General features: G+C 36.1%; 2 protein-coding genes across 2 annotated transcripts in view; both read right to left on the reverse strand.

Moving 5' to 3' along the window:
* LOC6644099 (protein Wnt-6) overlaps nt 1-5,249 on the reverse strand; it is an 18,865-nt gene extending 13,616 nt beyond the window's left edge. Inside the window, exon 1 of the mRNA XM_002066876.4 lies at nt 4,029-5,249. Within this exon, the coding sequence (XP_002066912.3) occupies nt 4,029-4,090 (62 nt within the window). The 5' untranslated portion in view covers nt 4,091-5,249. The remainder of the gene's footprint in view (nt 1-4,028) is intronic.
* Nucleotides 5,250-30,455: 25,206 nt separating this feature from the next.
* LOC6644100 (protein wingless) lies at nt 30,456-38,729 on the reverse strand. The gene is made up of 5 exons (XM_002066877.4): nt 38,597-38,729; nt 36,122-36,384; nt 32,643-32,944; nt 31,289-31,746; nt 30,456-31,177 (listed from the first exon to the last, which is right to left on the reverse strand). The coding sequence occupies exons 1-5, from the start codon at nt 38,698-38,700 to the stop codon at nt 30,871-30,873; spliced, it is 1,434 nt and encodes a 477-aa protein (XP_002066913.1). The 5' UTR covers nt 38,701-38,729; the 3' UTR covers nt 30,456-30,870.
* Nucleotides 38,730-72,089: the final 33,360 nt, after the last annotated feature.

Here is a 72,089-nt window from a genome sequence, read left to right on the forward strand (position 1 = left end):
TCCCCATTTACATAGAAGTTAGTTAAAATAACGAGTCATTTTGCAATTATTATTCAAATCTTTGTTAGCTTTAATATAAGTGACAGACATTTTCATTTAATATTTACAAAGTATATTATGTTTTTAAACGGAGAAAAGTGTGCTTTCTTATTTAACACATTTGAAAGAGGTCGCCTATATAAATTAGTGTTGTAAAATTCAAAAAAATTATGGAACTCTAGATAGATCTCTCTTTGAATATCTTATAGCTATAGTTTTGTTAGCTTTTGGTAAAGGTTTTAAAATGAGTACGTTGTTTGACGAGGTAATATTTCCTTTATTGAAGTCAAAATTGATCAAAATTAGATCAGCTGTTTCCAGATAAGTCTACAAATATCTATAAATCTGAACTCTAGATGGGTATTTAAGGATGCCTTTAAAATTTCAACTAAATATATTCATGAATCTGATTTGTGGTTGGATATTTAGATATGTCCTTACAATTTTGGCTATAAATTTTAAATATATATTTTAAAACATACCTTCAAAATCACTAAGTTTGTCACATATTTGTTATTTTTCAGAAGCCAAATATAAAAAATATATATCCCTAATAATTCTTGAAGTAATAATTGATATTATTTTTCAAATAGTTCTTCAGAGTACCATTATTTATTCTTATATTTTCTGCTATTGAAAATTTGTCTGAATATGATCCAAATGTTATAGTATTATATGATACGTATAACAGCTAAACTTATCAATTTTTTTTCAATTCAATTTATTGCACCTGTTTGCTATGCTTCTAATATATAATTATATAATTACTTCAGAGTTCAGGGCAAATCAATATATTTGATTTGTATTGCTTTTTTTTGTTGGATACTTATAAAGACAAAATCAAGTTTTTGTTTTTGACTTATTATCCAATTAAGATGTTATTTAAATAGTCTATAATTTATTTATGCCAATCAGTGATCAGTTAAATGATTTAAGTCTTGGCCTAAATGTAAGAATTTAGTATCCTTAACAAAGCAATTTCTAACCAATTTAAATTAGGTTGTCCCATGATCAAAATAGTTTTAACACCTTTTTGTTCTAGATTAAATGCTTTTAGATAAAACCTTATCGATCTGTCAGAGGGTATGTCTCTCATCGAGATACGCATTTGCTGTCATCACTAATCTGTGTGTCTGCCCTTGAGACTCTTGGGGCAGATGAAGCGTGAAAATGGCACAAAATGTTGCAAAGTCGCATCAATTTTTGTTTTTTGTGTGTGTGTGTGTGTTTTTTTTTTGACATCATCAAAAGCAATTTGAACTTGAGCTTTTAAATGATTTAATTAATTTATTGTGAAAAGTTTCAATTGAATTTAGATGCACTTCCTACGCAGTCCCCTCCATGCTGCTGCTGCCCCTTTTCCACATGTTGCAGGTGGCCTCTTTCTTGCTGTGGCTGCTGCTGCCTCGCCCAGTTGCACACAACTCAAATTAAATTAATGAAAAGCAAAAGCCAAAAAGGAAAATTACCGTCATGCAGTCTACGCCACGCGACGCCCACAATCACACCCACCCCCAGCCCTTGCCCCCTCCCCACCCACACTCCACACTGACCATCCCCCCATCTTAAATTTGACAAATGTTTTGAAAAATTTTCATTTTCTTTGCCGTTGACAGCGATCATTTTTTTTTTTTTTGGTTTTGTTTTGTGTTGTTTTTTCTTGTACCTTCATTGATGCCACTTTGCTGGCAAATAATTTGGCAAACTGCATAACTTATGTATGGCCAATGCAGCCCTCCTGACCCCTTCACAGCCCCCGTCCGTTAGCTCGTCCTCCTCTCACCCGCCCCTATGATTTCTATTTGATGTTTGTCCTCCTCGGTTGTGTTGCTGTTTATTTATTTTTATTCGTCGCTTTTGCCTGTAATTTCGCGCATAAATTCAAAGTGTCATCCTGCATCTTCTTCAGTTTTTGCAGTTTTCAGTTTTCAGCTTGCAGTTTTCAGTCTTCGCTTTTTATTTATTTTGGCTACCGTTTTGGCCATTTATTTTTGGGGTCGGCCAGCAGCAGCAGCATCAGCAATAGCGACAAATGTTCCACCCAAAAAAACAAAAAAAAAAAACAAAAAGCGTTTGTGCCATGTAATTAAATCTAAATTAAACGTCACATTTTGAAGGTCTCTCCTCTATGTCGTTCGCCGCTCGATTGGCTCTGTTTGATTTGCATTTAGAAATTTTTCGCAACCGATTTTTGACTCATCTCTAGTCTTGTATAATGTACATATGTATGTACATACATCTTTCTTCTTTTTTTCTCTATTTTTCTTTTTTTGGTGTGTATATTTTTTTGTAAAAAGAAAAAACCGGAAACCGTTTCGCCAATCTCTCGTAAATTGATGCGATTTGACATAAACACAGATGACGATGCCAACCAATTCTACCTGGTCTGCCATATTCTTGGCATTCGAAATTGAAATGTCTGATGTAAAATCTAGTAAAGTCTTCTATGGACAAATTTTTCAAGGTTAATTTTCTAATTTTTTTCTTTAAATGGCATCTTGAAGATTGGTACGAAACGATTTGATTAACTCAACAAATTAAATTGAATTGGAATTGAAAATTTCTAGAATAGGGTACAAAATTTAAAGGGTATGTAATTTATTTTGTTGGCAAACCCATCAAATGAAGATAACTAAAGATATTTGTTGTTATGAGCTTCTTTTTTGAACGATATAAGAGTCCTCAAAATAAACTGCTTTGCCTTACACTCATTGACAGTCAGTTAGAGCCACTTTACTCACAATTTAAAATCCTTTTATTGACCAGAACTGAGACAGTTTTGTTATTATTTTCATTTTCTGGTCCAAAAGCCCTTAAAATATGAATGCAATTTTTCGACCTCTCAAAACTTTATACTTATATACTCCAAGATCCAGAGGTACGGGCTGAAAACTCATGGCCATATACTGACTTGACACCAGCTAGCATATTCTTGACCTGCCTTTAAAACCAGAGATGGACTACTGATTCGTCCCCGAAGACCCAAGATCTCAACCTACATGCCATGTAGAATATTAGCCCATTATCCATAGATAGATTGCAAATAACAAATATCTATGGATATAAAGAGCTCGAATACTGTTTAAACATTTATTTTCCACAACGATTTGTGTCCCAAACGAAGAACTTTTCTTAACAAAATGAATGCAGTAGAATCCGGTTACAACGACGCTCAAGGGACCGACGACTAACTAGAGACCATTTTTATATAAATTTGTATTGGGACCAACCAATCACTTATCGAACTTTAGTCGCTATAACCGGACGGACGTTATAAACGGAGTCACTATATATATGAGTTGGACTCTACTGTATATGGATTCTTCACTTTTCTCCCATGTGAATTCTTTTAATATTTGATCAATTAATAAATAAATTTGGCTAATTTCTTCTTAATAGTAATTGTAATTATAATATAATAGTCTATTTAAATGGATCCATAGTTGACAATCAGGTAGTAAGATATATCTTTTTGGCTAGATCAATCTGTTAATATCTTTTTTATCATGACTATATATACCACTTAATTAGGTAGTTAGATATATCATTAGCTAGATCGATCTGTTAATATCGTCTTATCATGACTATATATACCACTAGATAGGAAGATATTTAGATAGATAATATATAAACGGAGCAAATAACTATATCCATTATGTAAAATAGTCAGATATAGCTCAATTTTCCCTTGCTTAATCAGTTTTAAATGTTTTCAATTCATTTTTTCCATCATGACTATTATTTAGTAGAAAATAAAGTACTTCATATGGCAATCTCAGTAACTACTTATCTAAAAAAAAAATTTGCTTATTTTCAATCAAAAATGTCAAATTAATAGTTTTTAGTAAATTTTTTATATAAGTTTATTAAGAATCACAAATTCTAGACTTTTAGAGCTCTGCTTTGATCAGACATAGATAGATTGTTTGATTCTTAACGATCAGCTGTCGTTTGTTGTTGTTTTTGTTGTGGTTATTGTTCTCACTCACCAGCCGAATCCAGTCATTGGCATTGCAAATATTAAAATTGCAATTACCATGAATAACCGCATATCGCTCCAAGCCGCGCCAAATGCAGCGGCAATATACAAATTTTTGTGACCCGGCACAAGTTTGATTTCTTTCACTTTGGAATTGTTAAGTGGTTGGTTGTTTGGTTGTTAACCCGTTGGGGGACAAGGGAGCAACAGTGAAGGGGAGAGAGAGAGAGAGGTGAGATCGGAGATGCAAATTAATCAAGCGTGATGAGTTGGTTGGTGTTTTTTTTTTTTTGTTTTGTTTTGTTTTGTTGTCCCTGATTTATTTTGAGTTGCGTTTTTGTTTAGCTGGGAAAGTTAATACAGTTAAATGGTCGCAACTGAATGACTTGGTACTGAATGACGAGGTCAAATGTTGACAATGTGAACCACATTGCGATCACTTTTGCACATACGCACACGGAGAAAGCTGACGACGTACTGAGCCCAAAGTGTAGTGTCCCAGAAGGAGCCAACCAGTCAGTCCAAAAGGAGTCACTCACACACACACACACACACGGAGGGACTTAAAACTACTAAAAGGAAAAAAAAATACACAAGAGGGAACCCGAAAAAGTTGAACAGCGAATCAAAAAGGCCCGCAAGAAAAAGACGAAGCGTAAAAAATGAAATTAAACGCGCGCCTTTAATCAAAAACAACAACAACAACAACAAAAGCACCGGGAAGAAGAAGAACTTGCTGCTCCCAGTCGTTCAAAGTTGCGTTAAAGTTGTGTCTTCTTTTTTTTTTATTTTGTTTTGGATTTTATGCACTTTGCTTGATTTTTGTAGCCCTTTTTTTGTTCATTTTTTGCATCTTGTGTTAATTTAAAGGCCCCAACATCCTTCTGAGGATGGTGGTAAAAGTATCGCGGTAATGTTTTTCCCAGGTTTTTCAATTTTTTGTTTTGTGGATTTTGGAGATCTTGTGGGAACACACACTCACAAACACACACACACTAAAAACACACACAATTTTTTGTTTGTTGTTGCTGTTGCTGTTGGTGTACAGAAGCAACAACAGGCACACTCTTGACTCGACTTGACCGTTGCCCGCAACAGTTTGCAATGCTCTGATCGATCGTTCGTACGGGGGAATACGTTGATTTTTTTCGTTTCCTCCCAAAAGTCGCGAAAATAAAATTCGTTTGTATCTACGAGTTAGTTCTACGTTCTCGTGCTCCGCACTCTGATCAGCGTCTGTGTTGAGTTTTGCGTCCGTTGCCGGACCCGGCTGAAAGATCGCTCACTCTATGTATGAATGGACGTCGTCGTCGTCGTCGTTGGCGTCGTTTTAGTTGCTGTAGTCTCTTGTGCTGCTGCTGCCTCTGCCGCTCTGTTTAGAAGCGTGAAAATTTATTTCACTCATGCGCGCGCTGCTTCGTCGTCGTCGTCGTCGTCGCTGTCGTCGACGCGTCGTTGACTGCGCTGCTCGTTCTTTTTTTTTCTGTTTGTGTTTTTGTTGATTTTTGAGATATTTTCTAATGTATCTGGTTAGATATGTGTTTCAATGTGCATGGCTATAGCAAAACAGTGGCAGCCAAATGTAAGTGCACACTACATTTTTTAAGGGGAAAGATAGTTGATTTAGGTGTGACTAAGGTGAATAATTTTGTCAGTCACTGTTAACTCCCCCTCACACACACACAGGCTTATGTTTGTTACTATGTTGTACCCTTACCAACTGACATCACTCTCCTCTTGATTTCCGTTTCAATGGCAGCCGCTCTCCTGTATAAGGCCGTCTTCATCCTCCCCACTTCGCCCTTTGCCATACTTATTATTAACCACCCGCGCTCCCTTTTGCTTGCCGCAAATTGTTTACACGCGACAAACTTGTCATCTTTTTTTTTTTTTATTTTGTATTTTTGTTTCTTCTTTTTTAATGTGATAAAACGCCTCAAAAAGCAGAATACAAAAAAATAAAGGTTAGCGACTTGACTTTCTGCTCTTAATGTTGGGCTAGGCCGCAGGTAACAAGAAATAACCACGCATAACCATTTATATACATATATCGTTTGTATCGTATATATATATGTAGATATATCTGATTATGACAAAGTCGCATGCCCATAAAAAACTGTGCCACTTGGTACTTGGACTGGCTGTGTCTGAACGACTCACATCTCGGACTCTGTCATCGTCTGTCGTGTCTTTGCCTCAGTTCCATCAACATCTCCAGACACGTACGCGTGTATCTGGTATCTGTACACCTAATCATTTTCAAATACCATAAAACAGAATCGCTGAGACTTGGCTCTTCTCGCATCATCGTCAACCATCCAGTAACCAGTAGCTATATCAAAAGTTTAGTCAGTCAACAGTTAGCGGAAAAAAATCTCGTGCTCATTGTTTTGCGTGCTGACCTAATCCCTTAGATAAATTATAAACAAAACAAAAACAAAAAAACACAAAAATTTAGTGCACTAAAATAAGCATTAAATCAAATAAGAACTTTTATTTTTGAAAAGATAATCAAACACTTGCTCCCAAAACTATGCAATAGAAAAAAACTATAGGATTAGGATTTTGAATTTATTTTAAGTTCTATTTTTTAAGTTGAATAATAATTCCTTTTTTTGATTTCCTAATCCTTTAATCATATATAAGAATTGTTTTTGACTTTTATTATAAAAATAAAAAAAAGCAGTTACATTTTACATTCATTATAAAAATCAGAGAGAATAATAACTCTTGTTGAAAGAAAAGAAATTAAAAAACCAGAGTCCAAGAAAACTAAATTTCGAGTTTTATGAAAGCTTTGTTAAATATATCAGACTATGTTTGACTCAAAAGTATGCAATAGAAGGTTACAAGTAATACAAAATTGCCATAGGCCTATTGAAATTAGAGGGCTGCATGAATGATAGCAAAATCAGAATCGAATGAATCCCTTTGAATTGAATTCAAATAAATGTTAGTACTTTTTAAATCTAAAAAAAAATACGTAACTCTATTTAATGAAAGTCAGTGAATTGAGTGTTAAAGCATTGAATCATTTGAATTATTCGAACTATCATATTTTGATTGGGACGTTTTAAAGCAACATCAACTAATAAGTTTATCAAAAATGCATAGAATTATAATGGTGCATAGAAGGCTATTTGAAATGTATTTTAAACTTGTTTTAAAATGTTTTATAAATACAAAAAATTACAATTAACCCAAAAGTATGCAAAAAAAAAATATAATTACAATATTTCATGACATTCCCATTATTTGCGATAAAATAACAATTTAGGATAAGTAATGCAAGTGTCGCCAAAAAGTTTTCCAAAAAATATAACGAGAACTATCGATATTGGTTGAGGAAAAAAAGGAATTCGTGGTTTAAAGTCGGGCATGCACGGATCCAGGGCTGGAATCCGTAGGTCTAAATACAGTATATCGTAACATTTTTTACCTTTACCAAATGGTGAGTCCTCAAAATCGTCGTGCGTTTTCCGATAAAGCTTCATACTGACAACATATATGAATGAGCCAAAGTTCTTGATTTTTCGAATATATTTTCTTGATTCGTCCATGATGTTGCTGTTGGTGATGTGGTTCTAATATTTCTGATCAAGCCCAAAAAACAAAAACAAATTGGATCAGCGATTTGCAGGAAATGTCTAAATATTTACATAAATCTTTAAGCAAAAGTGTTTTGCCTGTTTCCTGACAATTTCCACCTTTTCTAAGTGTCAACCAAATTGGGTCAGTTTTCGAAATTTTGTCACACTGTATAATCAATATCTGTTAATATCTGTATCAGAAATAAAAACATGCAATTATAGCACATCCTATATTGGATTATATATATATATAAACTTTTGCCTCTAAGACTCTTTAAATAATAATGAACGACAGTTCCAAGAAAGTGAGAGTTCTGAATTATATGGACTAATCACTCTCATAGAGATAGATGGAGGAATCAACGCTTCTTGTTTGTTTATACATTTCAAATTAGTTTCTGAGGGCTACCAGAACGAGAAAAGAGAACGATCTCGGTTGTAGCTTCTGGTTGAGTGGTGAGTGGCGTTTTAAAGTTCACAACTTGTCAAAATGTTTGCTCAGAAGTCGTCTCTCATGCAACTGACTGACTGACTTATCTCATTCGTGGTCGTTTTTTTTTTGGGTCTATGTTAACATACTGACGTGGATTTTGCTCTTTTTTTCCCCCGTTTTGTGGGGTTTGACGGCGAGGCTGATTCAACAAATAAACAAAAGCGTTTAAAAAGCGAAAACTTTCCCAGTCCCAGAAAATGAAGGTGGATGAGGAGGCAAAAATATGTCTATTAAAATGAAAATAGACACTGACGAAGAAGCAGCAGCCAGCAACGTTACCAATACCACACAAATATCGTATCGTATATATAGTATATAGCAAGCAATTTCTGTTCATGATTAATGACTGACACAAAACTCAAACCGAACTGAACTCAAATCAACTCAACTTTTGCTCTTGCTCTTGCAAAATCCTCTAAACAATCGTCATGTATTGCACTTGGCTTCAATCAAATTCAAAATCAACTGTCAAACTCACTTTTAACTCACAGAGTAGATGAAGGAGGGGAACGGGAGTGGGCCCGGGGGTGGGGAATTTGTTCGCACTATCCATTGATCATAAAATTTTTATAGACCTACGCAGCAGCGGCAGCAGCAATTCATTTAAGTATCCAACCATTCCTCGTAATTCTTCATAAACCTAAAGTCAGCTAAAATAAGATCAACATAGATGTGAGCAAAATCGGAATTCGACCCAAAGAGAGAGATATATCGTGGCATATGTTAGAGGGCGCTATCCAATTCACTCGATTCGGGGAAGCAAAAAAGAGCGAAAAAAAACTAAATAATGAAAGATCAATAAACAAAAAAAGTCATGTTATGAGCTATTAACGTAATTGGAAATTGGCATTGCAAGAAATTGAGTGGCGAACAGTTTTATGCCCTACATTTTCTAGGGTACTTCACTACTTGTAAATTCCTATTCAGCCATAATTTTTGTTTACTACTTGTACTTGTACATTTATTATTGTTTTATGTGAACAGGCACCCTGTATATTGTTTAATTACTGTACAAGTGTTATTCGCCTGGCTGCCCACAATTAAATGCACAGAATTTTGCGGGCATCTGTCCAAAAACAAAAACACGCAATTTAGGTGCACAAAAATGCCTTCTTAATTTAATTGTTTGAATATATTTGCACGGGACTGCAACACTTTGTTGGAATATTCTGGTTCTGAAAGCATTTTCTTAATCAAAAATTTAAAAGATTTATAAATTAATCTAACTTGCTTTGGATAGGTTCAAACCAAATGGTTGCATATGTAATAGAGTAATGAATACATTCAAAAGCTCATTGAGTAATTTGGACTTTAAGAAGTCTGATAACTCACATCACTCGTTTCAACGAGTTTATAGAACAAAGTATTTGATATTGGAAAAACGATTGAAATTACGTCTTAAAATTGGTGAGTTTTGAGCCATTGGCTTATTACAGCTCAAAAAACATAGTTCTTTCGAAAATTGAGTAGTGCTTTTGCATTTACTGAGCTACATATATTCATTTTATATGATGTATATTATATTATTATTTTGTTCTTATTATAAAATTATATTATTTACATCGAAACAAAAAAGTAATAATAATTGTTTCTTGTTTGTTTTTTTGTTTTGACATAGACTTTTAGAAAAGAATGTATCTCCTTTTTCTTATTTTTACAAATGACCTAAAGTGAAACTCCTGAACCAGAAAAGATATTTTCAAATACGATTTTGAGTTCAACTTGGTTTGGAATAGAGTCTATTCTAGTCGTTTTCTTTTGACTAACAAATAGCCCGACGTAGGTGGAGTTTCCCTCTGATGAAGCAATACTAAAAAGGTAGTTCCGTCGGATAATGGAAACGATTGTGGATAACGAATAATTTTTATATATATATATCTTACAGCATTTTTTGTATACTTATTCATGCAATCTTTCGATTACTTCCTGTCATTTGATGCTGGTTTTTACTTAAAAATCGTTGATAGTGTTGAAGTTAAATATTTGAAAATGTCGTAACTAAAGATACAGATACAGCGCGATTCATAATGTCTAACTAGTAGTTTACCACTTGGAGAAATTATTAGTAAATAATTTAAGATGATCTGTTTTCTCCAAGTGGTAAACTACTAGTTAGACATAATGAATCGCGCTGTATCTGTATCTTTAGTTACGACATTTTCAAATATTTAACTTCAACACTATCAACCATTTTTAACATCATTCTGTATCCTTTTGGCTGCGACATTTTAGGTTCGTTAAAGCTTCACATTAGTTTTAAGTGTGTCAGAACACCCTATATCGGAATTTAAGCTGCAATAGCCTCATCTTTTCCACTAAAAACACAATTACTTCTTAAAAATGCACCCTGTATCAGCTGTTTGGTTGTAATGAACTCAACTTTAACATTTTTTTACATTTGGCAAATAAAACATTATTGGGATTTTAGCAGCGATGTCATTATCTTCTTAAGTTTAACACCATTTAGGCATTCATAGGCACCCTGTGTCTCTGTTTTAGTTGCAACATATTAATTTCCTTTGGTTTTAATTGTGGCGAAACACCCTGCTACCGAAGTTTAGGCGTAACTTATTAATTTTGGTGATATATTTCAACACCATTTACTCATGAATAAGCACCCTGTTTTTCCTTTTAGTTTTTTTAAACTGCAACCTTTCCTAATTATGTCAAACACGCTTTATCCGGATTTTAACCACGATATCCTTATTTCTTTAACTGCAACACCATAAAAAGCACTCTGTATTTGCTTTTTGGCTGCGACATTTTTGGTTTCCCTTAAATTCAACGCCCAATGACAGGTAAATTTTTATTAATTTTTATACTCATCGTCGCTGTGGTGGGTGCAAAAAAGTAATTTGTTTTAATTTGTTTAATCGCTTAATCCGCAACGGTCAGCGGCACAGAGTGTTGCCTTCTGCGTTGCCTTATGGCTTGTCTTTTGAGAGTGTTGAGGAAACCTGTTCTGGAAATCAAAAAAAAAGAGCAAAATCTCCTTGTGATCTCTTTTTGTGGATCTCTGGTGGTCCTGCCGCCTTTTGTTTTTGATTGCTTCACTAAAAGTTAAGGTTAAGACTAAGACCAATTTATGACGAGTTTCGATATTTTATTTTGTTTCTGTTATTTCGCAAACACCGTGTGGGTTAATTAAACTTTGGCACATTTCATCAGAAAGAGAAAGAGAGAGAGCATCGCATTAAAATTTATGGTTCAATCCCGTAAAAATCATGTATAAATTTTTGAAGTTCACTTGAAGAAGACCAACAACAGCAGCAGCTGACAAAATGAGCATAAATCTCTTTTACTATGCCGCCTCTGACTGACCATTTCAACACTTCTTCATACATGTATATGTATGTATATACAGGGTGTAGCACTCGCCCTCTCACCCTCACCCTTACCCTTACTCACTTTCTGTCTAGTAAATCAAGTGAATCGCTCGTAAAAAAACCGCACACAGTCTCTTTTTCCTTTTGTCTTATACTTGGACTACCAACAACAATGGGTGGTAAAAATGGGTGAATAAATAAAAATAATAAAAGCACAAAACAAAAAAAAAAAAAAAATAAACCACAAACATATATTTTTAGAAAAATTTCATTTCCTGTACTCTCACAGGGCACTTTCTACTATGTTAATTACAATGACTGCGACTGAGACCGAGGCTGAGGCTGAGGTGTCTGCCTCTATGCCACACTCGGCAACTAAAAATCCAATTAAATTAATAAAATTTTATGATCGCCGGCGCACACAATTAAAACAATTGAATTATGAAGAGAGAACACAATTGCGTAAGAACACAACAACAACAGCAACAACAGCAACAACAACAACAACGACAAAACAAAAATTAAAATTTTTCTCTGCGCTACTTTGTTGTTTCGATTTTATGCGTTTTTAATTACAGCCCAAAAAACCAAAAAGGCAAAAAACCAAAAAAAAAAAAAAGAATAAAAAACAATGCCTCACACCGCAACAGACACCTTGAGTGAGTGACTGTGGAAGAGAGAAATTGAGTGAAGAGTAAGGGGGTTAAAGAGTCTTGAAGCAAAAGTCTTGTATGCCAAAGTTTAGTTTCAAATTGTTTTGAGAGTTTTTCACGTTCTGAGTAAAAAATAATGGCTTCAAGAATGTATTGAACAAATTCTTGCATATTTTCAGGGGCTCATCATCAAAATGTACATTTACATTTGTAACTACAGAAATGAGAGCATATCTTAACCTCTTTCGTCTTGGATCCTATAAGGTCGCTGCGTATCCTTTATAAAGGATATAAATCTGGTCAAAAAAACTAACAAGGCAGCGGCTCTTATTTGTAATATTCTTCGTCCTCTCCTAGGAACTGATTTTAGATTTTAAACTAGTTTCTCTTTACTTGCTTATTGAGAATAATTTTAAAGAAATTTATATTTTTAAATATCTTCATAAAACGAATATCAAAAACTTGACCCACTACTTCGCCGCAATCAAAAATCATTTCAACCATAATAAAACAATAGCCAAAAACTTCAATAAATCTGGATAAATGGAATTGTTTTAAAAGAGGAACCAAAATTTAAATGCCCTTACCATTTTTTTTTGCTATTATTGCCCTATCTTGAGGCGGTAAGCTAAAGAATATTTCCTTTTTCACAAATATCTGCCAGAGAACAAAGAAATGTGAAAATATAATCGCTTTGAATACAATTAAAAGACTGATCTAAATATCTATTTTCAACCGATCGTTGGTAAGATAGTTACATATATGCTATGCACATATGTATGAATGGTGATCCGATCATGATGAAATTATGTTATTATTATTCTTGAAATATAAAAGAGTATCTTAAAATAAACCTACATTTTCGACATATCATTCTTTTGTTAGCCGAAGGTTATATTGATTCGAAAGACAGACAGACTTAAGAACATGGCTTTGTAAAGACACTCGTGATCGAAATAAATGTTCACTTTTGGCAAGAGTATTTGGAGTCTAATTGTAGTCAAAAATAAAATATTTTCAACTGATCGTTGCTCATTCAGTTAAATATTGTTTAATCCAATTTTTATAAAATTTGGTTCTGAAATTTCACAGTTTTTTAATAGGCAAAGGCCTAAAGAAAAGAAACAATATCATTCTATCCTAGGAATCTATATACACTATATAATATTCAGTGAGAATGACAGACTAGTAACAAAAATCAATTTTTCACTTTTTGCAAGAGAATTTTCCATTTATTTGCCTATTAGGTAATGCTCCGGAATTGCTTTTTTGAGTTTTCCACTAAATGCAGGATACAAAATTTAATGAAATAACACTCAATTTTTTACTTTCTAGAATTATTCTACGAAATAATTCGAAATCGATGGACTCTATTGAACTCCATTCATTTTCTTTAGATTCACCACCATTTCTATTAGGGTGTGTCTATCATTCACAGGTGTGCGAGTGTTTTTTTGTTGTTTTGGTGTGTGGATGCAGCTCTCTGTTTATGTTTTGTCAGCTCATAATTTCTTTCATTTCGGTTGAGTTTCAGTTATTCAGCTTTTCCTGGCGCTCACAAATTATGAATCGAGCAACAAATGTGCAATTATAATTATTGTTAACGATTTGTTTATTTCGGGCATTTTAAGTTTGTTTCTTCGTGTATTGCCAATGTCGAAATTTATTTTAATATTTATGCACTGAAGTTCATTAAAATGCAAATTTATGAGCGTTGATCGAGGCTGCTTGGTTAACCAAGAACTATATGAAAAATTTATAGCAAAACTTTGGCCAGGGTTCTTTTTTTTTGTGGCTAATTGTTAATAAGAAAACCGAGAAACGTTTATATTGCGTATACGCCATGTATGTACATGTACACACATTAGGTTTATGGCGGCCGTGTGCGCGTGTCTGTTTTCCACATATTGCGCATACGCCCCATGTGATTTGGCAAGAGAAATATGGAAGCCGCTCGTCTTACCACGTGAATAAAATTGGCTGGCCATCATCAAGTGACACTAATTGAGAACTCGATTTAATTATAATAGTGTTAAGTGGGTTTATTTGCACAACTTATTCAAAAATTCCAAGAATTATAGTTCAGAATTCAATGGAAATTTCACATAATCATAAATTGTTGACCAACTTTTGCTGTAGTAGTTCACTTTTTGGTATTTATTACTTAAGTATTTAGCAAAGAATTTTATTGAGAAGATTGTCTCAAGTCATTGAGAAACTATAAAAATTGTCAAATTACCGGATTTTAACAAGCAGATGCAGAATGTTTAGTCAAAAGAGGTTTTAAATTACCTTGACAAGTTATTAAAATGTCAACTAAATAATATCGAAATGATATTTGAATAGCTATAAGAAAGATATAACTTTTAGCAGTCGACAAGAAAATAAAATAATAACTCTGCTTTTGTGAATCTGTGTGGCTATTATTTCAATCCAAAACATGACTGAAATATAGAAATAACTTGATTTTGTTTTTGAGTTGAGTATATCTTATTTCAGTGCCTAGACATTTTTGTTTTTGTTTCGTAAACTTCATTATAATTACTCAACCATTTTTGACCTGATTAAGCAGACGAGTGGTTAAAAACCAACTACAGGCTGTTTGCGGCAGTTCAGGCTGATGTTGCCCCTGCAACTTGTTGCTGCCGCTGTTGTTGTTGTTGTTGTTGTTGTTGGCCTGTCAACAATGCAGGGCATGTGCTGCATGCATTTAACTTTAACATGACAAACCGCAAACTCATAATACACAACGCAGCAGCAACAGGTTTTATTTTTTAGCCTTTTTTTTCATAGCGTCTGTAGTTGTAGTTGTCGTTTTTGCTGCTGCCCACAAAAAGCCACCGCAAGAGGAGCCGCAGCCGCTGCCAACCCACAGTCATTGCTAAGACAGTTCAAGTACCCAACTTGCTGAACAGAGGTTGGCGACTTGAGCTGAGGGGTAAGAGAAACTGTCCCAACTGTCCAACTGGGCGATTCATAATATCATATTTCACTTCCTTCAGGATATCATAAAACTTTGCTTCGCTTGTTGTCAACATTTATTGAAAAGTCGTGCCGATTTTATAGCCATTCCAACAAAAAGACAACAACAAATTCCATACACCATTCAACGATGAGGACATTTTAAATACCCAGCACTTTTCACTTGCCTTCTAATACGGTCTTGCCAGTGCTATAAATTGTAGAAAGACATTTAGACACCTTTCTTAACAGCTAATTGTAGAAATAAATAGAATAGAAAGGTCTACAGAGATCTATAGAGATCCTCTCAATAGTTGTTGATCGATATAAGTATACCAGATATCCTCCTATCATTTTAATTGTTATAAGCATTAACCTCAAATAATCCTTAATCTAATTGTATAAAGAAATTGAATAGAATTGACTATAGAGATCTGTAGAGGTCCTCCCATCATTGGTTGATCGATGTAAGCATTATCCTGGTATAAGGTGGAGTTAAAGGTAACTTGGAACAAGAGAATCACTGCCTATATGCTAGAGAAATGTGTTTTTACAGTGATGGTAAAAGTTTTGCGTCCTAAACTACAACTGTCTATGTCTGTTTTTATATAAAATAAAGACTCATAAGAAACTAAGGAGTTAATTATTAGCTTTACATAGTTATTAAAGTTGATCTTAGATCAATGTAAGCAATAAAAGAATGTTATAGGAAGGAAGGAAGTTCAAAAGATATACAAAGGGACACGGTTTTCTCAATTAAGCAATAGAAGAATGTTAAATGAGATAAACCGAGTTCTTTTCTATATCTACTGAAGGATAACAATACTTTTAACTAATATAATTTAAGAGAATCTTTACATACCTCTCGCATTCAATTGTCTAAAGGGTATTAAAAGTTGCTCTCTCAGTTATGGAGCGCCAGTTTTTACCTTAGTTTAGTTTTCTGTTTCTTTTTTTGCTTTCTTAGTTTTTATGGATTTTGATTTCAGCTGCTATTTATCTCGCTCTTTTTGTTGTTGTTGTTGTTGTGGCGTAGATTAAGTGCACTAAATACCTAGAAGATCTAGGCAAAAAGCGATTATTTTCCCTGACTCCCGCCGATGTGCAGACAGTCGGCAGACAGAAACCAAAGTTGGTTTCGTTTATTTATGAGTTAATATACATGAATTATGACATCAAAAACAAAAAGAGAAAAATTAAACGAGCAGAGCAGAGCAAAAAGAGAGAAAGAAATATCAAAAGGGGGCCCCCAAGTCTGAAATCGAAAACGAAATGGAAATGAAAATCGTAGTGGCAATAAAGGGAGGAAGGTGGAGCAGGAGCAGCCAGAAGAGTAAGGGGAGGAGCAAACGTTTGTTTTGACACGCGGCGTATCTAATTGAGTTTCTTTATAATATTTTTTTTCCTTCTTTTTGTTAGAGGCGAGACCACACGCAAAAGTTGCCTCTACGGAAATGAGAAGAAGAAGGTTGAAGGTTGTGTGAAAATCAAGAGAATCGATCGTTTGCTCGTTTGATCGTTCAAATAAAGTGGAATATTTTATGACTCAAGCAGCAACAACAACAACAGCAACAACAAAAACAATAAGATGAACTATTACCGAAGATGAAAAAACAAAACAACAAAATTTTCGAGCTTCTGTTGCGGCTTTGCGGTTGTCGGTTCGATTCTTCTCTCGCTCTTTCATCTTTTTGGCCTTTTTTGGCAATTCTTCCCGCGGTGTGTGTGTGTGTGAGAAGCGCGTGTGGCATGTTGCCATTTGAGTTTTACATGTGTTTGCGGCTTTCTTCAAAAACAAAAAACGAAAACTACACCTATAAATATCAGGACTAAATTGATCCAAACCGATCATTTCATACCCTTATATTTCTGAAGCTAATGCATTTTAGGTGAAATTTAGCTCTAAACGGGTGTTTAGTTTCGATTTTCATCAAAAATGAGTTTGAAATTAATTAAATTTCATATAAATATATTTGTGTAGATCTTTCATGTTGATCGCAATGATATAAACGCTAATGGATATTTCTAATACTCTAATTATTTCTAAATTTCTTTCATTGTTTAAGCAAATACATACAGTTGATCACATTAATATTCGGTTTTTTCTTTTTTCAACTTTTAACCCAAGTAACTTTATTAAAATTATGTAAAATAAAAAAACTAAAAATGGTAAATTAAAGTTTGGATTTATTACCCCTTAATTGAGGTATAGCATCACAATATTTATTTTAAAACAAATAAGAAAATTAACAGAAACAAAAAAAGGGCAAAATTCGAGCCACATTAATATTCGGTTTTTTTGGGAAGTCCGTTTTGAAGACCATGTCGCAACTCCGAATGGCATCACACGGTATCAAAAGTGGGCATCCCCGAAAAAACTTTCATTAATCACAAGTAGAAAAAGAAAAGCTTACCGGAAAATATAATTATTCACCCGCAATGGGCCGTAAATCGAAAAATTCACCATTGGAACAGTGGTAAGTTGTCTGTAAAGGGCAAGACCTACAAAAAAATTAGTGAAATATGTAACTAACATAAAGCCAAACGCAGTCGGTGACATCGTGGTTGCTATACAATTGCCCAAAAGTATTGGATACGCTGCCCCAGTCCCCAGGCCTCAACCCGATCGAGAATTTGTGGAGTGAGTTGGACCGTCGTGGCTACAAAACGCTAATTGCTTCAATATCTGACTTGAAACAAAGACTTCAGGAAGAGTAGGATACAATTGGCAAAGATTACACGGAAAAAATTATACAAATTATGCCAAAACGCCTTGATGACACCATTAAAAACAATATTAAATATTAAAGAGGCTTCATATTCAAAAACCGAATAATACTGTGGCACGAATTTTGCCCTTTTTTTTATTCCGTTAATTTACTTTATTGTTTTAAAGTAAATATTATGATACAATGAAGAGGTAATAAATCTACCTATAATTTACCATTCTTAGTTTTTTATGATACATAATTTTAATAAGGTTACTTGGGTTAATGTGATCCACTGTATGTACATAAATATGCACGGTAGGTGCAGGGGTGTTGGTGACTGTCTGTTCACCCCCCGAATCATTGGTCTTTCAAATAAGTTTCGAATTTTTTGCCATCTCTCCTTAAGCCCAACTAGTGAGTCTTCTAATTGAAGATCGTATTGCCAACAGAGAAAATAACTTAAGTCAATTAATGCTTTAGTATTTTCTAGATGAGTTCATGATAACTATAACTCTGATAGCTATAACTCTGATGAGTTGTCATGTTTTAAGTACTAACTATGCCATCCAGGAAACGTTTAAGGTTTTCTGCGCTAAATTCAACCTCCTATACCCTATAATCTGCTCAGAGTCTTCTCTCCCTTAACTAAAAATAACTAACCCTTTTTTTACTTGCATAGATCATAGATGGCTGCAGCTTATTAAATTAAATATAGAATTATAGCTCAACTAATATGAAATAAATCCGAAATTAAAGTTAATCTATGTAATTCTCTTCAAAAAACAAAAAAAAATAAATAAAACTTTCAATTCTCCCGTTACATTTGAAAACTTTGAACAAAAACTTATTATAACTTTCAACAACATTTAAGGAGTTCTAAAATTTACTTCCCTTCTCATATATTTTTTTGCATTGAATCAGCAGTTAAAGCTTAAATCGGAAGGAAGTATTGGTCAGAATGAAGAATTTATGTTGGAAACTCATGGGCTTGTTTTTTTTTGGCAAAAAGAAGTAAAATTAAGTTAATAAGAAATTTCACAAGTTGTTGAAATGCCGAAGGGTAACTGAGTCATCGTTAGTGACGTAGCAAGTGAAACTGTGACGCATGCGAAAGGGCAATCTGCAAATGAATAGTTCTCACAGTCGATAAATACTTTCGGTTAAAGTTGTGAATTCTTTGGGAATAGCTATTAAATAGATTATCATTCAAGCTATTAAAAATATTCAAGAAGTTTCAAACGTGTTACAAAGTCTTCTCAAGCATGACTGGGAAATTTGCCTTCGTCTATATCTAAATATCCATATCACAAGGGGAATGCCCCCCAAGGTCATGCGTATGTCTTTGCCCAGGAATGACTTCATTTCGTTGCTTTTGTGCTTAAACTGACTAAAATGCAACATAAAGTTGTCGATAGCCCAAAAAGATGTTGCTTTAGGGTTAATGAGAAATGTCAGTTGTCGGTTTTTAGTTGGTTTGCCTTCTTCGTATTCGTCGTCTCTCTCTCTTTCTCCCTTTCTCTGTGGTTCCCTCTTGACGGGACTAAAGCTCATTTCGCTAATCGCATCAATAAAGCTTATCAGGCTCACAAAATGAATGCGGCAGGAGGCTGGCGGAAGGCGTAGTGGAAGGAGGAGAAGAATGATGAGAAGTAGGGAAATGGTAGGCCAAATTAAAAGGCCCCTTTAAAATGTCATCATCATTGTCGTCGTCGTCGTCGTCGACGTTGTCGTTTTCGTTGTCGTTGTCCGAAGTCGTCGCAGTCATTGTGAAATGCGCTTAAGCGTGTTGATCGATAAATTGGCAAAAGAGATCAAGATCACTATGGAACCACTGTACTAAAGAGGCACCCAGTGAGGAGATAAAGAGCGGGATTCAGGAGTGGGCAAGTGGGAACAAAATGCGAATGAAGTCATCTGCCAGACGCTTTGTCAACCAATTTTTTGTGTTTTTTCCTTCTTTTTTTGTTTTTGCATGTAGTTTCGACGACTAAGCCGACTGGATGACTGACAATAAGTGCTCATTCCTCGATCGCCCTAGATCGCTCGATCCCAGGGCTCATGATCGACCCTTGACGACAGCTGAGGGGACATTAATACCTCTGGGCAGTTGGACGCACACACACACACACACACAGCCAAAAATATGCCAACTTCCAGTTTATTCTTTATTATAACAATTTTTTTTCCTTTGGCTATCTCGCTTTTGATCGCTTATGATCGCGCGCTTATATATCTATGATTCAGATTTTTGGTAGCCATTCATTCACTTTTTATTAAGTTTTTTTTTTCTTTTTTGTTTTGGGTGGTTTTGGGTTTTTTTGTTCTCTTTTTTGTTTGTTGAATTTTGCGGTTTTTGGCGGGCATCATAATATTTTTGCGCTTGGCAGATCTAATCTTTGTCCGAAAACAAAAACTCAAAAGGGTCGACATTTTTATGGGGAAATTATTGTAACCCAATATTTGTCTCACAGAGTACAGGAAAAAACCACAAGAACCTCGATTGCATTTTGTCCTAACTTTGTTGACGTATTTCGTTGCGGTTAATCGATTGATCGAAAGAAGGAGAGAAAGAGGGGAGGGCCTAGGCATATATCAGAGCAAATTCACACTGACAAATCGTAAATCTGAAATGAGGAAATTGATGAAATTGATAATGGCACGTGGTATGAAATGAATAAGAAAGAAGAAGACATTCAAAATGGAAAGGAGTTCAGCGTAGCCACAAAATAAGGAAACAAACATACGTTTCGGTTAAGGTAAATCTGCTCAGATAATCAACTATATTGTTTTATTTGGGTTCTTTAACAGTTAGTTAAGGTTTTTTTTAGCTTACAAAATATCAAATGATACGGTAAACATATAAAAACCTAAAACTCAAATCTCTACTTTTTAATTTCTGTAGCAGTTCTTCGATCTTCATTATAAGTCCTAAAAGATCAGCTTATAATAATCAAATGTAGGGACTTAGGGAAGTTTAATTGAATAACTAAAGTTTAGCTCGTAAAGCCTTCGTTTCGTCTTTCTTGGATCAAAAGAAATACATTTTCAGTCTCCTGTTAAACCAAAGTCAAGCTCAAAGGCAAAATCTCAGCGCCAGAGATTACTTAATTTCCAAATTGGCCCTAATTCACGCGCCAAAGTGTGTTAAATTGCCTCTTGGGTAAGGGAGAGCTTTGTATTTTTTTCCTTCAGATTTGTTTTTGTTTGGGGTTTTTTTTTTTGTTTTTTGCTTTTGCATAAGTTCGCCCACCCATGACTACCTGGTGTACAGTCCTCTCTATACAGATAGAGATACAGAAAGAGAAACAAAATGGACAGGAAAAAAATAAGCAAAGAAGATACAAATTCGAGTGGAGGACCAAAACTTTTGCATGGCCAATCAACGCCCAGGGGCACTTTGTATATCTTTGACTCTCTCTTGAATCTCGCATCCGGAGGTCGGTCGATCGGTCGAGCGGTCGGTCAGTCGGTTGAGAATGAAGACGTTTCGTGACGATGACTGGAAGTTAGTTGCCAGTTCCAAAATCAAGGCCTGGTCTCCGAGATTCGAGTTCCTGCCTTTACCTACCCGCTTCATGCTTATTACTGACTTCAATTTGGGTTTGGGCGCGTGTAATTTAGACTCTTTTTTTGCTCCCCTCTTTTTGCCTTGAATTTGGCATACAACCCAATTCGTTCCAAACTAATATTTACAGAGAAGCACTTCTTTGGCCAACTCCAGGTTCAGGTCCAGGTCCAAGTCCAAGTCCAATCACCTTCATCTTCTTATTCACCTCCTTCTCCTGCCTAGATTCAACAAGTCTCTCGTCCACATACCTGCATGTCGCCTGGTCACTTCCTTCCTTTGCTCTGCTAAACTTCGCTGGCGATCCACCGATCGAAGATCGAATAACATCTCTCCAGAGGATGACGACGACGACGACGAAGAAGATGAAGAAGGAATCGAAGGTGGAGCAGCAGAGAAGAAGGAGGAGTACAACATAATTAATAAATACCATCAACATTGATTAACTCAACTAAGCTAATAAAATCATTTGTCATCTGACTGGAGCTAGACTAGTTAGGCCTTCCGCCTCTCCTCACTCCTCCCCACTCCTACTTACTTTTCAGTTTTTTTTTTGCACTCCTGCTTCCTTCTCTGGGAGTACATAAAAATCGCGTGACTAATTTTACAAAATTAAAGCTAGCAACTGAAGCTGAAGCTGAACCAGACCGAACGAGCGTGTAAATAGCGCAAAAATTAATCAGCGCTGTTGGTGGGGTTCATGAAAGTTTTCCCAACGATGGACCGACGAGCAGGGGGCATGAAAGAGGCATTGAGTCAAGGAGGTAAAGCAGGTTCCCCCAGTGAATAGAGTAGGTCACGTGACACGCCATATAATTTGTCCATATCAGGCTCTCAGAGCACTGAAAAGAAGTGCCAAAAATATCAGAATTTTATAATAAAATGTGTTGGAAAATATTTAAGAGATGAATTTCGCAAAAGGCTTTCTATCTCAAATTATTTAATTTGGAGTTTTTCATATTTTAGGATCCTTTTCACGCTCTCCGCACCGAAAAGACAAAAGGAACGAAAAGATAAACAATATGAAAAATCTGAAAACACGCACTAACAAAGCTACAAATTGAAACTAAATACTTGCAAAAGGCAACGGCGAATTGCCTGACCGATGGACCGATGGAAATCGGGTAGATCAAGACCGAGAGATCGGACCACAGGATGAGCTAAAGTTTGACTTGGACTTGGACTGCAGAAGCTAGGGTAAAGTTTGCCTGTTTTCTGGAAAAATGTTTGCAATCAAAGCCAGAGAGTTCTTTTTTTTTTTTTTAATTGCCAACAGAGAGAAGAGAGAGAGATAGAGAAAGAGAGCGAGAGAGGGATAGAACAATGTCAAAATACTTTAAATGCCAAGTTAAGAGACCAACTGGAGAGACGTTCCATCGGAGACAAGGAGACGACAACCTCTGGCTCTCTTCGGGTTCTGTTGTCGCGGAAATCATGGCCAAGCAATTCCTCGGGTTCATGTTGCTTCTGCTGGCCAAAGCAGAAAGGAAATGCCTTAAATCAATTAGTTGAGCACTAATTGCCCCAATACCTTGTGGCATAGTTTGCCATTTCTGCACCAGCACCTGTTCAAGTTGTCGCCTTGTCGCCCGTTGTCCACCCCATCCTTTCTTTGCCAGCCCATAACTGGCTGGCTTAATCTCTGCCAGCGAATTCCTGCGGCCTTCTCATTGTTTACCTCTTCTCCTTTTCACTCTTTTTGTGGTTGTCGTTGTCGTTGTTGTTGCCGTTGTTGTTGTTGTTGGTGTTGTTATCTTTCTCACAATCAAGGTGCACCGCGAAAAGGTTCGTCGCGACCGCCGCGCCGCCAAGTTGTGCTACAAACAAGTGCAGCGCACCACAAACGAAAAAAAAGTGTCTCAAGTGCTTTCGGTTCCCAAAAGGAAGTTGCGTCTTCTTGTATTTTTTCGCTCTTTTTTTTGTTGTTGTTGTCTGTCTGAAGCTTTTGTATTGTTTGTCGTCCTGAGCCTAAGAGATATCTGAGATATATGAAACTTCCTGTAGTCAAGTTGTTTTCGAGGGTGTGTCCAAACACACAAAAAAAAGCTCTCCTTTATCTCTGGAGATAATTGTCCATATCCAAAGTCCATAATGTACAATTACTCACAAAGGTATATTAAATTAATATAGACCATTTATTTGATAAGTAAAATAACTTGCAGCAAGAAGGAAATGTTTAAAAAACAGAGCTCCATGTTCCAAAATAGCCAATTTATATCCTAATTTTGTTGGCGATGTAGCCAGTTTTGTTTTTCCATCAGCGTTTTTTATATAATTTACCTATCGAAGTCTTCTTCAATCAAATGTTGATATAAACTTACTAATTTCTTACAATTTATCTAATTTAAGCAATCTGTGAATTGAATATTAGTAGATTAGAAGGACGAACTGTCTAAAATCTGTAGCCTGTTCCCAATTTCGATTACGAATAAAATCGTCGGAATCAGAAATGATTTCTGCTTTTGCTTTTATTATCAAATATTTATTTATAATGTGATTGGGCAGTTAATACAAATTACAGCCAATTTTCTTACCAGCTATAGCTACTAGCCCTTAACCTAACAAATGGGCTAATTAATTTTGTTTACATTTACTTAAATGTGTTGTACAAGTTGTTCTTATAGAAAAGAGATATTTTATGGTTGCTTTTAAAAATTTGATTAGTGCAGTGACATTTTGGTTGGAAGGGTAAGCTATAGTTTGGTAGGGGTTTGTGTTCTTGGTCGGTTTAGTTCTCTGCATTCTACGATTTTAAGGTTAATTGTTAAGGTGGTGTTACAAGAAGGTCACATTGGTATGGGGTCTCTGTATAGTGTGTAGCTATGTGCTTCTCCTTTTGCTTTTATCATCAAATAAATTTCTCCAAATGCTTTAAACTTAATTAGTTTTTATTTTTGTCATTATATCATTTTAAAAACAATTTAAATCTAATTTCTGCTTCAAAAATAATTTGGATTTCAAATCGATTGACATTTAAAACAATGCAAAAACAACAGCAGTTCTGAAGCAGGTCTGGAGTATTCAAAAACGCTGGAAAATAGTTACATTTTTCAAAACATAGTCAAAAAGACTTTAAATTGCACAAAACAAAATACTAAAACTTATCATAACCCTCTAAGGCTCGTGAGTTTTTAATCGATTGTCATAAAATATAACAAACAATGGAAACTAATATTGTTTTGAAAATTAAACAAATTCAACTTTTTAACATTAAATAATTTCCCAAATGATCTAGAAAATGGTCAGAATTAATGATTTTATTAATTATCGATATGTGTCTTGAGGCACTCTTAAGTCTTGGAGGGTTAAATGTGCCTTAGCATTATTTGACGCCAGAATTGCATATTAGGGTAAATATTGAGACCGCCTCAGACAGAACTATCCGGCTAGCAAATAATCTCAATATGATATGTGTATACTCCACTTATCAGCATATTAATAATCTTTCTTAGCTATAAGATCCCCATACTCCTTCTTTTCTTCTATTTCATAATCTCTATTTATTCCTTTTTTTTAACATATATTATGTTTTAGCAAATTATGCCTCAACTATGAGTTGTCTAAGTGACCCAGTCATTAAGTCAACTGAACAACGAGGATCCGGGTTCGAATCCCAGGCTAGTGTATGGATGTAGTTTTCGTCTAAGCCGAAGGACTTAGTTGCCAGTGCTTGTAAAATATAGTTAGGTTGATAGTTTACAACTATATCATATACTTTAATAAAAATAATAATGATAATTCCTCAACTACAACTATCGAGCAGAATATTTATTAGGGTTTTTATAAATAATTCGGTAATTATAACTATTGACTTGAGAACAAATTTGTAACTACAACTATTTACTTAATTCGAATTATTGTAAATATATATATATATATATCTGTTTAGCTGTCTGAACTCTTAAAATAATTAAGTTTAATCTCTACAAACTATTAATAATATTATAGAGAAATCAATTGAAGTAAATGTTTCCCCCATTTTCTTTAAATCGCATAAATAATTACACATTTAAGATTATTACAATTTCTAAACTTACTTGGTATATATGTCAATTTGCCTTCGTATTCTAGTAGACTTCTCTTGATTAACCATCCGTCCCTAACTAACCGTAGAATGGCTTGGTGTCATTTTTATGCACAAGCTCCTAATTGGTGATATCGACTCGCCTGAGTTATTAGCTCAGGTGAATCTGTCGGTACCATGTAGACGGAGTAGACATCCTTTAATACCTTTATCCCTTAGTCGTTGTTCTTCTAACTATGCTATGCATGAACCTTTTAGGGTCCTCTGCTCTGATTACAATCTTCTATCCCCTGTAATCGGCTCAGAGTTTTCTATTAATATGCTTAAAACATCTATCCTATCCCATTTAGTTAATAGATAGCTATAGTATTATTTGTTTGTCTGTTTTTTCTATTGTGTATTTGTCCACGCGATTAGTGCCGTGCGTTATACGGCTGCACCCCTCGGTCGGTCGGGTGGGAGGTGGGCAGTTATCTGCTTGGGCTCGCGCGTAACAGGCTTTGTCCTGGTGTCGTAGGGGCCACTTGAACGTACTGCGCATAGTATCGTCAACGTCCGCTATAGATATATGTGTGTAAATGAGTGTACCTGTAGTGTGTCAAAGATAAGATCAAACTGAATACTATTTCCTGATTAATTATTAAGATTAATGTTATTAAGGTTAGGTTAGCTAAGCTCTCTGGCTTTTTTGAAAACTTAAACTTTAATATTTTATAGCATTTTGTTTTTTGGTTTTATATCTTTTTAAGTTATTCATTTTTTTGTTTGTGGAAAGAAGTCAAAGTTAAATCCTAATATACACACAAGTGATTACACCATTTCATTAAATATTTTATAAATTTCATAAGTCTGTAAACAATTTGCCCCTTCTTCTCTTATGGTAATTAAATCTATTTACTTTCGAAACAGTCATTCGGAGGATTGCCCCTGTTTTGGATCCATTCACATACATATATTTAAAGACGCAGAATAAAAGGCTTAAAAATGAAAACACAAACCAACAATAGGCCCAAGCAAATTTAAGCTAAGTTGGCACACCAAAAGGGCAGAAAATAAGAGCCAGGGCAAACAAAGGCGAGCGTTGAGAGATGGAGGACTGAGGAGGATCGAGGACCGACCAACAAAAGCGCCCCCAATGAGTTGAGTTGAGCTGAGTTGATCTGAACGAAACGAAAGGAGATGATCGCCAAAGCTGCATAGCTTTTTCTTCACTCTTTTTGAGGTATCCGTTGACTGCCTTGTGAATTGTTGTACTACTACAACTACCACTAGTGGGCACCCAAGGCAGGCGCACTTCCTCCCCTCTCTCCGCTCGCCCGATCAACTCCTTTGTTTAACGTTTTTTTTTCCTTCTCTTCTTTGGCAAAAACCTGACGCCCATACGGTTTGCGCTCACCTTTGGAATTCGGTGGCCGCGAACGCTGCATAATGGGAAGCCAAATGATGGGAAACTTTATTTTTTTTCACTCTTGTGGTGAAACCGACAAAGAGCAGAACCGGGTGAGGTGTGTTGTGTGAGTGAAGAGAGGTGAGAGGTGAGGTGGGGAGGTGAGGAGGAGAGTGAAAAAAGCCAACTAATTAGGCATAAAGTGCGTGTAATTATTAAAATAAATTAAAGTCGATCGATTGACCTTTTTGTAACTCAATTAAAAAGATGACCACCCAAACAGACAGACAGACAGGCAGGCAGGTCTTGGTTGAATTGGAACAGGAACTGGTCGCCATCTCCTGGGCTTGCGGTGCTGGAGCTGCTGCTGGTGCTCACTTGTCGCGTCTTTAGCCAAAAATGGTAATGTTTATATGCGTGTCGCCTTCAGTCAGTCTCAGACCATAAATGCATTTTCTTTTTGCTTTGAGTGCCAACACTTTTTGCGTGCCGTTAATTACATGGTCCAAGCCATGATCTCCCTCCGTCTCTGTCTGCGTCTCCGACTGATGCTGTCTGGTCTAGGTCGGTCTCTGAGGGCTCCAATGCTGGTGGTCTCTGCTTGGTCATGGCTTCCTGGTAAGTGACAAACGCGTAGATGGAGGAGAACTTGTCGTCACAAGTTTCAATGATTGATAGCCAATGAGGAAGAAGATGAACCGAAATGGTATAACCGTTAACCCAAACATAACCGCTATGCCAGTATCGGTTTCGATCTTCAGCTCCTCCTCCTCCTCCACCTGCTTCTCCTCGGTGTTACATCTCTAATCCGTTAAATTCTCACGCCTTTAACAATTGCCACTTAATTAACACAAAAGATCGGCTTTTATGTGTCAAAAAAAAAAAAACCCCCACTAACTTACACACATTCACATTTTTGTGTTCAACATTTCAGGCCCTTCTTTCTGTTGGTTTGTCGTTGTTGTTGGTGGTGTTGCCCTTTCGCCGTCCCCGCAAGGTCTTGAAAGTCTTGTCATGCCAATGCATGCGCGTGTCCCGAATGCCAAGTTGCCTTGTATTCGATGATCAGCAGCAATCGATTGCCATTTCCAAATCCAAACTGCAAGCGAAACGTGTGGCGTCTGCAATTACAACACAAAAAGCTCATGAAAGCAAGAAAGAAAGAAAGAAGGAAAGAGCTGAAAGGGTAGAGAATGAAGAGAAGACTCACCACCACAAGAGACTCCACCAGAGAGCCAAACAACATGCACCAAACATGACGAACAACAACTGTCATTGTCACATCCACATCAAACCGAAGCTGAGCTCAGTGGAGGACAAAGATTTTGATTTCGTATGCTGCACCAGACTTAAGGTCCAGCTTCAGGTCCAATCCACCTCTTCCCCTCCCTCCCTTTCTTGCCTTGCAATTCATTAGGCCTCTTGACCATTTTTGGTCTGAGCATGCGCCGCTTTTGGTCTTCTTTTCTCTCTCTCCAACATAATCTTAATCCGCTCGTTAGTTTTATTGATTAGAGAAGCCAATGTCTCCTGTCTCTCGACGACCACGACGACTCTTTGGAGACAACAATTGTCGCCTCTCTGTGCCATATTTGAGTTGTTTGTCCAACAAAGGAGCCCAGGTCTTCCAGCTTCTTCTATTCTATTCTAGATTCTCTAACTAGCCATGCAGTATGTGCCCCGTGGGGTTATGATGTCTCCGTCTACAAAATGCATCGGCCAAGTGTTCCTTTTGTTCTCCTTTGGTCTCTAGAGTTCGGTTGAGTTGCATTTTGGGTGGCAGAACAGATCTACAACTTGTGAATCATTTGCCAAGCATTTCACGCTATTCTCTAATTACAGATGACATAATGTTTGATGAAAGATGATCTTGAAATGGTTGACGAAATGATGCTATTTCGAGTTATTCATTTAAAACATTAGTTTGGGAATGTCGGAGGCATTACTTAAGTCACTTTTTGGAGTAAATCGAATTTAAATCTTCTGATAACCTTGAGGTATCTATCCTATATCTAAAGAGCACCTGCTTGCTTTGTTTTTTCATAATCCAAACAATTGCAATTGTTTAAGGACAAGTTTTTATGGCTCACATTGATTTCAAAATAATATCAAATCGTTCGATCAATCAGAGGAGCACTTCCTTCGCGCAACACTCGCCATAATAAAATCTCAGCTAATCAAACATCACTTTGGTATGTGCCACAAAACTTGAAATGCAATTCAGTTGTGTGTTGTTTCCCACCCATTTTAATGACTACGATACCTTCGCCTTCATCTCCTCCGTCATGTCCCATCTGGCATTGCCCACCCCTTCTTCTTCTTCGTCGTCGTCTTCCTCTTGGAGCGTATCAAAAAGCGAAACAAAACTGTCAACTACATTGGACACATGTAGCCGGGAAGGCAGGCATTCAGCAGATCAGTAGCTAAAATCAAATCAAGGATCAATGTAAGCCCCGCAGGCCTTCCTCCAAGAACAACAACCACGAAGAAGAACTCAAAGAGAGGGTTGAGAGAGGGAGTCATTCTCTTAGTCTCTCGCGCGTTCCATCTGTAGATCTGTTGTAGCCGGGATCGGACCGGCTGTCAGCCAGCAATTGCATGTCCAGACCAAAGAGCTAAGCTCTGATCTTCGCCGTTCCCGTTGACAGCAGTGCGCGGAATTGTCGTTCGCATTGTCAGCGAGAGCGAGAGCGAGAACAAGAGAGAGAGTGAGAGAGATGAGGTGGGACACCGCCGCCGACAATATACAAAAGATGCAACTGTCTCGTTGTTGCAACTGTCAACAGCAACAACAACAACAACTGAAAAAATGCGCTTGGGAACTTCATTGAATTGACCTTAAATCAAATATTGAGTTTAACCATGACCCGGTTGATCTGCCCCGCCCCTCGCGTAATTACCGCAAATAATTGCTTACGAAAAAAAAATACACAAAATAATAGTTTAAATTTTCATTTAGTTGTTTGCTTTTTATTGATTTGTTTCTTGCATTTTTAAGCATTCTTTTTTTTCGTTTTACTTTTCATTTTTTTTTTTCAATTTTTGCTTCTTTTCTCGCATTGGTTTTTGTTTTTTTTTTTTGTTTTTGTTTTTCCTTTTGTTTAATAATACTTTACAAAATTTGTATGTCTCTAGTCTAATATAAATTAATTAAATAATTAAATTGTAAATTTAATTTGAATTAATTAGTTAATACCTAAAAAAAAGAAAAATGCACAACCGAAAATAGAAGTGGGGAAATGTGTGAGAGTGAGAGGGGGGGAAAGGGGAGCAAAGGGATTGAATGAATGTTTTATAAATTTCAAATTTATTATCAATTTGTTTGTGCACTTTTAATTTCTTTTTTGTTTTTTGTTAAATGTTAAATTAAATTAGTTTAATTAAACTTAATTATGTACACGAAAAAATTCTGCTTTTTTGTCTGTATCAGAAAATTTGGAAAACTTTTGCTAAGTTGTTTTCCAAAATCTGAACAATAATTTCTCATTGGATTAGCTACTTGGACATTTGCTTGGGGTCCAGGCCCAAGCCAAATGCAAATAGAAAGAGAGGGAGAGATATATAGAGAGAGAAGGGGAGAGAGAGAGAGAGCGATTGAATTTCAGTCTTGTTTTTTCATCGTTTTCTTAGTAAATTTTTCTCTTTTCTTTTGATATTTTTGTTGCCAAAAGAAGAAAAAAAAAACACACACACTTACAATTTTATGCTAAAACTAAAAATTACTAATTACTTAAACTAAATTTTTTATAATGGACTTGTTAAAGGATTGGGCGGAGCAGCGGAGGTTTAAGTTGAATTTACAAAATTCTTATAAAACTAAAAACTGGGCAAATTATATAATTAAGCTTAATATTCTCTTTTTGTTTGTTACTTTCTTCTTTCATTTAATACTGCTAAACAAAATGGACTGAGTAAGAGGGGGCGGGGTTGGGGATTGGGCGGGGCTAGTTTAGTTTAGTTTAGTAAATGCTTTTAAACTTTAACTAGGCTATAGTCTAGGCTCTTAAGTTGCTAAATAACAAAGGCTAAGCGTAGACAAAATACATAACACACATACAGTAAGTAAGATATAGTTGGGTATATAAGAAGAAGGTTAAAATTTAAAGAGATGGGGGGGGTGGTGGCGGGGGATTGGTATGTCCTTATAGACATGTATAGATAACCTTCTTGGTTCGACACAACTTGCACTTGACCTCACAACACCAATGGAAAGTGCAGGCACATCGCTCCACCACAATGACCTCGTCTCTCCGATAGCCACGCCCACAGCACATCAGATCACAGCCATCGACACCCAAGGATGTCTCATTGCATTGCCGACCATGTGTGCCGAGAATGCCCTGTCGCAAGTTTTTCTCACAGAAACTGGGCGATGGCTCCAAATAAACAATGTCCTTGGGACCTGGTGGCTTATGCTCGGGATTGTGTGGATTCAATTGGAATTGATATCTAAGAGAGAGGGAGAAAGCAAAACATAATAAAAGATTTTAGTTAGTTGAGAGTTCTTAACCATCGTTTCAACTTATCAATTATATAGAAAGTATCTCTCCTTTCTCTTACCTATTATGTTTGCGTCCCATTCGTCGTCCATTGCCATTTCTTGCCCTTGAACCAGCCACTGGCAAACTGTTTGGTGATGGCATATTGGGATGATGCTGCTTGCTGAGCATCTGATGGCCACCAATAACGGCCATGCCATTGTTATCCATCAGCAATTCGGGCATATGATCATCGTTTAGCATGCGTTCCTCATCCTCGAATGCCGATTGAGGCAGCAGTCCATTGGCTACACCCTGACTGGAGCCAGCCGCATTGGGACTGACCACGACAACGGGAACCGCATTGGAGCTCTGACGCAGACTGTTGCTGACTTGAACACGGGTGGCACCATCGAAACGGGCCTTGAGATTGTCACCGATCACACGGAAATTGGCCAATCGCATCCAGCAAGTTTTCACCGTACATGAGCCGGACATGCCATGGCATTTGCACTCCTGACGCATCTCTGCCTGAACGTGCTGCAAGAGCGGAACAAAGGGGGGGGAAAAATTGTTCATTAGTATGACTTTATTAGGGATCCATCCATCTATCCGAGCAATCGATCGATCGATCGATCGAACAGCTCCCTGGACTGGCAATATGTTTTTCACTTAATTATTTTGCCGTTTTTTTTTTTGGTTTTTCTTTCTGTTCGATTTGAGAGGAGATTGGCGGCCCGCCTGCCACGTTGTTGCAGTTATTAAAAATCAATAAATGTTGTTGCAACTTGCTGTGAGCGCATGTTGCCCCCCTTTTGTGTCCCCTCAAGCCCACCCCCTGTTGCTGTTGTAATTGTGCAGACCAAAAAGTAAGAAATCAACGCAGTTGGGGGGCCACTTGGCTGCTGATGATGATCAACATGATGACGATCATAATGATGATGATGATGCTGCTCATGTTGATCATGATGAAGGAGCCCATAACAAGTAATAAAATAATAACACAGATGGTGGGCTAAAAGGAGCTCTCTGAGATCCAGAAGTAAACTTGACTACAGAGTAGGAGTAGGAGTGAAACATGGACATATATCTGGGATTGGGCTAGAGTTTAGCTTGTGCTACTTTCTACGCCCCACACAAGAGCTCCGAAGGAGGCATCACATGGTGGTTCCACATCATTTTTGTCGTAATTTAATTAGTTTAAAGATTTATGATTGCAATTCCGAAACCTTTTGGTGTTTTTTATTTCAATTACATTGAAAATTTCCCAAACAATTTAAATGAAATCTCATCTGCTGACTATTTACGAACCTCGAACATCTTAATTGACTACGTACTATGTAGTTAAACGGAAATTGTTGATAATAAATGAACCCCCCCCCCCCCAAATACTCAAATAGAGAAATTGTAAGATTTTTAAATATTGTTTTACTTACCGCTCTGCCAGCTTCATTATTGTGCAAATTCATTTTTTCTCTCAAATTGCGTCCACGTTCGCCAGTATCGACGAATTCCCGTGAGAATTTGAAACCAAAGCCAATATTATCCGAACAGCCGCCCCATTCCCAATCTCGTACACCGGCCACACTGCCAGCTTGATGATTGGCCTGTGGTGAGCGGCTCTGATGGCTATAGTCACAGGTGCAGGATTCAATGGACCCCTCACTGCAGGCCCTTGCAATGGAATGGGTGACAGCCGCACTGGTTATGGCATAGATGAATCCAGTCTCTCGGCATCCTAAAATGAAACGAGCGAAAAAGAATGAAATTTTTGTTGTTTCTTAACTTTTTTTCTTATTTTAAGCCTTCTGGGTGTTCCACTTTGGTCAGTGAGAGAGAGAGAGAGATCGAAAGATTGAGATCTCTCTAGAGTTAAAAATATTTTCTACAATATTTCTCTTCCTATGAGTAATGACACTTGTCTTCCAAAGTCTGGTCAATTATGACACTTCAAGCTATCACGAGACCAAAACCTGACACAGATTAAACGCTCAACTATAAATTCCAACTCAAACGCAAGTCGAGTGTTGTGTCTTCAGTGTCTTCTGAACTGCCATCGCAGATAAAGAACAATGAAAATTGAATTTACATGTTGCAGATAATTTTTCAAGTGGTTGTGCCTCATACAGAGGCTCTAGATAACTCATAAGAAGGCCGAGACAGACACGCACACACAGAGACAGAGGTGGAGGGAGACTTGTCCAGGTAGCTTGTCCATCCTCTTTCGGGTAATGAGTTTGTTGTGAACAATTGAACATACATTTTTCTTTCATTTTTTTCCCCTGTGATATGACAATTGTGTAAAGCTACTAGAGTTACAGACTTCTGTTTGGTTTTGCCTAAGCAGGCTCAAAGGATACCCTCGTCCTTTAGTACAGAGTGACTTAAAGGGCTCCCTGGTGTGGTGTGGGGAATTTCAAACAGGACTTATTCTTTGAGGTGACGATTGATTTTGCTCTGTGTGAATGATTTGAGTCTTGCTTTTCACTTGATGACTGACATCCATCCATTGGAGTTCATCATTTTCACCTACAACTACAACTTCCGCCTGGTGTGTGTGTGTGTGTGTGTGTGTGTATGTGTGTGTTATTTTGCCGCTTTTGATATTTGGTCGATTTCCTGGAATTCGGTCACCCACAGAAACTACAATTCCCGGTTAATGTTTGTTTTTGTTTTTTTCGTTTTGTGGTTTCGTTTTCTTTAAATAATTTCACGTAACAGAAAAAAAAATTTCATTTACTATATATATATTTATATACAGGTAAATGTATGTGTTTATTTACACACACATATCTCTGATAAGAATCGGTAAAGGAGGCGTGACAAGTCATTGGTGACTTTTTTTTTCTGTATTTTTTCGAATGATTAGCTTAGCAAGAATTCGCGTCCTCCTTTTTTCCCCCCCTCTTCCTCTCTCTCTCTCTATCCCTCTCTCTTGTTTGAGCTGAGTAAATAAGTTTGAGGAACCAAATGGTTTTTGGTCGTCGTCGAACAAAAGATAATAAAAAAAAGCATGTAAAAATTGCGGGGGTTGGTGGGGGCAGACGGGAGGTGGGGGCAATCAGTGGAATTGGGTGTGTCCAGAAACTAAAGGGAGTAAGTAGAATGAAATTTGAGAAGTTTTCCCTACAAAGCAATCACATTCACATATATCATACTATATATGTATGATTCTTTTATTTTTTTGCGTAATTGCTAAACGGATTTCCGTTGTTAAAGAGGCGTGGCCAGAGAGATTCAAAGAGAGAGAGAGAGAAAGAACTGATTGAACAATCTATTTCTACCTGGCAGCTACCTAACCAGAAGTTCCAATCTCCTAAGCTGCTTAGTTTCAGTGAGTTTCAGAGTCCTTTTGGGACTCCTCACTCGTTCCAGGAATAGTTTAGACATTGATATAAAACCCAACAGGGATCCCAGTCTACACACCAGTCTGACGATGATGATTAAAACTAATAGAGACAGCCTATTAAAGCGTATAGCATGGCAAATTGACTAGGTGTCAGGCCTATTATATATCCACAAGAGTGTGAGTGTGAGGTAAAAGAAATTCAGTTTTGAGACCCCGCAGTTTGACAGTCATTGAACTGACTGATCGGGACCCCAAGTGTTAATGGCTTTAGGGGTGTTAATTAGGGCCAAGGACAATAAAAACCAAGAGGAAGAGAGCGAGAATACTAAAATAAAAATTGTGATGCGATGAAAGTGTAGCGATAAAAAGCTATCACCATGCCCATAAAAAATGTCAAGAGGCCCGAGGAAGAGTGCACAAATCATTAAATAAAAGGACGTTGATAAGGTCAAGAGGTTTTGCCTTCTCTACTTTTCAGTCAATAAAAACTCCAGTCCTCAGCAGCAGCTGCTGCTGTTGCTGCTTCACTTGCCAAGAAGAGGGAAGAAAACAGCCACGCGACATTGACTTACGCCCACATTGGCATTACTCTATAGTCAGTTATGTATATAAATATATCTATATGCATATAGACAGTCAGTCAGTCAGTCATTCAGTCAGGTAGCTACCTTTTAAACAGTAGCTAATAAAACTGCGGGTGAAATTCCAACGAAACAAACTAAAAACAGCAGGTTGCTCTGTTTAAGTGACTCTTTCACTTTTTGTTTTTCTTTCTTTTTTGCAATTTGTATCAATATTGATTTACAGTTTCGAAATTTTAGAAAATCTGTTGATATATTTCTAATAGAAAAAGGAAGTCCTATTATATATTAAGACAAATGTTGTAGAATTGTTAATTTATCAATGGAAAAATATAGAAAATACTTTCCAGAATGTTTAGATTAATATTAATTTCAAAATTGGTTTCCATTTTTCAAAACTCTTTTCTTATTTCAAACTAAATGAAGACCAAATTGAGTTTACATTTATACAAGAATGAAAACAAAATAAGAACTAAATTGATTTAATTCGTACCTAGTTTTATTTTACTTTCCATTTTAGTGAAATTTTCTTCAAGTGTATACAAATTTTTCTATCTTTCCTGCAGTGCTGCCAACTTGATTTTATAATTAGCATAAACATGCTGAAAGTAGAGCAAACAAAGAGTAGCCTTTGTTTTCAATGAAAGTGGCCCTTAACTTACCTTATGTATAACATGGACATATCTATACATATTATATGATACAACCAAGTGCTCAACGATCATATTACAATAACAAACAAGCGCCACACAGCAGAAGACAAAAACAACAACAACAAAAAAAAAGAAGCAAGAGAATTGACATTTTACAAACTCTACATAAATAAGACAAAAGAATAAGAGGGCAACTCATATGAACTCATGTGACATTTTAAAGGGCGTTGACAAACAATCTTTGGATCTCATATTACGTTTCCTTCTCCCTCTCCCTCTCGCTCTTTCTCTCTCTCTCTCTCGCTTTCCTTTCACTCAGTTTTCAAACTCACCTCGATCAACAATTTTGCCAAATAGATTTTTGCCACGCAGAAAATTTCGCGTCGAGCAATTCCAACGGCGATTTCTGAATTGATGTTGGCATTCGCTTATAGCCAAATTGGCACCCTTAACCAAAGCACCCAATACACCGGGATTATCGCGTACCAGACGACGCTGTTTCCTTCTTAAGGTTGAGTGTATGGCCGGATCCATATACATAATGCCAGTGCTGATCGGAGAAATGTTGTTGGGTTCGCCAACCTTGGCAATGCCCCTGTAAAATATGAAAAAAAGAAAGAAGGGAATTATATGTATGTAGTTAATAGAGCAATCTTGTTTCAAAACTATTTAATGCTTGACTTGGTTTTAAGGTTTTTATGAGGAGGAGTATGAGACATATTTTCATTACATTTTTTGGTTACTTTTCCACTTGACTTGAGTTTCAGTTTTGAGTTTTTCACTTGCGGCTTTTCCTTTACTTGGCATTTTTTTTTTGTTAGGCGGTAAACGTCAATTGCCGGCGTTACTCAAGCATAAACCACACACAACACAAAAAAATACAATATAGAAAAATAAAAACACAACATACACACACACAAACACACACACATACAATAATTCCTATAGTAGAGAGCAAATATTTGTCCACACTTGTCGGCTTCTCGCTTTATTTTCCTTTCTTAACGTTGACGTTTTTCTCCTTGTCTTTTCAATGCGTTGTTTTTGTTGTTGTTATGGTTATTTTTCGTGTTTTGAAAAACAATTTATAATAAAAATAAATATAAACAACAAATTCATGAAACAATTGGCTGTTAATTACGGTGGGAAATACGAAACAAATATTGCATAATGCAAAAATTGCAAATTTACTTCATTTCAAAACAACAACAATAACAAAAAATTGAAAGTGTAACACAGGGCAGCAAAATGTTTAACATCTTCTTGAAACCAAAAGTGAAGCAAAAACAACAAAAAAAAAGAAAGAAATCTTGTTTTGCGATTGATTCCCCTTCGATTGGCCCCCAACAATTCCCAGGCGGATTAAATCGGAGGAAAAAATCAAGATTTATGCGTCGGCAATACACACTCGCTCACACACATACACATAAACAGTTTGAACTTTTTTTTTTTTTTGCGTTGTTGCTGTTGTTAATGTTGTTTTATGCCGTTATAAAAACTTATTAACAGCTGAATACATGATAAAAACCAGCCAAAGAGACAAACAAATCATAAAAGTTTAATCTCTTCCATTACATTTGCTTACAGGTAATTAAAAACAAAAAAATAATAATACAATTTAACCTTGAGTTTTTTTAAGGAAATCTATAACTAAAGTTAAGCAACTTATTGTTGGGATTTTTATGATTTTATGAAAGTAATGCTAACAAAACTGAACTTGGAATCCAAAGTAAATGATTTGTTTATTTCAAGACATTTTCTTTAATTTTCAAAGAAGTTTCATTTAACCAAATTTAAAAATTGTTATGCGATTGCCAACTTGAAATGCTGAAATAATGAATAAGTTCCCTAACAGCTCAAGAAGTTTGAAATAATTTCATAAATTTTAAAACTCAGCAAAACCTAAAAAAAACTTTTTTGTCTTTTCAAAAAATAAAATTTTGAGCTACCTGAAACAAAAACTTATCACTTTATAGTATGAAACCTATTCTAATCAACATAGTTACTAAAATGATTTGAAATTTGCCAAAAAAAAAATCAAAAATCAAAATCAAAAATTGTTTATCCTTTGAAAATTGTTGAAGAAAACGAAAGACTTAAGCAACGAACTTGAATTTCTTTTGCCTGACCAAATGGTTTCCCATTAGCTCTGCGGTAGAGATGGATTCTCTTCCCTCTCTAAACCGCACTTTCCGCCAACTTAAATTAAAGTGTGTCACACGCACAGGCCCACACACATACACTGACACGCACACACACACACGCACACACATTCTGCTCTCTCAGGAGTATGAGAAATGAAAAATGCGCGTTTAGAATTTTTAATTGCTTTCATCAATGGAAAGAGAAGATGCTGTTGGCTGGTAAGGGGGTTGGGGTAGCAGCTTTTGTTGGATTTTTGTGGCTTTTTTCTTTTCTTTTCTGTTTTTTTTTTTGGCTGCGACCGCTGCATTTTGTGGCTTCCGCATTTAGTGCGTGACCGACCTTTAACATCTTTAAGGTTGCTTTATTTTTCTCATCTCTCTCTTTCTTTTATTTCTTTTCTTTTTGTTGTTGTTGTTTTGTTGCTTTGTTGCATGGCGCGTGCCTGCCTCCAAAAACAAATTTTGGGTTTTTTGTTTGCTTTTTGGGGTTTTTTGCGGCTCTTCTGCTTGGCCCCCGTCGCTTTGTTTGCCTGAAAACTTCTCGCTTTCTTGCTAATTGTTTAAACTTCAGCATCGTCTTCCTCGCCAAGTTCTTTGCTCTGCTCAACCATTGACCAAAACTCATTGCAATTGCAATTCTTGATATTGATAATAACAACTTACCACCACATGGAGCCTCTCCCCCGGCCGGATTTTTGTTTGCATTCCGTTTCATAAGCGAATGTTAGGGCCATAAGGCAGATGACGAATATATATGATAAATCCATGATTCTTATATATTTTGTTTGTTGTTGTTAAGGTCTACACTTGAAACACTTTTTATTTAATTCTTGTTGTTGTTGCTATTTGTCTGACTCGAAAAGTCATACAAATATTTTGTTTATTTTATAAATTCAATTTCGTTGTTGTCGTTGTTGTTGTTGTTGTATGGCAATTTTCACGTTCAATTAGCGCACTATAAATGAGGCATAATCATCATTAGCATTAGCATTGAGATTGAAATTGAATTTCATATTTATTTGTAGATTTAATGAACGATTAGCAGATAGATCGATCGTTCGGATCGTCCATTCAAAGCAAAATCACACGGTTTAACACACTTGGAAAATTTTTAGCATTTCAGCATTTTTAACATTTATTTATATGTATGTGTTTATTTCGATCGCGACACTGGGAGCGGAGGAGTGAAAGATTGTTGCCCGGTTCAGTGCCAACGCTTAACTGAAACACACGGTTCTTACTTTGCGCCTGACTCTGCGTTGTCAGCAGCAGCAGAAGCAGCAGCAGCAGCAACAACAACGACAACGGGCAAGATCATATCACATTTATCGTACATACCTACATACACACACAGATGAACACACACACACACACTCACATCGTTCGTCGTCGTCGTTTAACGACACGATGTTGCGCGATCGAACAACTGCTTCGTGTGCGAGAATGGGAGGAGCAATATCTTTTGATATCCTCGCCCCTGTGCGTGAGAAGAGTACAGCTAGTGGCTATTAATAGCTGACCAGCTGCCTCATGATTGCCTTCTCTCTTCATCTTAAGCGATCGTTCGCTATACACTCAATGCATGAAAGTGTGTGCGTGAATGCATCTGTGTGCTGTTGTTGCCTTGTATATACACAGGCGAAGCCGACTAACTCTTCAAGCACCCAATAAGAAATGGCGGACACAGTTTTTCGGTATTACATATATCGTCTTGTATCTTATGGGTTTTTGCGCAACGTAACGAAAAAAGACAAAAAACAAAAACATACTCACAATAAACTACATTTAATTATAATCATTTAGATGGCAATTTTCTGGATTTACTTGCATTTTGGGCGGCATTTCACATTAAATTTGAGTGATATAACAGATATTTGTGTGATTAAACTAAATCCTGCCTAGATTAGCAAACATTATTCAGCTTAAGAGGTATCAAAAGAGGGGGGAGAGAACTCAAAGAAGGAAGAAGCTTTCGTATTGATTATCATTTCATTATTTTATAAATTACAAATTGAAACATAACTTAAAATTCTTTTAAACAAGGATTGACACTTGCTAAAAATTGGGGAGAGCGTATTTTGAAATCTATAAGTAAGTTTATTATACTAGCCGAATAATGCGATTTTTATCAGTGAAGGATCCCCACGGGGTAAAATTGCGGAATTCCCTTCTCCAAACCTAAGATTTTTACTTTGAAACTGATCAAGTTTCGATATCCAAGAATGATTTTTCCTCAAAAGTCTCTAAATTCTGGGTAATGGAAAGATAATGTAATCTAAATTTATTTTTCTTTGAATTTTAAAGGGTATTAAGTCGTTTTTATAGACAGAATGTGTGTGGCCCTTACGCTTTTGTGATGGCTACGACCTTTTAAAAGGATTTACAATTCGTTCCTTTTATGATTTATATATTAAAACTAATATTTAAAAAATTCCTTCTTCTACTTTTCTTCTTTTTTTTCTTCTGGGTTCTTTTATACATATATATTTCTATGATATCTTTCATTTAGAGCATAAAGTTACATAACAATATTAATATGAATCACAATCAAGTGAATTAGAGGTTTATCTAATCTAGACTTCAACTATTCCAATGAACAATTAGTTTCCTAAGGCAATGAATAGGATTGAAAATTGAAATTGAATGAATACAAATGCTCTTTCTTTTTCCTTCGATATTTCAATGCTAGACTAATGTTTAAAATACTTTATATTAGATGTTAGAACTCAACATTCAAAGGTACTTTTCTGCATCTTAATTTTCGTTAATTTCCTTTTGTAAAAAAAAGAAAAGACATATTTTTATATTAACAAATGGGAAAATATGTGCAATTTCGAGTTCGTAACTTGCTTTGAATTATTTTTTAACCTTTAAATATATTTTTGCTTGCTTTAAATTTAAGTTTATTTTCAGCTGAGGCATAAAAACGTTTAAATAATAATTTCACAACTTTAGCTAAATTTTCATTAATTGTTAAATAGTTTACTGAATAAGAGAGAGGGGCCAATTCACTTGGCTCATTTGGCTTCTTTCATTCACATTTTCTGCTGGCTGGAACAAGTTTTCCTCTGTTGGTTTTCGGAGTAGATATTTTTCGGAGTGTCTTATATACTCACAAAGGCATGCTCTCTTGCTTTCTCTCTCTCGCTCTGTCTGTCTTTATACGTGTATGTGTGTGTGTGTGTGTGTGTGCGTGTGTGTGTGTGTTATGTCTTCAACTAATTGGGCAAATGTGTGAGTTTCGAACAGGCTCCCCGACCCACTCACTCCACTAGAATTAACTACCTATCGCCATTTCATTCTTGACTTTAACTTTGCCCCATCATTTAGAGGAGATGATCTTTAATGACTTAAATGCATCTCTAGGAATTAGTTCAAACCAATGAATCGATCTATATATGTATATAATCATTAACCATTTGTAATCGAAAATGGCGTTCGTACCGTTAGTGTTTAAATATTTGCATAGTCTGGAGGAAAGGAAAAGAGTTATACTCCTTCCGATGGAAGGATAATTTCTCAGTCTGTGTGTGTGTCCTGTGAGTAACACATATTTGCTTAGGCCCAGCCAAAGGCCTGCAAAATTAGCGCGTTCTTATTAATTTTATTGCTGCGGAAAATCCAAATGATGAGACACACACACACACACACACACACGCAGACACACACACACAGGCTGTGCAAGAGAGGGAGGGAGAAAGGGAAGCAACAGAAAGGCAGATATGTAAACAAATCATAAAAATTCTTAAACAAAAACCCTCAATGCTGTAGGTATCTCAATCCAAAAGTAGATTTCGGGTTGTAAATGAGTCCCAGCCAAATGCTTAGTTCGTAGAGCTAATTAAAGTTATAGAACCACTGAGACGATCGATTAGTTTTGAGGTTTTCAGTTTGGTATTAGAAATTATAAAGGTTGAAAGGGACATAAAATGTATTCAATAAAATGTAAATGATTATTATTAACCATTAGACTTAATAATCTTATTTTACTATCTTATGATTTCCCACTTCTACTTTTTGCTTTTGTTTAACCACTTCAATTTTGCATTAAAGTAAGCCACAATTCAATATAATTTTATTAACTCATTGACCCACTGGGTTTTGCCTAATTTATGATTGATATATCTTCGGCTCTTATTTATATTAATCACCGAATCCTCCTTGGTATCTGGTTAGCCACAACACAACTCAACAGAGCATACAAACGAAAACGTAACAAATTGTTGGGTTAACCTTCAAAAATAAATACGTTATGGATAATCCATCAAAAACGTAAACAGAAACAGATTTTCTATTAAATAGAAACCAAGCAACACCAGAGCCAACGCCACAACAATTCTAAACAAAACCAACAAGAAGAAACCAGAAACCGAACACCCCCGAGGCTGAAGTTTCTTCAATGACCTTGGGCATAGGCCAAAAACGGCAGCTACAGCAGCAGCAGGATCTAGCCTTGGGACATGTCCTTGAGTGTACCACTATTCAAGGTCATTTGAGATGTGTAGAAGTGACAGGTTGATTATGAAACAAAAGTCTTAAAGTCAACTGGTTTTTACAGAAGAAAAAGTGTTAGAGAATAGATATCATCTCTATCTCTATGGCCATTCCCTTGGGGGAGTTGCTGGTAGGAGTGTAGGACAGCAGCAGCAGCAGCAGCACAAAGGAGCTAAAAGTGTAAAATCTCAGCTCATAATTGCAAATAATCGTTCAGGATGAAGCGCAACTAACTCGCTTCCTCGCAGTTGCTGACTTCTTCTCTAGGGGGCGTTCTCTCTCTCTTTCTCTGTCTCACTCTTTTAGCCAGGTATATGTATGTAGCTCCTAATCGGTCACAATCGAAATTTATATGGTCTGCAATCATTTGGCATCATTTGCAACATGATGTGTGTCCCATTGCAGACGCAAAACATAGACAAAGTTGTCAACAAGAAGTCAAATTCGCCACGCTGTGTCCTGTCAGCGAGTCCTTTCCCTGCTGGCTGCTTGGTCCTTGCCTGACCGTTCCTCACAACATGACGTTTTCGGGTGTGAAAATTGCTTCCAAATAAAAATTTGCAACACTCGGTTGGCCTGGCTTGCCTTGGCTTGGCTTCGTTCAGTTTGGCTTGGGTTGGGTTGGGTTAATTTGGGTTTCAGCTCTCCTCTTGGGCCTGGCCTATAATGTGCCATGCATAAAATGCTACGCTTCGATAGACGAAACTTGGCCAACTGCTGGGAGCAACTGCAATCGCCGATCATTGCTGTGATCATGCCAAGCATTTCGCGATCACCTTCCTTCCCTTCCCCGCTCAGAGAGCGTGTTGGGTTTTTGTTTAGCACTTGCTGTGAGCCAGAAACAAACTGCTTGTTTCGTTTTTTTTCTCCTTCTCTTTTTATTTTATTGCACTCGATTTTACGCTTAAATCTAGGCAGAGATCACAATAGTTGATTGATCTGCAGCATATAGAGAGACATATGTATGTAGATCCAGCAGCTGATACCAAGACATTTGCTTTTATAGGTCTTTTGGTTATAGGAATAATGAAAATGATATAATGATATAATGAAAATCTTTCTAATAATAGGTAGCTATATAAATTCAATCGTTTGTTTTAGCTCTTGGAATATATTATTAGTAACAAAGTCTAGTCGTGACTAAGTTTAAATACCCCTGAGAATTTTAATACCTTCATGGCAATCAGATCATAGCTTCTTATGGACTCTAACTTGGCCTTTTCTTTTCGGGCTTATAATTTGTATCATTAAAGCTTAAGAACTCGACCAAATGTTTGAAAATATAATAGATTTCAATATCTTACGATGGCATTTACGTTAGTTTTTCTGAAATCAAATTTAGACAAATAATATTGAAGATTATTAAGACGCTTAAGAAGATTAATGTTACTATATAGATAATTTGCTAATTTTATTGACCAATTGTTTGTTCTTAGGTCTTTGTTTCAATAAGCCAAAATATCTATTTTCACAATTTTTTGAATCCATTTTTTATGATATCTGACTTATGATCTAATTTGGTAGGAATCAACTAAGCATATGCTTAATATATGTACTTACTTATTCACCTTTATTATACCACAATGTAAATTAAGCCATGAATCATTATTCACAAGAATTCTAAACTTCAACAACTATTATTATGTGGGTCAACAAAATGGCTAAGGGCAAGACCAAAAAGAAAATGGCTTTCATTTAGTTAGTGTTCTGTTAATTTGGTTCCCTTAGTTTTTGCCACTTTTATGGCTGTTCGTTCGATCGCACTTCCGGTTAACGAACGGTCCTCGGACCACCGCCAGGCTGATGATAATGCATTATGCATTCTGGTCCAGATAAAATAGAAAAGCAGACAACAAAAAGTGGGTAACTTTTAACACCAAGCCAAGCATGCCGAGAGATAAAACCTAACAACAAACATTTCATAAGCACTTAGAGCCAAAAAAACAAAATGGAAAAAATTAAATATACTATTAAAAAAAAAAAAATGCTCGCTCATAATCTTATGGCACGGGAAATATAAATTGTGTCGGAGGTAGACCCAAAAAAAAAAAAACGAAAGAAAGAAAGGAGAAGGGGATGGTGGTGTAGGGGAAGGAGTAGGAGAAGAGAATTCTACACTGTCATCAAAGCGTAACTAAACGCCCATTTTTCTCAACTCCAAAGCCAAAGTCGACCATTTTCGGTAGTTATTAGTGGCATATTTTGGCCTAAAGTGCGTGAACCATGTCGGCGAAGAAGAGAAGCGAGGAGGGGTAAAAAAGGCAACGAAAATTTATTGTCCATAGAGGGAATGAGTGAGAGAGAGTAAGAGAGAGGGGGGCGAGTGTGTAGTAGTTGGAAGTTAACAACAAAAATGGACCTCCCCATGAGTAAAGGTTTAAGGTTTTCGTTTCTTTTTTTTTTTTTTTTTTGGGAACGAGAAAATATTAACGCCTCGGGGTCGTCGAGTGTTGGTAACTGTTGTTGGTTGTTTTGGAGTTGTTGGTAACAGAAGTAGAAGAGGAAAAGGAAGGCAAAAAGAAACCTCTTACCTCTTATTGGTTGCAGTGGTAGTCGTCGTCGTCGTCGTCGTGCCTGGCCAGATCGACCACCATCATCGATGTTGATCGTCTCTTTTTCTCTTCGACTGGAGACTGGACCTGATGCTGCTGCTGCTGCTGCTGCTGCTGCCTCCAATGATGATGATGATGATGATGAGGATGGCGTTGATTATGGCTTATTTTCAAATCTCTTTTCTCTTTCTCTTCTTGGAAGCAAGTCAAGCAAATTATTGTAGAGTCATCAATGGCAGATAGTCAGACCAGGCAGGCAGGCAGCAACACCATCAAAATTGAGGCAAAAGAAGTTACTCTCGACTAGCTGTGGGAGGCGATTGGCACGCAAACTGCAGCTGTGAATGCTGAAATTATTACAAAATTCATTCTATAATCTCTAGATGTAATGAGCGAATATTTTTTAATAGATAAAAGAGAACTAGTTTAATCAAAACGATGATCCAATGATCAATATGGCATGTGTTTGTTGATTAAGTCTTAACTTATTCGTCTATTTTGTAATAGTTATCAATCAAAAACTACTTTAATAAGTTGCAAACTTCTAAAAGGCATTGAATAGGATAGAAATTTTCGTCGTGACATTAAAAATCATGTCCTGAGTAGATTTCGGGACTCTCTTCTCAGAGAGAGAGGAACTTAGTTTTAAGTTTCTAAATCTAAATGGATCATAAGTTAAAGCTAGAATAGAGTATAAAACTTTTAGCTAGAGAGGAGAGAATTCTAATAAAAATACCAGTATTATGTCTAAAATACTATTTAAGTTCAATTACTGATTGATTAGGGCCTTATACCAAGAACTTTTAACTAGAAGTAACTAACTGGTTAAGACCTTCTTTGTTAGGCCTTAAAAGTGTCCTCTACTGAGTTTTAAGCGATGTTTCAAATATATGTACAAGTTATGGAATGGCCACCAGAGTCCAGACCTTAATCCTATCGAAAATCTGTGGAACGATGTCAAAGTGGAAATTGCAAAGAAAAAGTTTAAAAATTTGTAAGATTTGTGGTCTGGAGTTAAGGAAGCGTGGTATTCCATACCCAAGGACAAATGGCAGAAGCTAGTGGAGAGTAAGAACAGAAGATGTCAGGCGAAAATAATGGATATAGTACGAAATACTAGTATCAAGTGCTGTTTTCATCGGACAATTATAGTTAGTTTTTGTAAAAAAACGATTCTTTAAGATTTTGTGCCAATTATGTGTCCAGGCAATTTTTGAGTTTTTTAATAAGTTTTTGAGTTTTTATGACTTTTTGAATTTAAATTAATTTTATTTTTGTTTTGATAGATTAGTCAAATCTTGGGCTAGAAAATGCCAACCAATATGTGTTCCTTATATTTTATTATATAATAAAAAATTCCCCTTAAAAATATAAATTTTGTGACAATAGCTGTATATATTTGTTTTATTTTTCCATTACTTTGCAATGGGTCTACATGGGGCAATAAGCAAATTAGATTAAGAAGTAAGAAGTAATTCTTAAATCGGTTAAGATTCTCGCTCATATCAAATTGTTGAAATGGTAAATTTATACGAGTTGAAATTGTTTACTCTTTTGGGCCAAGTTAAAGCTAGTCAGTGGTGGCTCATTAATCAGTCACTTTAATGGCTTGGCCTTCTTTTCAAGACTTCAACTTCGCCCCTCTTGGTAAAGGCACAGGGCGTGTCAGGTCTGTCAAGTTTTTTTTTATTGGCGCCATTTTGAAGGCAATTAATTTGAATTTTTCTGCGCGTTAATTGCACAATGACCAAGCTGTCGCCGGTAGTCATCAGCAGGTTGTGTCTGCTTCTTTGTCGGGAGTGGTGAAGAGACCAAGCTCGAAGAGTCTACTAACTTTGGCTTAAACACTACTTCATCTTTCATTATTTGCTGCTTAAACAAAAGTTGTTCAAGACGAAGCGGACAAGTTGCTTTTGGCTAGAGTTTGCTAGTAGCAGTTGCCAAAAACAACAACAACTACAACGTAGAGTAGTAATATTAAATGGTAAACAAGAACAACAACAGCAACAAAAACAAGTTGGTTTGACCAAAAAGGCACTCACCTGTATAGAGCGAGAGAGGGAGAGAGTGGGAGAGAGAGAGGGAGGAAGCTTTAAGCGCGTCTTCTTCTGTTTGTCTATTTGTTTATGGCCTTAAGCTGCCGACTACCAACTTCCAACTGCCAAATGCCGACCTGTCATTAAGTGTGGGAAAAGCCAACAAAAACTTGTTAGCTTCTGAATATGCCATATATGTATATATACGATATGTATGTATATATGTACATATATTAAAAGATATATAGCGGTCTAAACGATCGAGATCATTCAATCATTTAATAACTAAATATAGATTAATCGAAAATCACGTTTTCTCTTCAGAATTTTTGCTTAATGTTGTTCGTTGATCTCTTGTTCTGCTTCACTTTTTGATCATAAGTTTAAAAATTGTTTCAAAGTTTGTATTAACTTTTTGCTAAGATAAGAAAAATGATTTATTAAAATCTATAAAAAGCCATATATGGCTTTCCATGCATTTAGCGCTTTTTAGAGTTTGGCATACATATATGGCTTTCTATGCAATTAGGTGAAAATTGATTAAATAGTTTCTTTTGTCTTTTGAAAGGGAATTTCATAGTGTTTTCTTTTGCTGGTAGAAAGAGTACCTTCCTTGCTTGTAGCTTGGGATAAAGTTGGTTGCCTTGACCAGGTGCTCAGCTATTAAAAGCTTGAAATCGAAGAGTCCCATGTATTGATCTGACTTACGACGCCATAAAATCCTTGGATTATCCACGCACACATCAATCATCTCTTGAATGCAATTGAATTCTATAAAGTCCTAGAAATCACCCATATGGTAATTATACACATCAACTGCCTTAGGAGAGTCGATGTCTATATACTTTTTGTCTTTCTTACTGAGAAAGTAGTAGTAGAAAGAATGTTGACTACCTTGTTGTCAAACCAAGAGACAAGGCCAAACTGAACATTTCATGAATCTTAAAACTTTGTTGATAAGTAAAATGACTGAAAAGCCTAGAAAATCATTGAAATCTTGTATTTGTTTCGAGTGACTAGATATACTATTCATAATCTCAAAAGATATAAAATTGTAGATACATTTAATAGACGTTTAATCAATTGTAGATTACAAAAAACGAAAAAAAGTTGGATTTGACTTTAATGAACTTAGCAGTTGACATTTTTTCTTTGTCATTAAGGATATGGAAGAAGAATTTTCCCTCATTTCCTTTACTGTCTCAAGCCACACGTACTTGAGGATCAATAGAAAATAACATAAAACAACAAGAAAAAAAACAGACAGACATTAAATAACCAAAACATCAGCTTAGTATAGAGAGCCCTACTTAGAGAGACAGAGAGTTTGAGTTTGAGAAAGAGGAAGACAAGTTGAAAAAGCAAATCCAATCGAAAAGTCAATGTCCTTGGAATTTCTAGGACTTAAGCCAGAGAAAAGGCACGTGTACTTGTTCGTCTACTTGAACCACTGTTCAGGCGCGGCCACTTAAGTGAAAAGAAAATTTTACTAACAACAAAAAAAACAGAAAAAACAGAAAAACATTGTCAAACGTCACTTGCATAAAATGTGGAAACTTTATTAACTGTTCAGATGATCCATCCATAGAGGAAAAGGGGAAAAAATTTGGGAAAAAACGCAAATGTGTGAAGTAAAACAAATAGACAAACAACCAAAAACTCTCTAGAGGATTTGGCGAGACAAAACTAACAAGAACAACAACAACAACAACTCAAGGAATACCCAAAAATAGTCAAAAATTCATGAATGAGGCAAGGCAATGCGATGCGGCGGTGTGTGTGCGGTGTGTGCGGCGTGTGTGCATTTTGTTTGTCATCTAATAATTTAAATGACTTAATTATTGCGTCAGACTATGGAGAGTAAAAAAAAGGCGGCGCCACTTTGTACAACATTTTCCCCCCCGCTTCCCACCAACTCCCTCTTCCCAAACCCATCCCATCTCTCGCTCTATCGACTAACTCTGTGTCATTGCATTTCCTTTCTTGTGTGTGTGTGTTTTTTTAGAGGCAGAGTTAGGGGTAACCATTAGATTATGCATTTTATGAAGTGCGAATATCCATTGAAGATTATTTGATCTCTTTGGGATTGGGTTTTTTGGCGCCATTCCATGCCTTTCTACGGGGCGTCGCGTCTTGGTGACGCCGTCGCCGCCACCCGCCACAAGCAGCTGCCCTTTGACCTGGGCCGACACCACGTAGAAAAACGTTTAGTCTTCTTGAACAACAAATCGAGAGAATCACCAGAATCACGGCCCCACATTCGATATGCCTGTTTCTCCGTGATCCTCCGATTCCCCGATCCTCGATCGAGTGGCCAGCTGTGAGTTTGTCCCTTCTGTCTGTGACTTGTGCCCAAACAAAAGGTCAGTCAAAAACACACACACACAAACACACAGACAAAAAACCGTGAAGAAATCTTGAATAATGCATCCTCAAACAATTTAATTATTTGTGTAATGTTATTCCTGGAAAACGATTCGATTCGGTAGCTTCCCTCCCCTCTCTCCTTTTATCTCATACTCTTTGTCTATTGTCGATTTGTGCCAAAAACTCGACCACATATTAATTACTCATTGAAAGTGTGAAGTAAAGTTTGTTTTCCTAGAAAATTGAGCAACATTTTTGTTTTTTGGGTGGCCCATCAGCGATACGAAATGTGATGATCAGTGTTTCGAATACGGTTTGGATCGATTTGGAGAATTGTGTGAACCCAATAATGAAACGGAAAGGTATAAACTCGAATATTTATTTACTAGGTGTATACTTTCCAGAATTTGTGTTTGGTGTTACAATTTTTGATTCTTTTTTGAGGAATTAAATGATTGGATGGTTGATTAGTTTAGTTTTACCCTTAACTATAAGTCGTTTTTGTACTAACTATGTCTTCCTTGAACATTTTAGAGTCCTTTGCTTTAATTACAACCTGATATACCCTATAATCTGTTCAGAGTCTTCTATACTTTTAGTTAAAACATATTAAGATCTGTTTGTCTGTTTTTGTACCATGCACCCATAGAGTGAAATGGTATATTAAAGTCCCCAAAATGTATGTAACAGGCAGACGGAAGCTTTTCCGACCCCATGGAAATTCTTGATTAGCATCAAAAGCCGAGGCGATCTAGGCTTGTCCGTCCGTATGAACAATTAGATCTCTGAGACTTTAAGGGCTAGAGCCACCAAATTTGGTATGAAGACTCGTGTAGTTTGTACACCGATCAAGTTTGTTTCAAAATTTTGGCACGCCACCCTCCGCCTCCATAAGTTAGGAAAACTCGATTGCCTCCCGCAATTTTTACACTAGCGAATTTGAAATTCGGCAGTCTTATTCTTTTCTACCACTCTACCAAATTTGAATAAAATCGGACTAGAAACAGGCAAAATATACGTAGAAAAGTGTTTTACTAGGCGGACCATAAGAGCGAAGGTGGCCGTAGGTTAGTGGCGGCGCTAGTGTGCACGTGTGTTTGTAAGAGTGAGCGATGTTGGTTTACTTGGTGCATCGTATAACGAAGTCGGCCATGACGGTAATTCTTGGATCCATAACATATTCACCGCTTCAATATTAGGTTTAACTTCTTGAGATGTCTCTTTAGTTACTAAAAGATCTTTAAGCACTTTCTAATAAAAAAAAACGTGTTAATTTATTATGATCTTCACATCCTTGGAAAGAAGTTAGCTGCTTGGGAAGGTGTGTCCCGGTAATCTTTCCCTTTTCTTTCGTTCTCCTCAATGAAAGTTATGCATTATTGTCTTTGACTTTCTCTTCGGAGGCACAAACTCAAAGGTTGTCGTCGATTCGATTTTGTTGTGGCCATCATCATAAAGATAAAATAAATATGGGTGGCATTTCCTATGAAATAGATAAAAGAGATAGAAAGAGGGAGGAGAGATGGAGGGCAAAAACAAAGAAGGAGAATCTAAAATTAAGACATAAAGCGTTACTAATCGAAAATTTCGAGTAGGGCAGCGCCGCCGCGACTCCGGAGGCTGAATAAGATTCACACCGACGATAAGCGGCCTAATATCTACTATGTATATATACATATATATAATATATATATATACTCTGCACAGGTGATAATTATATAATTTGTGACGGATGGACAAGCACATAAAAATGTTTCACTACAGAGAATTTTATAGGTTTTCGTGCCCCTCCCTTGCCTTGGTATCTTTAGCGCTGCTTCTTCTTTGTGTTGATGTTGTCTTTGGACTTTGTTTCTTCTTTGTTTTTTTTTTCACCTTTGCTGTGATAGGTGTGGCCCGGTGTGATGGGCCCATGATCTATGCGAAAAAAAAGAGTGGGAAATTGTAGCACTGGGTGGGCCGTGGGAGTTTCTGTTTTTACTTCTTTCGCAAAAAGCTTGAAGAAATTCCTTCGTGCTTAATTGTCGATGCGCTGAATTTTGTCTCTTGTGTGTTGTGCACTCTGGCGGATTCCGTAAATTTTGGATTCGTTCCAAAAACAACAACAAACCACAAAAAAAAAAACAGGGAAAGACAGAAAAAAAGAAAACCAAAAAAAAAACAGGATCCCTCCTCAACTATGGCCTATTCGTCATTCGCTTGTCTTGTCTTGTTTTCGAAACCATCATCATTATCGTTATTATCAACGTCATCATCATCTTCATCATCATCATTATGAGGAAGTCTTTTTTTTGCGCTTGGGCAAAAATTACTTTTTTTGTTCTTCTCTTAAAGTCTGCGTTCTTTTCACAGCATTTCAACAGTTTTTGCTCCAAGTCCAATATTAATTTCGAAAACGTTTTTAAATGGCCAAAACGAAGAGAGCAAGAAGGCCCCAATAACTTTCCTGGCTGGGCACATACACAAACAAAAAAAAATCCAAAAAAGGAAATGTAAAAAGTGTGAACCTTTTGATACCTTGGGATTAACGAAAAATGAATCCAAATTCGGAAAGTTTCATCTAAGGAGCGTCCTTGTAAAATGTCCTATATTCTATATTCTCAATGCATTTAAAGGAAACGTCTTTGAAGAATTACTTAACTTTTAGCCTTTTCTGATCAAGCCTTATTCTCACATACATACATATGTATGTATATACCCTTACGCTTCTAGGGTAACAGAAATCCTTCCTCCTTTTGACAACACCAGAAAAAAAAAATCTCGATTTAATTTCTTCTTTTTTTCTTCTGTAGCTGCCTTTTTTCCACTCGCTGGCCAAAGCGTGCAATTCTCTGGAGACATTTTTTGCCGTTTTTTGGCGAGCAAAAAACTAGAACAATTCTGAGATTTATTTCTTTCGTTAAGGATTTTTGCTTTCTGCTGGGATTTTGCAATGCAGATCCTGCTGGCTGATCCCGTCCAGAGATTCGTCATTTGCCCCAAACTGTCACTCAAGTCAAGCCAAGAAGATTGAGAAGATCTCTCGTCTCCGTTCCGTCATGGAATCGACTGAGATCGACTGGTCGTGGCAAATGTTTAACATTATTTGTACGCCTGTTTTTATAAACAGTATTCTTTCTTTTTGTTCGTTTCCCTTTGTTTCTCATTCATTTTGTCTGTGATTTTTTTTTGTGCTATAATAAAGAAATATTTTTAATAAGCTTTCATTCAATTTTTTAACGAGGGTAAAAACATTTTGTGTAGCGACGACATTCCGCTTTTTTTTTACTTTGCACTTTGATTCATCTAATGGATTTTTGGGCAGATCACAAAAAAAATGCGTCAATTTCGTTCAAAAACTTCAATCAGATGAGATGAGATGACACGAAGTGGAAGTTGCAAGTTGGAAGCTGGAATGTGGTAAGAAAAAATATATTTTACAAAAGATACACACACATTTGTCAAAGCAGACTTACTTTTTGTGGAAGACTTTAGTTGCAATCGAAATCGATGTGGTAATCAAAAATAAGGACCTTTATTTTATATCCTCTGAGACAAACAAGAATGCAAATATTTATTCCTGTGTATGATTTTTAATAATATTATTAAGGAAGAGCAGAAAAGACAAAATGCTAGGTCATATGTGTAAAGGAATATTTTATTGGGAAGCTTTTGTAGAAAAATCATATTTACTTGACAAAGACAACACTATTTGTGTTTATATTTATTTTATCACGACAATTTTTTGAAGAATAAAAAAATATGCCTTCTTGTGGGCAAAGTTAAAAATAAGACAAAATATAAGTGTAAAATAATTTTAAAATTGTTTAAGTTACTTTTTTCGTCAGCATTTCCTTGCAAATGTTATTAAGTTATGAGCAAAAGACTATTCAAATGAGAGAATTTTGTTGACATTTTAACGGTTTACACTTTGCAATATACCAAGACGTAAAATGTTTATAAAAGTTTACTTGTTAAGGACCAAAACGCAGATTATCAAAGAATTTCAACTAAGTTTCCTAATGTCTTTATGCTAATTATGCTAAAATCTGATCTTCTTTTGTGCTGGCCATGCCGGCTAAGTTTTGATTTGCTTCGAAAAGATAGATCAACATACTTATGTATGTATGCAGGATCCATCTGTATGAAATGGATATTAGTGGAAAAAGTTGTTGGCATTTTGCCCCCAGGTCCAAAACCAAAACCACCACCAACCAACTTGGATGGCCCACTTGGAGAACTGGCCTACAATTGGGCACTTGTTCTTATAAATTAATAATTACCTGAAATGTTATGAAAGTAATATTTACGTATATATATTAATAATAAATTGTGTGTCTATATTACTACCTCCTCCGAAAGCTGGATGTCATTTTGATAGCTATAAGAGAGAAGGGAAGCAAAACTTAAAAAAAGTCAAATATGTATTACAATTTTGCAATTTTCTTACATTTCAAACAACAAATTTTTTCTGTTTTAGATTTCAAAGATTTGTTCAATGTTTTTAAAAAAAGTTCACAATTTGACACATGGTAAGAGTATCTCTCATTACATAAGACTTGAGGGATTTGAGGTATGAAATAAGACGACCAAGAACTCAATTTTTGAAACATATAAAACAGTTTTAAAAAATTTTGCGGATAAAAAAATTCAAAAATCAAGCATTGCTTGTACACAATTTTTAAGTTACAAGGCATAAGAAAAGTTATAAATTTTTGGAAATATTGAGCACTTTCAGTCTGTTGCTTACTTAAAGGAGCTTATTTCCCCCATTTTACAGATCTAGATCCGGCCGTGACATAAGTTGATGATAGTTTAGCGGATTACTAACTGATGTTATCGATATTTATACAAAAATTTTAATTGGATTTATATTTGGTGGAACATATAAGCTATATGATTTATCGACCTTTTTTAGCATTAGGTACTAGATCAACTCTAGGTTAACATTTATGTAAGTTTATAATGTCTTGAAAAATTTGAAACAAAACAAATGTCTTTTAATTAAAAGGTGAGCTAAGGTAATAGAATTTTTTGACTATAGTAAAACCAAATTCCATTAGGAAACGAAATTGTTTGCGTACAAGAGACAATCTTGCTGGGAGTTATTCTTGTCCCAGACCTTTAATGTCCTTAAATTAATCTGTAATGTCTTTTAATTAACGGAAAGTGAATTATACAAAAGTTATCATTACATCAACTGCATTTTTTGTTATTATTCATATTTTTATTACAATTTATTGTGTTAAAATAGTTGGTTAAGTATTTGCTGTATTTAATATAATCTTAAATTAATTAGCTAAAAAAAAAATACAATTGTTTTATACTTAATACTTAAAAGCGTATAAATTAAAAAAGTATATTTCATAATATAATTTTTCTAGGTAGACATACTTATTACCTTTCATCCAATCCACCGATTTGGCCCTATTGAAGCAAGTGTTTGTACTTAATTTATAACTAATTTTTCCACCATTTCAACTCTAATTTGTTCCTTCTTAAGTGAGCACAAATTTTATACCATTTCAGCTCTCTTTTTTGGCCCTCCACTTGTTTTGCTTTAGTTATTGCTTCTTCATTATGCATCCTTAAGTTCTTCTTGAAAATACCTTAACCTCAATTTGTTGCCACATGTCACACACACGTAGCCACTCAAATGAATGGCTTTTGAGGCGCCACCAACGGCAAAGGCAACGGCAACGGCAGCTGCTTTCCATATGGGTAGAGACTAAGGGAGGGAGAGGGACCAAGGAGGAGGGTAGACCGAGAAGTGAGGATACCCCAACAGCAAAAGTCAAATTTTCTGATGACATCTCCAACCGAAACGCCAGGCGTTTCATTTAATTGAGTTCACAGCCTGAGAGAACGAACGACAATAACAATAAAAATTAATTCAAAGGCAACAACAACAGCAACAACAACACCGATGAAATGTTGAACCTTTTAACCTTTTTTCGTGTCAGGTTCAGGTTTTTTTTCCTGTTTCTTTTTTTTTTTGGTATTTAATGGTTTCGACCAGGCACAGAGATGGGGATGGGGAAGGGGACAGCGCCAGAACCAGCGAGTCGGACAGCTGCCGTTTTTCTGTCAATTCAATTAAAGCCTAACCTAGGGAAGCGACCTTCTTCCACCTACCTATGAATATAGGCCCGAGCCAAAACAAAAAACAGAAAACAAATTGTGAAACATTAAACAAAATTAACCAAAAATGTGAGTTATTAACATTCTTTCTTAGCTCTCTCTCTTTCTCATTCACTCCATTTCTCTGTGTGTGTCTCTCTCTCTGTCCCTCTATCTAATGAAGCCAATCAACGCCCGCTGACTTGTTGATCTTTTGTGTTTGGTGTGCTACAATTAAGGCAACATGCCGATGCCCAATGGCCGATCACTGATCAACAGCAACAGTGATCGCTGTGTGATCGCACAATAAAGATATTTCCTTTCTCACACTTTCCAAAAAATGAAAAGAAAAACGAAAAGAAAGACCGAACGATCGATCCATCGATTGAGGCGAACGGACGGCCTCATGAAAAAGCACAAAACAACAACAACAAAACGAAAAAAAAAAACATGACACGATGGATGATGACAAGCAAAAAGAAGCGCCAGCTTCAGAGAGCAAAGCCGGGACGAGGGCAGGGGGAGGGAAAGAGATCTTTGATCAGAGGGGATCAGAGCATTAAAACTGTGTGTTGAGATCGTGTGGAGTTAATGCGAGTATTAAAACCTTTTAATAAAAATCTTTAATGAATCAATGAAAGAGCTCAACTCTGAATGGAGAATCGAGAGCGAAGGGCAAAAGGAAGATGAGTTACCCCCACAACAAAGAGAAGGGGGTTCGGAATCGGTGTCTCAGAGCGCAGGGGGAGGGGATGTAGATGCTTTGTACTGATTAGGAGCATTAATCGATTTAAGCCACAAGGCTTAAGGAATGTGGGAGCCTGTCTTTCCCCACCACCACCTTTCCCTCTTCCTCTCTACCACTCTTTCGATTTTTCTGGCTCTTATCAAAAGGCATTTTTTTCTTCTCCTTTTTTTTTTTTTTTTTGGTTTTTGAATAAAAATTAAATTAATTAAATTACAGGCCAGTTCGGTCGACGAGTAAGAAGGGAGCTTGGGACCAAAAACTAAGAGCTGCCATAAAATTGTTTTTAATCTTATCAGGTTTGTTTTTTTTTTCGTTCGTTCGTCCGTTCGTTGGTTCGTTTGTTAGGGGCCAGGACTTGGTGGTGGCCCAGAGGAGGTTTGAGCCTTTTAGTCTGTCACACTAAAATTCGCTTTGCTCTGCCGCCAGAAACATAGTCCAAAGCCAGCTGTTTCGTAATACTTAAATAGAGCATTTAATTTTTGTTTTTTTTTTTTAGTTTCCATTTTCACTTTTACGATACGAACGCTCTTATCTCTTTCTGGGTTTCGGCTGGGCGAGGGGCGCCGGAACTTGGGCCACAAACGGAAGCACTTGACGAGCAGCAGCAGCAGCTGCCAATATGGTCGAGGAGAAAGAGAGAGATGGTTAGATGAATGGTCAGATGTATGGATGGATGGATAGTTGGCTTGGGATGGATAGATAATTTATCTAGTTGCTGGTCGACGACAGCTCAAAGAATGCCATACGCAACGGGCAGTCCGTTCCCATTCCCTCGTTCAGTTTCTTACATCACATCAGGTCCCAGTTTCAGTCCCAGGTTTGGGTGGTCGATCTCTCGGCCTGTTTGTTGTACTGTTGGGCTGCTGTGCGGTTGGTCGTCTTCATCGTCGACATCGACATTCAAAGCAATCGAGAGAAGATGATGCATATGTTGACGAGCTCAACGATCGCCCGGCTACTGCCACACGCGGCATGCGGTCGTACAGAGAGACCAGATCAGTGAAAGAGAGAGGTGATGAGGGGAAGAAGTGATGGTCAAACGGCAACATTCAAACGGCAGCAAATGAAGTGATAAAGTTATGCTCGCCAGGGGACACCCAGCCAACCAAACAACCAAACATACAGTAAGCACAGTGGTCAAAAGTCAAAAGTTTCTTTAAGACAAACAATCTTTCCATTGGGAGCTCAAGAGACAAATCTATTTCATACAACTCGACAAAAAAAAAAAAAATACTAAAATACGTTTAAAATCATTCTTTTATTTTGGTTGTAAAATTAAAAATATTCAACTTTAATAAAATTAACAAAAAAATTTTTTAACTTTCGCAATAATATCCACAAAATCATTTTGTGATATTTTTGTTCAAAATCAAACTTAATAAAGCCTTCAAAACATTATTTACCAGAAATAGATTGTTTGTTTAATAAATGAATGGAATTCAATCTATAAATTTAAACTAAACTTTATTCACTTATTTTTCAATATTATCTGTCTTATCATATCATACATCTCAAACTAACTATGCCTAAATATTTAAAGTTTTGAAATATTCTATTTAAAAAACACTTACATATATAAAAAAATAATATCAATGGTTTTTGTAAAGTTTTAATGTAATCTTACCATGTAAGAAGCCTGCATGAATACATAATTACTCGTTAATAAGTATTCACATACTTTCATATTCATATTCGAATTCAAAAAATCCAGTAATCCGAATATTATTTAAAGCTGATTTTCTAGAATCTTCACACAAACTAAACTGAATAAATGTTTTTGAGTAATCTATTGAAAACTTAGAGATAGATATTCACGCAGTGAGGTGAGTATTCATACGTTATTGAATGAGTGTAATAGAATGATTAAATCATCTAACAACTCTGACTAATTGTATGCTGAGTATTCATAGTATCGTGATTTAACACTAAAACTTTTCAGTACTTAGTACTTTAGTAAAAGTTTGGACCCTTTTTTGGGTACAGGATCTCACCTTTTGAGTGCAAACATATGAATTTGGATTTCAATTGAATCAAAATGATTAATTTGTGATTTACCTGTGTCTTTATCTTACTTTAGTCAATTATCAAACGAATGAATGAGTTCGACTACTCCGTCAACACTCGTACTTATTCAATTTATTTCCACTCATTCATAACATCCATTATGTGAATTGTCGATTTGAATACATTTCAACAGCTCTTGAGTAAGTGTATTCATCTATCAATATCCTAATTAGCCAAAGGCAGTATTTTTGCCAACAATTTTAAACCCCTTTTGAACCACTGTATGGCTGTTTGTGGTCTGTGGACCATCTTGTGCGACATTCCCACCAATGAATAAAACCAACAGCAACAACTGTGATCTGGTCTTCAGGTCTTTATTCCCAATGATAATGCAGTGTCATGATGGCATTTGAATAAGAATTGTGTCATGTTAAGCGACCGAACGAATAACCGACCGAGGCCCGATCCGATTGAGCCTTATCAGAGAGACTGGTCTGAATTGAGAGATACAATTGCGGCTCATTGATCGTTTTGTCGTTTTTTTGGACGTTTTTGTTGTTATTTTTCTTTTTCTTTTTGGCCCACCTAGCTGGCCAATTTTCAACGCTGTCTTTCACCTTTCCCTTGCTCTACGGCCAAGTCTCCGGCTGCTGCTGCTGATGCTGATGGCTAATATGTGTAAACCGTATTAGTTACGCTTCAACAATAATGAAGACATTATTAACTTGTATTTTTGTAGTTTGGAAACTCTTCTGTGTTTCGGTTGTTGTTGTTTCCTGCCGCAGCTGACAAGCATTTACTTTCACACACTGCCACAGAGTGAAAGAGAGAGAGAGGGAGCTGGTGAATTCTCTCTCCTCAACGACTTCTTATCGTTTCGGGGTTTTCTCTCAGGTCCAGGTTCCATTCTTTAGCTGTCAGTTGGCTGGCTGGCATACAAACGCCTCTTCTGTCGGCCTTTTCAGTCCTTCTTCATCTCATCTTCAACGTGTGCGATGAACAGTTAGTTTAGTTCCTTTGTCGGTGATTTGTGCGGCATATATCCTTTTTATCCTTCGACTATGAGGGTGGCCCTAGCAATTGCAACATACACACACACACACACACACACACATACAGAGACTCGCACAAGTGGCCCTCTCATCCCGTCGCCCAACGTCTCTGCATCGATTCTCAATTTCCCATTCAAGTTTCTTCATCATCATTTTCCCATTTTGCATGTCCATTAAAGCCAAATACAAATGGCATGAACGCATTACAGAGGTGGTGGTGGAAGAGGGAGGGGGAGAGAGATTGAAATGATGGAAAGATGATATGAATGCCAGAGAGCTACATAGCCAGCCAGATGGCTCCAGCTACTTCTTTTAATTTTGTTGTTGCTCTTGATGTTGTTGTTGTTCTTTATACTCCATTTCAATGTCATTTCAATTCACATTTGCGTTTTCATTATGGAAAAATGTTTTGCAAAATGTCTGGAAATGGAATCAATCGATTACCGAGTCAATCGGATAGGCCTAATGGCCCGTGTGTCTGCCATAATGTCTGGCAATCTTTATTAATGAAAACTGATATATGTATATATACCTAGAGTATTTTTGTGTCTAAAATAGCTACAATAGCAGATACATAATTCGCAGATGGAGTTTATTTTACTTACAATCAGAGAATAATTGAAAGTGAATAGGAAACTCTTTAGTTTAAAAATGCTTTCAAATCATATTAATTTATGTATTTATTTATAAGCTATTATAATATAATAACTAATATTAAGATGGAAAGTGCTAACTACTTTGGCCATCGACCCAAAATGTTTAGTATATATTATATAGAGTTGTATATATTTAATTGTTTCAAGAAACTAAAAATGATATTGTTGTTGTGGGGGGTAAGGTTAGAGAGGAGTAGGATGGGCTGGGTTCTAATATTTAAGGTGGGTTTCTACCTTGTGTTATAAAAAAATTTCGATTTTTCGCATTTTCGGATAGATATATATTTCAAGAATACTGTGTAAAAATTTCAAGTTGTAATCTGTAAAATTACGAAAGTTGTCGGCCGTTAAGTTGAGTGGTGTCAAGCGCGCTGTGCCGTAGCGCAAATTTTCAAACGCGTTTTTCTCAAAACTAAATTTTTGGAGCTCATGGAAGTCCTACAGGGCGCAAAAATGAACCAATCGCTATGAAAATTTTTGCACATGTTCTTTAGGATATTGTTCAGCGCTGGTAGTAGAATATTATAATAAAAATTGTAAAATTAAAAAATTAATTAGTAACGAAAAATAGGCACAAAATAAATTTTCTAAAAAAGCTCATAACTTTTCCATTTTTAATCCTTTTTTCCCAATTCTACTACCAGTGCTGCGAAAAAGTGTCTAGATTAAGAAACAATTTTAAATTTTGGATTTAGACTCCATTTGCGAACGGTAGAACTTCCATTAAGACGAAATGCCATTGTAAAATTCCGAAAAAAAAATGTTTATACACAGAATAAAGTTTTCCCAACAACTGTGGAAAATTTCATTCCTTGATCTTTTATACTTAAAAAAAAAAAATCTTACTAAAAAGCGATTTTTCGGCACAACAAGGTAGAAACCCCCCTTAAGGTTTGAGCGCATACTTTGAAGATGTGTTGGACTGTTAGTTCCCTTCCGCAATTTGACAGGAAGTTGGGATTTGGTTTTTTAGGATGTGTGTGGCAAGTTCTCAAACGCGTGAATATGTTGCATTCCGATCTATGTCGGGAAGATGAATGTCGTACGGCTTTCTTATGGGGATTGAATTTTTCTGTACCAGCTTTGGTCAAACATATTCCAGTCAGCGAGTTCGATCTCTTTCAATATGCCACAAGTTTGTCAGCTGCATCTGCGGGATCAATTCCTTTAACGTCCATGTGCCCTGGAATCCAGAGAAGTTTTATTTTGTTCTAGTTGTCGGATGCAAAAGTTATGATTGTGTGTATTTTTTTTACCAAGTAAAGTGTTTGTCAGCTGCATCTGCGGGATCAATTCCTTTAACGTCCATGTGCCCTGGAATCCAGAGAAGTTTTATTTTGTTCTAGTTGTCGGATGCAAAAGTTATGATTGTGTGTATTTTTTTTACCAAGTAAAGTGGATAGACTATCGCTGCAGATGACAAACTTTCCCATACTTTGGTGGCGTATTGGATTGATTTTAGTATTGCAACTGCTTCTGCTGTGAAGATTGAGAGGTGTGAGGGGAGTAATCCGCATGAGATAGTCAATCCCGGTCCCCGCTTTAGAGCCATCGGTGTATAGTTGTTCCCAGTTGGGACATTTACTAAGTTCAGAGACGTTCAATTGGTGGTATTTTTCAAATCATATTAATTCGGGGGTGCATGTAAACGATAGATCGCATAGGCGAATCCCGACTTTGGGCTTGAAAAATGTTCTAAAAATATAAGAAAAAGCCCAATGCATTTATCCTTGAGACGTAGATTTACATCGTTTTGAAATTGTAGTTGACTTTAGTTCTAACTTATCAGTCAAACAGAAAGCATATTATTTAAATTATATGGCATATGCCTCTAGAATTATGTAGAAAGGATATTTTGGAAGATAATTTCAATGTGCCTCTCCTTGCTTCTCCTTTTCCAAAAGTTTCCTTTCTTAAAATCCATTGAAATCATCTACAATTTTTGTTGTTTGGTTAATGAAACATTTATTCAGTCAGTCAACACCGTAATCATAATTTCGATTATCATTATCATCATCGTCATCATCATCATCATCATGGCAGCAGCAGCAGTTTAAGTGCTCCACTAGCATAACTCAATTCATGGCCCTGGGTCAACATCAGCAGCAGCAGCAGCAGCCACCAGCCACCAGCCACCTCCATCATACGTAGCAGGCGGCAAACCAAACCAATGCAAACCCAGCTAAACCAAACCAAACCAAACCAATCAAGCGATAAAACATCCAAAACTAAGCAAACAGAAAGAGACAGCAGGACAAGGCAAGAGATCACTTGGATGACTTGCCCCCGGGGCCCAGAGTTGAACGGGTAGTGGAGTGGAGGTGGTAAAGAGGGAGCGAGAGAAAGAGAGATGTTGCTGTTGTTGCTGTTGTTGTTGTTCGGGCGATCGGTAAATTTGAAAGAAAATTAAATCCGTAAATGAGGAAATCAAATATCATAAAGTGCGCAGCGACTTGCTTGCTTGGTGGCAACCGGTGGAAGTGCTGGGATAAATCGAGGAGCACTTGCTGCCAGCCACACCACACCACACCGTAGCCTTACCCTATCCCCTCCCCCTCCCCCTTCTACCCTTCATTTGCCATGCCATAGCCATATTCCCATGAAGCATGAGCAAACAGACATTGGGTAAAGACGGATTTTAACGTTTTGCCGCCTAGATCATACATTGAGATTCTTAGTCTCTCTCTCGCTCCTTTGGCTAGAGATGGATTTGTATTTGTTTGCCCAAAACATTTCTCAATTCGCTGATGCATTTTATGAACGCGTGCAAAGGCTAAATGCATTTTTAACCTTTTTTTTTCCTCGTTTTTGTCTTTCAGCCATCCTCTCTCCCTTTTTTTTTTTCTTCTTCTCTGTTCTACCTGTATGGGAACCCTTTATGGCTGCAACGCGACGCGGCGACATTACGGGGCCGTGAACGGGAACGGGAATGGGTTTTTGTGGCGCGTGAGTTCCTCAAATTGACACAAGGGAAGAGAGAAAAACAAAATTTGGGAATTTATTAAAACAACAAATCGGTAAAATGGCTTAATTAGACAAGATGAAAAGTCGGGAAAAACTCTAAAGATGAAGAAAAGAGGAAACTGACAAAATATTTGCCCTCCTCTTTTGACAGCTGTCAAGTGGCTGGCCAAAGGGACCATAGAGACAAAAAAACAAAAACAACAACAACACAACCGAAACCCATACGAAACGTAGCATTTAATTTGGGGGTAAGTGGTAATGGATTTTTTTCTGTTGGGACGGTGGTAGGGGTTAGTGTGGGGGGGAAGGGGAAACTTTATCCAATGCAAATTTGTTTTTTGGTTGAATTTATCCAGGAAATACTTTTCCACTTTTCCATCTCATGCCTCGAAGCACTCAACAAATGAAATTTGCACTAATCTTACATACAAATAAGATACATGCATATGCATGTGTGTGTGTACTTGTGTGTGTGTGCTGAGGGCATCATCTTGAGCAGGAAGCGATTTTCCAATGATTAACTTTGATGAAAGGAGAAAGAAAGATCTATTTGATAGATCCATGTACATATGTACATGGAGATCTTAACATTTCTCTTTTCTCGCTGTCTTTTTCTAACTTTATATCACTTTCTCTCTCCCCTCTCTCCCTCTCTTTATCATAAAGCAACAATCGCCGTCCTTCGACTGCGCCTTTCCATGTTTCCTTTTTTTTCTTTCGTTTCTCCCCGACTTTATCATTTCATTCATAAAGATTCTCAACGAAGGAAGGCAGAAAAATGTTGACAATGTTATTCAATTTCTGTAGATCTATAAAGATAACTGAGATATTAGATTTAATGAGTTCAGTGCGGATCAGGCAATGGGATGGAGCAGACCAACGAACCAGTTCCAGTACTCAAGAGTTTTCAAAGTATCGATTGCACTTGGCTTAGCTCAAACTAAATGCACAAAACTGGTAACCTGGCAAGATCATCGTGTTGTGAGGATGAGGATAAAGATGATCGAGAATGGGCAGTTGTTTCTTGATGTTGTTTTTTTTTTTTTTTGTTTTGTTTTTGCGCATTTTTCTCACACACGCACGAGAGCAGTTGAGTTACTAGAGATGACATCGTGATAGCTTTTTAAATTGGTAAAAAGTCCAACATTTTTCTATTATATAACAAGTTTAAGATTCGTAGAGGAGTTTCTACGATTAAGATATTCTAAGGGACCATCAATTTGTTGCAAATTTGTAAATATTTTTATTGTTATGATTTAATTTTTATTTAACTTACTGAACAATTAGTCAAAATATTGCGTAGAATCACTTTGGTACATAATTTTCAAAGCATTATAGAAAAATTATGAAGATTCATTAAGAAACTAAATATATGCGAAACGATCTTCTATGTAAAATGATCTCGAGTTGGTTTAAAAGCTAGTTTTGAAACATTTCAAAGAAGTAAATCCCGACAATTATAGTAAATATATTTATAATACTGTTAAAAGAAAATTCGACCGCTTAGTTTTCCCTGTAGCCTTCTGATTAGATATCTTAATAAGAGTATGACTCCATCTCATAATGTGAGATTCATTCGATAGGTGATTTAGATCTCAGACTGTCCATCATTCGCAATGTTAATAATTTCTTTAATGTCAATTACACAATACGTGTCACGAGCTGGTCTCATCCCTATGACAGGTAGCAGCAGGGAAAAAGCAGAAGCAGCGGCAGCAGCGGGCCAACAACTTTGGCGGTCCTTTTCCAGGAAGTTGCGCCTGGCGTGCGCTCAACGCGAACGCAGCTGCCAGATTCACAGAGCTCTCATTCACGCGAGTCTTGAGTCTTGGCTTGCTATCTGAAGTTTTATGCAAATTAAGCAGCAGCAGCAGCAGCATCGAAGGCAGCGACGCAACGTCAGCGGCAGCATCCAAGTGCGTTTTAGCCTACTTTATGGGCATTGCTCAGCATCTCGGCACTTGTCGAGCTGTCCAACTGTCGAGTTTAGGTACTCGGTCGATTTTAAGCATTACCAGTTTCCCCCGTGTACTCTCAGACCCAGTTTCCCTTACTGTCCTACCTCTCCCATCCATGATCAATCTGCTCTGCTTCAGCCTCTGCTGTGTATCTGTATCTCTCACATTGTCATGTACCTTTTTGTTGTCTATTAGCGTACACACTTGGATTGCCATTCAATCTCCGTATGCTTGAGCGGATTTAGCTTAATTTAAATCCAAATCCGAATCTTTTTCCTCTTGTGTTTTGTTTTGTTTAAATCAAGAGCAGGCCCTCAGAATTTTCTAAAAGAGCCAAGTAAAATTGTATGAATTGGCCCATTTAAATCTATATCTGTGTAAGCCTTAGGGCTATTTCACCATTTGACATTCGCACAAATCTCCCAGAGTACAACAACAATTTGATAAGTTGTTCCTGGCAAATAGTTGGAATAGCCTAAGCAAACACTCGACTGCATAAAGGAAGGAACAATACAGAAAAACAAACTTGATTAGTTCTCTCTATCTTGAAATGGCTTAACTAGAGTTCAATTTATCAAAACACCAAGATCCCAGGTTATTGTTAGGTAAAATTTGTTCCAACTTACATTGAGCAATATTAGTTTTCATTAAAATTAAGATCTATTAAAAAAATCATTCGATTTTTAACTGAATGAGAAGACCCATGTGGCTTTGCATTCTATCAGTTGTTTTTTTAGTTTGTCACAAATTTTTAAAATAGGAATGGGTTTTGTTAAGTTGTAATCGTATTTATATAACTTTGGCTATGATTGAGCAGTATTTAGTAGATGTTAATAAATTCAGTATAGAAATAAATTGCTCGAAAATTGTGTCAATGAATTCAATACTAAAATATTCGAACGATTCGAATGATTCTATAATATTATTATTCTTATTTAGAAGTAGAACTTGTAGATGCATCCATATTAATATATGTACATAAGTATTAATTTCAAATAAAGCAAGTATTAAAATAGTTTAAAGCGTTTCTTTTGTTTAGATGCGTATGTATCTGAATGTATTCAAACTGACACTTAAGACATTCAGTCGCATAATCAATCGAATAAATTGATTGTAGTAGTAGTTATCATTCATTCATACCTTTAATGCCCGACTGAATAGAAGGAATTGAGAACTGAATCAACTAAATGAGATGAATGAGTAAACATTTAGAAAAAAATAAATAAAATAAAAGCACAAGTTTGAAATTTTCTATCTGTATATTTTGGTCACTCTTAACGATCTTCTTCTGCATGCTGTAATACAAATAAAAGTAATTATTAATTATTAATTATACATAACTAAAATATTTGAACACCCAATACTCCACAAGAATTGTTTTTCAACGTTATGAAAAAGAAACTTTATTTTGATTGATATTTACTGCGTAAGTTGGTAAGTTGTATTTAAACTGAAACACTTACAACCTGCTAGAGACTGAAATATTTTGACAACTTAACTTTGAGTACTAAATTTATGATTCATTTATTTATAATGTGATTGGGCAGTGATTGTAAATTACAGCCAATCTTCTTAATAGCTATAGCTACTAGAAGTTAAGCTATTTTGAGTACTATAAAATATTCGAATTATTCAAAAACACAATGAGGCTTTAACGTATAGGTACTCAAATAACTCAGAGTAACCAAATTTCTGAATTCATTAGTATATATTTATTAGAAAAAAATATTTTTGATTAGTTTATCTATCACAGCAGCGGTTGCACTTGAGGTTTTTCGTGAATGAAATACTTTTGAATATTTAAACCAAAAAAGTAAAGTGATATAATGCCTAACTCCGCCCTTCTGATCCCCCACTGGTTCCCTCTGTGTTTTGGCCCTTCAGCCATGTTATTGAATGTTGATAAATCAATTTATTCCGTTTTAATTTCACATTTAACTACTTTAATTTCAATAAAGTTTATTATTTAAACGTTTGTTTTGAAATTTGCTCTTTCTCAATCTTATTTTTGCAAGTAAAACCCGATATTACATGCTAGTTTAAAGGGCTATGGCTATGTCTCTAAAATTCATTCTGGAGGATCTTTTTAAGTACTTTTAAGTATCAAATTTTAAGTGCCAATCGAGGTTTTGTTCGTCTATCTTAATGGGAATTAAATAAAGTGTTCTTACCGAAAGAATGAAAAGAGTTAATAAGTCTTTATAAATCTTTGGGTAAAACTAAACTATCTAGATCAAAACTTGGGTATATCAAAATGAAAGTTTTCTCAGATCAAGGCAGTATCTAATAGCGATTACTTATTTTATATGAATAAAATATTTATATAAAAATAATAGAACTGAAGGTAATGTCGGTTCAGACTAGCTTTACTTTTGAGTTTGGTAACAGGAAATTAATCAGTCATTTTGTCACTATTTGTTTTTAAAGCACTCCTCGACACTCACTCATCCATTGAGCCCATTCAATGTTTCCAGTCATAAAACAGAACAATTGAAATCGGTCTATAATAACTGATATGTACATATACCCACATATTGAATCAGTCTTTGTATGCTCAAGCAATAATGGCTATTAATAAAGACATGTGTACTCGATCGTAAAACAGAATGGGAAAATGCAATAATGCCTCGTCGTCAGTTCGTCACATATATATAGCAAACGATATATTCATAGATAGACAACGCGATATATTTGTACTATCTTTTTGGGTAGGAAAGATAACTTTGACGTCGTGTCTCTAGAATGAAGCTACAGCCACACCCACTTTCAAAACAAAGCCTCAACCAAGACCGAACCTCGAAGAGTCTCGAAGTCAGTCAGTCTCAGTTGGTATCACAATTCAATTAAGATTTATATTTTTGTTGTTTAACAATTTGTTGTTGTTATTGTTGTAGTTTTTTATGTTATGTATTTTCTCTCTTTCTCTATCGCTTCAATATTTATTTCTCATTTCTCACAACGAAAATATAAAAATAAAGGAACGAGGAAAAGTTGACTTTGATTTCATTTTTCCCACCTTAAGAGAGAATTTTTCCAGGAATTTTCATACATGTTATTTTGCGGCAAAGATCTTTTCATCATCCAATGCAGAGACGATGTTTAATGACAATATATCTTCATGAACTATATGTTTATATACATATATAAAGCGTGGGAGAAATTTCGACCTTATCTTTGTTTCTCTGTTCACCTCTGAGAGTGTGTGTATGTGTGTGTCTGTGAGTGTGTGTGTGGTGGGTGTATGAGAACTTGTTTTTAATATTTATCGCTGGGTGATTATTTAATTAGCTCATGCTAATTATAAATGTAAAAATTTCGTGCAAAAATTATTAATCGATATTGTTTTTACATTTATCGACAGAATCAAAAGGAAAGACAGAGATGGCAAGCAAGAGCGAGGGAGAGGAAGGTAAAGATAAGATTTTTGCAATAAAAATTCATTTCAATTCGTTTACGTTTACGCGTAATGAAATGGAAGTCATATAATATGATGACCACGATGACCAGGACCACAAGACAAGCGACAAAGTTGTATATATGGACCACAAAATCAGGGGCAGTCGGATCACATGGAGAGGGGGGTTGGGGGCAAGCTGGTATGTTGTCCTCATCAAATCACATTATTACGAGTGTCTTTCCAATTGCTGCTGGTTTTCTTTTTTGCTTCCCCCCTCACCACCCCTACCAACCTCTACACCTCCTTTGACTCCCACTCCTTAAGTTGGCTCACGTTTTGTTTCTGTTTATCTCGTATAAAGCAAATATTGGGTCACCCCTCGCTGTTCCCCTGGATGGCTGGCAGTTGGGTGTTGTGAAGAAGCTTTAATGGAGTCTCGTCATAAATTCAAATTTTATTACTGCTCATATTACGGCAGAAAGACCAGACAGTCAGACAGACAGACTGGCATATCGGACAGAACGGACATACCAACTTATATGGGGGCCAATACAAAACGAATTCGCTTATATGAACAGATGTCGGGAGAGTGAGCAAAAAGAATGAGACACACAGAGAATAAGAAGTGAGTAAGCGAGAGAGAGAAAGTGTGAGTGAAAGAATATGAGCAAACCAAATAAATTGCACAGTGGATAAAACTTATAAAAATAAAGATTCACAGCTAACAAAATCAATCATCTTAACTTGGCTGATTGCCTTTAGAATGCCACTAATTGCTTCGGAAATTTTTTTTATATACTGTTTGTCATTTAAATCTTAATAATACACATTTTATATATTTTAAATTTATGAATCATAAATAATGTGACGATTCCAGTTCTTTTGAAAACCATTTATTTCACTTAAGCCAAAACTCTTTCAATTAAGTGCATTCTATTTCTCAGAGTTAAATGTTGTTGAATAAAAGATGCTTTAGATTCCATTCCGGAGTATTATAGTTAAATTTCTCCATTCTTTTATTCAGAGTCAAGTGTTTTTGAAGCAAATTTAGCTTTAGCTTTCATTTTCAAGTTTGATAAAATAATTCTTGCTCCGATCCTTTTAATTTGGCTAAATACTTTCCAGAACTTTTGACAATTTTTAAAAGATTTTTGAAAAACAGCGGTCGTTTTTAGCAACTGTTGGACGTATTTGTTTTAGTTAAGTTTAGTTGTTTATTTGGATCTTCACCCTTTCATTATTCTATTTAATTATAATAAATAAAATTTTACTTTAATAAAATTAAACAAAAGAACAGAACAAAGAAATATTATATATCTTGCTCAAATGTTTGTGCTGCATAGAGTATATATTCTTAATCAGCATGAGACGACGAATCGATATAGCCGTGTCCTGTCCATGTCCGTCTCCCCGTCCGTCCGTCTGTGCGCATGCATATTACGCGAAACTTGGTATTTAACCCTTTTTGAACAGTGATGCCTATGGCCAACATTGTCTTTATGAGCTAAAAATCATGCTCCGATGTTTTTTTATGGATCTTTTTTAAGTTTCTTTAGCAATTACGTTTACGTATTCGTTTAAATTACCGACCACTCGGGAATAATGTTGAACCAGGACACCAGAGGCCTTAAAATTAATTTTGATTAATATTTGTAGTTATACTAAATCAAATATTTTTTAAGTCTATCCATTGAAGTTCGGTCCTGAAGGTTAAGGGTAAAAATCGCAGAATCGCACCACTATATCTTTAAAACGAATGGTAAAATATTATGTCCAAGTACTACAAGGGACATATGCAATAAGTTAGCTTCTTTGATATTTATTATTGAAAATTGTCTACCAAGAGATTGCAGACAGCCCAAAACAAGCTGTTGAAAATGATATTTAAGCTTCCTTGGCACTATCCAATCTCAGACCTTCACATCAAAACAGTATCAGATAGACTATTTAGACAGACTGAATGATAAACGTAGATGTAGATACTCAATCTATACCCACGTATATGAATTAATGATGTAAATATAGAGTATATTATATAAGTATGTTTACTAATTGATTTTTGCTTAGTTTTCTCCTTAAATTATGTAACAATATCAAAATCTAATAATAATATACCCAACATGTAACATAGCAGAAAAGGTTACTAGACCAGAACTATTATGTAATTGTACCACTATTATAACAAAAACGTATTTTGAATTTTGCCTTTTAGCTTAATATTCATTGTCGGCGTATAAACGTCAAAAATTTTAAGCAAAAGCCTACCATTTTAGTGCCTTGAGCAATGAAAAATCTTCGTTTTTAGCGATAACTTGAAACTTATTACGATCTTATATTTTTTTTCGTATTCGATGCGTTATGATTCAAAGATTGGTATAAGGTAAAAGACTTTTAATAATCACATCCAGAGCACCGAAATATTTTGATTTTTGTTAATATCTTTTGAAATTACGCGGCTTGGACAAAAGAAAAAAAACTATTTTTAGATATTTGCCTAATAAAAAACCAGGCTAAAAAAAATTTTAAATAAAGGCAGCGAGTAAGAAAGTAGCAAAGTAGCATGCAACGAAGTATTGCCTCTAGTAACTTTTTACTTTTGAATTAAAAAAAACAAAAGTTTTTTTAGGTGGCTCACTTGGGAGATTCTCATACATATATATTTATATTTGTATATATGTATGTAAATTCTATCTGGAAGATTAATGTATGTAATCTTTTTAGTCTTCTTGTTGTTATATTATCAAGAAGACTTAGAGCCAATGAGTTGAGGTGGTTGTCCAGTCTATGACCGTTAATTCAAGATCATTTAAAATCAAACTTAAATTTTTTGTTTTTAATTAATTCAAGCTAAAAGGAAATAAATACATTTCTGGGTTTGGGTCTCTAGAGATAAGATAATTAATATATAGTATATATACCAAGCTTCCCAACATAATATACTTTACGAAAACCATAGGTAATAATCCAGATTGCATTTTACATCAGATATAAATCGAATGAAATTACAAATTGCCGGACTAATGTGTTGTCCTTTTTGTTTTAAATTGTTTGGTTGAAATTTCCAATTAGCACTCCGACCACTGTCTGTATGGAATTGCTCTTCAATCACGGGCAATTAATCTGCTGACGAAAAAAAAAAAAAAAAAAACAAAGTCCTTTTATAGATAATCACGCACAAAAGCAACTTTCTCAGAATCAGACGCTCGGAGGTTCAGCTTCAGCTCTAACTTTAAGGGACAGAGAAAGAGAGAGAGCGAGAGAGCGAGACAGAAGGAGTGTGTATCCTGTGCAGTTTTACGACAATTGTTATTGTTATTGAGGCATTTTCGAAATGAACAATTTCAACGATGAGAATGACGACGACGACGACGAGCAAACTGAATGACACAGACATGGAATGAAGAAGAGAAGGTGCAGATGGAAATGGAGCTGAAGCTAAAGTTAAAGCTGTGGAAGGGAGTTGGAGGAGCATGTCAATGACGATGTCTCTGCATGCATCATAATAATAAAACACACAGAGACACACCACGAGGGGCAGGGTGTTGGTAAGAGTTGTGTAGAGATGTGAGGGGGTGAGGGGCGCCACAGGCGGTTCTAAAAGCGTCAACGCAAATTAGCAGCAAAGTGTAAATTGGAAATGCTTTTTTTGGTGCAACCCCACACAAAGTCTGAATGCAGGCAGCATCAGGTAAGACCAAAACCATGGAATGGGCAATTCAGACAGACAGGTATATATAGTTTTTGTATGTATAGGTGTGCCGATTGGAAGCTAAACTTTTAGGGCCTTTAATTAAGATGTTGATTAGAGGCTACATTTTTTTCCCCCTCA

The sequence above is a fragment of the Drosophila willistoni genome (assembly GCF_018902025.1).
Source record: "Drosophila willistoni isolate 14030-0811.24 chromosome 2R unlocalized genomic scaffold, UCI_dwil_1.1 Seg167, whole genome shotgun sequence".
NCBI lineage: Eukaryota > Metazoa > Arthropoda > Insecta > Diptera > Drosophilidae > Drosophila > Drosophila willistoni.

Bases quoted from the DNA above. Each gene is read 5' to 3' on its own strand.
- LOC6644100 (XM_002066877.4), bottom strand. From the start codon at position 38,700: ATGGATTTATCATATATATTCGTCATCTGCCTTATGGCCCTAACATTC. The intron at 36,385-38,596 runs GTAAGTTGTTAT...CATATTTTACAG, and splicing joins GGGAGAGGCTCCATGTGGTG to GGGCATTGCCAAGGTTGGCG. The intron at 32,945-36,121 runs GTGAGTTTGAAA...GTTTCATTTTAG, and splicing joins TGGCAAAATTGTTGATCGAG to GATGCCGAGAGACTGGATTC.